Source organism: Pinus tabuliformis, chromosome J (genome assembly GCF_031772625.1).
Source record: "Pinus tabuliformis cultivar Carrire ecotype Pingquan chromosome J, CPIR1, whole genome shotgun sequence".
NCBI classification, from domain to species: Eukaryota; Viridiplantae; Streptophyta; class Pinopsida; order Pinales; family Pinaceae; genus Pinus; species Pinus tabuliformis.
In genome coordinates, this window is record NC_142295.1 from 1239520434 (window position 1) to 1239592522 (window position 72089).

The following is a 72089-nucleotide window of genomic DNA, read 5'->3' on the forward strand; positions in this document are numbered from 1 at the left end:
TTTTTTCACATGGATAATGTGAATTTGGCACAATTGAGGCTTTGTGCGATAAGCATTATGGAAAATATCCAATAGGCTAGTGGAAAATTCATGGCGTACTTGCCCAGGTGTTGCAAGGATTTGTTATACAATTTATCACATAATTAGCTAGTTCCCATCACCTAAGAAAGGAGTTGGAGTACTTATCATTCAATGAAGAGGGACAATTGGGATTTGCACAAAACTTTATTTATATTCATAGTATATTTAATCATCTTTCTTAGGAAGAAACTAGGTAAAAGAATGCTACTTCTCAAAAATAGGACCAATAGAAGTTCCACACATAGTACTGCAATATTATAATCATGCACCAATAGGTACATTGTGATCAATCAAGACATAGTTTTGGCATCACAGTTAATAAGGCACTAAGAACTATGTAACTCAAAGATGGGTATTGGGACAAAATCAACAATTCTCCTCCTAACCATTGACATGTTGAAAACCCTACAACTGTCACCTTGTTAGGTCCCCTATAATACTAGTGTATCCCCTTATTGTTATTTTTATTGTAGCCCCATTATTTTTATTGTTGTGCCCATGTAGCCCCCATATTTTTATAGTTGTGCCCCATAGAATCCCATTATTGTTATTCTTGTTCCCTTACATTATTATTGTTATGTAGGCTCTGATTATATTGTGCCCCTTAGAGTCCTATATATACAGAGGAGGTCTTGTCATTTGAATCATCCAATAATTATTTATTTATGTAATGTAAAGGAGGCTTCCCCCTCAATCTTGGTTAAATTTGTGCCAAAATTTCATATCTTGGTTCACTATATTTTCTGAGATATGGTCCGAAGAAGTTAAATTTTTTCATGCGCCAAAATTCAGTCTCAAACAAGTGACCTAGCGAAAATCATCATAACATTTGTTTCAAGCATCAGAATTGAATTCTGTAAAAAGTGATGAATCAGAATGGACTGTACTTTCATCTGTAGAAAATTTAGGGTTAAATGTTGAAACAGTGACACAGGGAATCCCATACAACTTCTCTCTATTGAACCAGTCCATAATCAGGTCATTGTGGGAGATCTGGAATAACTATTTATTAAATAGTCCAATATTGGTATGACTTGTAGCATTGGAAAGAAGATTCATAGGGTTAATAGAGGACTAACCATTTCAAGGTCGAGCCCCTAAAAGGAAAGAAAACTGTGTTTATTTTTTTATTTTGCTTAACTTTTGTATGAAAAATCAGTTTGAAGTGATTCAAAGGGAGTATTGAAGAATAGAATCATTATTTGGTTCTAAAATTCTTCCCAAATAAAACAATTCTACACCTAGTAAGCCCTTAGAAATCTCTACTATGACACATGTATAAGAAGGATTGCAACATGATATATCAATGTTACAAGACCAAGTGCAAAAAAATTTGCTCCCACAAAGAGAAACCAAAGATGACATGGATAGATTAAAATGGATCATGGATGGTATAAAAAGAAACATGGATGTTTTTAAAGTAGACATGGATGTGATGAATATCAAGTTGGAAGGGTTGACAAATTTTTTGCAAGAAAGCCTTCCTGGTGGTGACAAGGTAATCCATGAAAATCATGATGAGGACAAAAGGAATATTATTTATGATTTTAGAGACTCCAATGTGGGGTTTAAGGACCACCACATTCAAAATATAGATATGAGGAAGTTTGATGGTAAGGATCCGGTAACATGGATACTACATATGGAGCAATATTTTGTTCTATAGGATGTGAAACCTCACAAAAGGTACATATTGCATATTTATATTTAGAACCCAATCAGTTTGTATGGTATAGATGGCTTTTTTATCGTAAACCACTTGTCACCTAGTCAATTTTTATGAAGGAAATGATAGCACATTATGAAGATACAAAGAGCAACACCTTCTTTAGCCAATTGATAAATCTCAACCAAAAGGGTTCAATGGAGAAGCACATTGAAGACTTCCAAAAATTGAATATTCAGGTAATTGATATTCGAGAGGAGCAGAGGATTGATGAATTCATATGGAATTTAACAGATAACATCCAACATGAGGTTCACCTTTCGGAACTTGATTCATTAGAGAAGATATTCAGGGTGGCAAGAAAATTTGAAAGAAAAATTATGGCAAAAAGGAAGTCTACCACTCAAAACTATAAAGATGGAAGTGTTGATGCTCCTAGTCTTCCACAACCTATAAGGTTGATACCACAAAAATTGGAGGAGAAATGAGAAAAAATACTTTGTTATAGTTGTGATAGAAAATACACTAAAGGTCATAAGTGTGCTGAGAATAAATTATTCTACATAGATTGTGAAGAGGAGGAATAAGAGGAACAAGAAACATCAAAAGAGGAGGATATACACAAGGAACCAACCCTAGGGAAAGAAGAAATGAATCTAACCATATCTTGTAATGTATTGGGAAGAACTACCACTTGTCAACATCTCAATATATAAGGATATATCAAGAAGAAAAAGGTGATAGTTCTAATTGATTCAGGTAGTACACATAATTTTATTCATTGTAAGATAACAAAGGAAATGAATTACTTCCTTTATCCAGCACTAGAGTATCAAGTGATGATTGCAAATGGAGGAACTATAGATTACTCTGGAAGGTTTCCTAATGTCAAGCTAGCCATGGGGGAATATGTATTGAATAGTCTAATGCTTTCCATTCCAATGGGTGGTGTTGATATTGTAGGAAGAGTCCAATCGTTACAATATTTGGGGACGATAGCTTTCAATTTTGAAGAAATTTTCTTAAAAGTTTTTTGGGAAGGAAAGGAATTTGAATTAAGAGGTATCCTAGGGAAATCATGAAAGATAATAAGCTCCAATGGCATGAAAAAGCTTCTGAAGAAAGAAAAATGGGGCATAATTGCACAATTATGCTCACTAGAGGTTCAACCATTGAAATCATCTATTTCTCCACATCTCCAAAATGTCTTGGACAATCATTCCAAGGTGTTTGAGACTCCCAAAGGCTTCCCACCTATTTGTGATCATAATCATGCTATTCATTTGATTCTAGGAAGTGTTCCTCCAAACATCATACCTTACAGATATCCTTATGCCCAAAAGAGTGACATTGAACTTATAGTTGCAGAAATGCTAGAGCCTGGTATAATTCGACCTAGTTAAAGTTCTTTCTCTGCTCTAGTAGTATTGGTTCCCAAGAAGGAGGGATCATGGTGTATGTGTTCGAATTATAGGGAGCTCAACAAGCTCACTATTAAAAATAAATTTCCCATTCCTTTCATTGATGAATTGTTGGATGAATTACATGGAGAAATTTACTTCACCAAGACGAATCTTCATTTAGTATATCATCAAATTAAAATAAATACTCAAGAGATTCCGAAAACAACATTCAAAAATCATGAGGGTCATTATGAATATTTTTTCATGCCTTTTGGCCTTACTAATGCACCTTCCAAATTTCAAGGTTTGATGAATTCCATTTTCAAACCCTTCCTTAGAAAATTTGTGTTAGTATTTTTTGATGATATACTAATCTCGAGAAAGTCTCAGAAGGATCATGTTCAACGTGCTGATAAAGTGCTCAAACCATCGGAGGAGAAACCATTATATGCAAAAACCTCCAAATGTTTCTTTGGAGTAGAGGAGGTGGAATATTTGGGTCATATTGTATCTCACGTGGGTGTTAATGTATAGCCTAACAAAATTAAAGCCATTAAGAAATGGAAAATCCCAACAACCATAAAGCATCATCGAGGTTATCTCAGGTTGACAGGGTATTACAGGGTATTATCGCAAGTTTGTTAAGAATTATGTGAGAATAGCGGAACCTCTACATCATTAGTTAAGAAAGATGCATTTTCTTGGACTTCGGAAGCAACGAAGGCCTTTGAACCTCTTAAAGAGGCAATGTGCCAAGCACCAGTCTTAGCTACACTAGACTTCACAAATTTTTTTATTACAGAATGTGATGCCTTAGGAAATGGAATTGGTGTTACTTTAATGTAATAAGGAAGCCTCATTGCTTTTTAAAGTCTTCCAATCAAAGGAAAGTATTTACACAAATCTATTTATTAGAAGGAAATGTGGGGAATAGTACATGCACTAAAAAAATGGCAACCTTACCTAATAGCAAGACACTTCAAGGTAAAATAAGATCATGATAGTATTAAATAATTTTTGGAACAAAGATTATCTTTAGAAGAGCAGTAAAAATGGGTGACAAAGATGTTGGGTTATGAATTTGAAATCATCTACAAAAAAGGTAAGAAAAATGTTGTCACCGATGCACTCTCAAGGAAGGATGAGGATGTGGAGGCCCGGGCAGGTGGGGAGGAACGAGTGGGATGGGGATGTTGGCATTATGATGCATGTGTTGTACTTGATGGCAAACAACTCATAGAAGATCAACTCACTTATATATATCTTGATGAATATACGGAAGAGATATCAGATGAGAATTCTCTGTATGACAAGTCCAAAGGGGGAGATTGTTAGCATTATGAGACAAGTGTTGTCCTTGATGGCAAATCACACAAATGATAAATTATAGTGCATCAAATTTATTTGATAAATTATAGTGCAACAAATTTTCCTTCATGTAGAGAAAAGTTCACGCACTTTTATGCAGAGAAAATTTTATTCCATGTAGAGAAAAGTTCACGCACTTTTATGCAGAGAAAAGTTTATTTCATGTAGACAAAAGTTCACGCACTTTTATGCAGAGAAAAGTTTATTTCATGTAGAGAAAATTTCACGCACTTTTATGCAGAGAAAATTTTATTTCATGTAGAGAAAAATTTCACGCACTTTCAGGCAAGGAAAAGCACGTATATGTTGGAGAACTTACCTTTGGTCCATGGTAGTTAGTCCTCGGTATTTGAACCTATGGTTTTGGACCATGGTACCTCGTCAGAAGTGTTGATCTCACGCACTTTCATGTAAGGAAAAGCGTGTATATGTTGGAGAACTTACCTTTGGTCCATGGCAGTTAGTCCTTGGTATTTGAACCTATGGTTTTGGACCATGGTACCTCGTCAGAAGTGTTGATCTCACGCACTTTCATGGTTGGTTCATGGTATTAGTTCGACAGTTTTTGATCCTATGGTTTTGGCCCGTGGTATTGCATCCAAAAGTGTTGATCTCACGCACTTTCATGGTTGGTTCATGGTATTAGTCCGACAGATTTTGATCCTATGGTTTTGGCCCGTGGTATTGCATCCAAAAGTGTTGATCTCACGCACTTTCATGGTTGGTTCATGGTATTAGTCCAACAGTTTTTTGATCCTATGGTTTTGGACCGTGGTATTGAGAAAGGACTAAGGCTATAAAAGAGGAAGGAGATCATTTGGCAAAGCATCATTTGAATTATCTGAATATCTGATAAAGTGCTAGATCTGGAATACTGTGATTGGGTTATGGTGCAGATCTGGATCTGAGCTAAAGAGGGATCTCACCGGTTGATGGAGAACAAGATCTAAGGATAGATCGGGATCAAATGGTTTGAAATGAACTATCTCTATATATTTGATTATGCTAGATCTGTATATTGAATGATCTGAACTGGGTATAACTTAAGTTTGAAATCGCTGCAAGTCATGTTTGAATATTTATAGATCTGTACGTGGGTTGGCTTTGGTGTAAGCGCGTATATATGCAGGTTTGGTTCATTGTAGTAGCGTATACAATTTGAGCTATGATATTTGAAGTCACAGGTGGTTCTGGTTGTTGATGGGTTCTGATGACAGTTTAAAGGTGTCAGTATTCTGCATATCCTGTTTGGTTGATTGTGTTTAGCTTCAGTATTGATGGATGAGAACTAATATTGGATCAAGATCATAATGACTCATATTTATGTGATCTGATGGACTAGATCTGGGTGCTAACACATATATTATCCTTGTATATGTATTGATCCGGTGTTTGGGTGATTCAGAAGATTGATTGATTATGTGCTTCAATGATATTAATGGGTCCAGTATGAAAATTGGATGAAACGTGGCCTTTCAGATTATGTGTTGTGCTTCACGAATATCCAGTATGAAAATGTATGAAACGTGGTACCTGGAGGATAGAAGATTGTATGCCGGCGCCTACGTACTAGTATCTTAGCTAGTACAAGAGCTAAGGGGGTGGTAGCTCCCTTCCAGTCGTAGTTGAAAGCTGTGGAGCATTGTAGCAGGTAGTAGCCTACGTACTAGTAAATGGATCGGCTAGTACAAGAACTATGGGGGTTGTAGCTCCCTTCCAGGAGAGACTGGAGAACGAGAGAGGGTTGTAGCTCTCTCCAGGTAGAAGCCTGCCTACTGGTATAAGACTGCACCAGTACATAAATATTGTAAAAGAATTTTCTTATTAAGAAGAAGATTGAGATGACTTGCAGCAGGTGGTTTTCTCCCACATTGGGTTTCCACCTTATATCATGGTGTTCATGTGTGTGAATTATGTGTGATGATCTGTTCTATTTTACTGCACCTGTTTACTGTTAATATGGTTGATAATGTTCTAATGCACTCATTAAGGATCAACTAACTGAATCATAAGAAGTTGTGGAACTAGCATATATGAATCTGAATATGGAAATGAAAAAGTTTTATTGATGTGATAATATTGATTCACCCCCCCTCTCAGTATTATTTCCAACAATTGGTATCAGAGCGGGTCCTTTGGTAGAAGCTTGATCGCTTGAAGGAGATCCGTAGAGCTATGGGAAAGAAGCTTAAGAAGAAAGCACCTAAGAAGAAGAAGACATCTCAGAAGAACTATGACAGTGGGAGAATCGCTTGGGGATTAGGTATAAGAAGCTCTTCAGATTCAAAATCAGATTCAGAATCATTTCAGAATGAAGATGAACTATCAGGTACGAATTTGCTATCCTCTGATGTTCCAGCTATCTATCCATTTAGAAAAGATGAAAGTGATAGTGAAGCAACTGAATTTTCTTTTATGGGTGAGCAAGAAAAGTATCAAATAGAGGAAGTATTTAGAAGGCTTACAGACAAAATTAAAGATCATCAAGATCTATTGAACAAAAGGGAATGTGCTTTCAAAGAATAAGTTACTAAACTAAAAGCTCAATCAGAGGAAGGAAACAAGGTAAGAAAGTTAATCAAGGACAAGGAAGATCAATGTCAAAAGTTGCAGGGTGAAGTGACATCATTAAGAGATGAAGTTAATGAAAGAAGCACAACCATCAAGAAACTCAGAGATAGATCCAGTTACTATGAAAGTCTTGAAGCCACGATCCGCTCGCTAAAGGAAGATCTTGAAGAATCAAAGAAGCAGAATAAAGATCTACTCCAAGCTATTGAAAAACAGGTAAACGAAGATATCAGCTTAAAATCTCAACTGGAATGTGCCTTCAGAACTCGTCAAATGCAACAAGATCTGAATGAAGAACAAGAAAAGGAGATTCTCAAACTAAGGCATCAGTTGAAAGAAGGAAGGAAAGTTGAAGAAGACATGAAGAAGCAATGTCTAGGAAAGGAGGAACAACTTCAAGTTGAGGTAAATATCTTGAAAGGTAAATTAGAAGAAAATGATAAACTATTACGATTTCAAGATAGTACTAAAGCCTTGGATGATACTCTTAGTAGTCAAAGGTCTCCTACTATCAAGACTGGTCTTGGATTTCATGAATCTGTTGAAGGTGAATGTAGTTCACAAGGTGAGGCAAGGAACTCTAAAGAGAAATATAAAATGATCAACAAGGAGATGAAAGGTCAACCCCATCAACAATCAAGGAAAGAGACTCCTCAAAGAAAATATCTTACTCCTAACTATGGTCGGCCATTTACGCAGATGAAAAATATTGAATGTTATGAATGTCATAATCTTGGACATGTTGCAGCTAGAGGTAGAAGAAGGATGGTTCAACATTATCACACCGAAAGATCATCACATTCCAGGTACTTCAATGGATATTGTTTTTCTTGCAATTTGTTTGGTCACAAAGCTGCTGATTGCTACAGGAGGAATATGAAACATGTAAGATGTTATGCATGTAACAAGCTTGGACATATAGCTAAGGAATGCAGGAACAAAGTATGGGCACCATAGCAAAAGGAGAAAACATCATCATCACACTTGAAGATGTGGAAGAAGAAAGAAGTACAGTCAGAAAGAGGCGGCACAGCACAACATACAGACATAACAGAATTAGAGGGAGTTGGAAGTGTAAAACTTCAGTGTCCTAAATCTCATACGCAAGTTTCTTAAAGAGAAGTCACGTATATACGCGAGTTGGTTATGGCATAGTCGCATATATGATTGTTTGAGGAAAGGTAGTAGGGACAGGTTCAGGAAAAGGATCAGTCATGGTTCGGTTTATTATTTGCGCTGTTTGATAATGGTTACAATTTGCTGATGATGTGTGGAAATGACTTGATGGTTAGAAGTGTTTTGTTTCTAACTTGATAATGATGATGTATTGATACTTCTTGCTGATATGAATGATCAGATCTGACAGTAAACAAGATGGCACAGGTTTAGGGGGAGCATATGCTTTTAATGCATTGTTGGCATTATGGTTAATAGTCCTTGGTGATGATGCTTATATGGATAAATGATTCATCTTGCTATGATATGGTTATGAGTTGTTCAGATGATTCTTGGGGTTACATAGTTGATATTTAGATCAGATTTGTGGTTGATCCTCTAATGGTGCTTGCATGGATAAGGAGAAGTACATAGCTTGAATTCACATCTTCTTTACTTGATGATGAGTCGCTCATATGTTGTTGTCGTCATATGCATAAAGATCATATATTACAGTTATGATGCAGGATTCCTATTGTTCTTGGCACATATATGGATGAGGATTGTTGGCTGGATACATGGATGATTATTCAAAGTTGCATTGTTGGAGACATGATGATGATGAGTTCTTACCTATATGATGATAGGTTGTTTCGTACATATGTTGATTGATATTCCCAATTGATGATACTTGGTCCATGTAGATCTGGATGGCTATGGTGTTTCTCACATATGATTGAATGATTCTGTATATACAGAATTCTGTTCAAAAGGATTTCAGTTGATACAGACATACCTTGATGATTCATGCACCAATACAAGTTGCTGGTGACAGATGCTATGGATCAGATCATTCAGTGTCGTTGCTGATGTTTATCATGATCTTATTTAGGTGTTTGGTCTCTGTTATAAATGTCATGTATATCATTCGATGTAAAGGTCATATCAAGACTCATGATGTAATAGTGTGTCTCTAACTATTGTAGTCATTTGATGAAATACTTCAGTCATATCAAGGTCATGTAATGGTCTATGTTTGGTTTCCCCACTATGCCTGGGATGAAGATGTAATGTATTTGGTTGTCATATTTTTGATGTATCCTCACTTGGTTGGGTGATGGATGTATGTATTGAGTCTTTTGGTGATAGGAAGGTCTTTCATGATGTATAAGTCTTGGTTCTTCTTGAAGAACATCTTTTGCAGATCTTTCCTATAGTCAGGGGGAGCATGAACAACACAATTCAGAAAGAGCAGAGCTTTCAGCATGTAGCATGAACAGATTGGAACACCTTGGCATATACAAATGGGGAGCTCATTCAGAGATTTCAACGGGTACTCAGGGGGAGTATGAACAACGGAATGCCTTTCTAGGAAAGAGAATATCTTGGTTCGCCCTTTGCCCTTGATGTCAAAGGGGGAGAGTGATTTGGTATTGTTGCCATCAAGTCCAAAGGGGGAGATTGTTGGCATTATGATGCATGTGTTGTACTTGATGGCAAACAACTCATAGAAGATCAACTCACTTATATATATCTAGATGAATATACGGAAGAGATATCAGATGACAATTCTCAGTATGACAAGTCCAAAGGGGGAGATTGTTAGCATTATGAGACAAGTGTTGTCCTTGATGGAAAATCACACAAATGATAAATTATAGTGCAGCAAATTTATTTGATAAATTATAGTGCAACAAAGTTTCCTTCATGTAGAGAAAAGTTCATGCACTTTTATGCAGAGAAAAGTTTATTCCATGTAGAGAAAAGTTCACGCACTTTTATGCAGAGAAAAGTTTATTTCATGTAGACAAAAGTTCACGCACTTTTATGCAGAGAAAATTTTATTTCATGTAGAGAAAAGTTCACGCACTTTTATGCAGAGAAAATTTTATTTCATGTAGAGAAAAAGTTCACGCACTTTCATGCAAGGAAAAGCGCGTATATGTTGGAGAACTTACCTTTGGTCCGTGGTAGTTAGTCCTCGGTATTTGAACCTATGGTTTTGGACCATGGTACCTCGTCAGAAGTGTTGATCTCACGCACTTTCATGCAAGGAAAAGCGTGTATATGTTGGAGAACTTACCTTTGGTCCATGGTAGTTAGTCCTTGGTATTTCAACCTATGGTTTTGGACCATGGTACCTCGTCAGAAGTGTTGATCTCACGCACTTTCATGGTTGGTTCATGGTATTAGTTGGACAGTTTTTGATCCTATGGTTTTGGCCCGCGGTATTGCATCCAAAAGTGTTGATCTCACGCACTTTCATGGTTGGTTCATGGTATTAGTCCGACAGTTTTTGATCCTATGGTTTTGGCCCATGGTATTGCATCCAAAAGTGTTGATCTCATGCACTTTCATGGTTGGTTCATGGTATTAGTCCAACAGTTTTTTGATCGTATGGTTTTGAACCGTGGTATTGAGAAAGGACTAAGGCTATAAAAGAGGAAGGAGATCATTTGGCAAAGCATCATTTGAATTATCTGAATATCTGATAAAGTGCTAGATCTGGAATACTGTGATTGGGTTATGGTGCAGATCTGGATCTGAGCTAAAGGGGGATCTCACCGGTTGATGGAGAACAAGATCTAAGGATAGATCGGGATCAAATGGTTTGAAATGAACTATCTCTATATATTTGATTATGCTAGATCTGTATATTGAATGATCTGAACTGGGTATAACTTAAGTTTGAAATCGCTGCAAGTCATGTTTGAATATTTATAGATTTGTACGTGGGTTGGCTTTGGTGTAAGCGCGTATATATGTAGGTTTGGTTCATTGTAGTAGCGTATACAATTTGAGCTATGATATTTGAAGTCACAGGTGGTTCTGGTTGTTGATGGGTTCTGATGACAGTTTAAAGGTGTCAGTATTCTGCATATCCTGTTTGGTTGATTGTGTTTAGCTTCAGTATTGATGGATGAGAACTAATATTGGATCAGGATCGTAATGACTCATATTTATGTGATCTGATGGACTAGATCTGGGTGCTAACACATATATTATCCTTGTATATGTATTGATACAGTGTTTGGGTGATTCAGAAGATTGATTGATTATGTGCTTCAATGATATTAATGGGTCCAGTAGGAAAACTGGATGAAACGTGGCCTTTCAGATTATGTGTTGTGCTTCAGGAATATCCAGTATGAAAGTGTATGAAACATGGTACCTGGAGGAGAGAAGATTGTAGGCCAGCGCCTATGTACTAGTATCTTAGCTAGTATAAGAGCTAAGGGGGTGGTAGCTCCCTTCCAGTAGCAGTTGAAAACTTTGGAGCATTGTAGCAGGTAGCAACCTGCGTACTAGTAAATGGATCGGCTAGTACAAGAACTATGGGGGTTGTAGCTCCCTTCCAGGGGAGACTGGAGAACGAGAGAGGGTTGTAGCTCTCTCCAGGTAGAAGCCTGCCTACTGGTATAAGACTGCACCAGTACATAAATATTGTAAAAGAATTTTCTTATTAAGAAGAAGATTGAGATGACTTGCAGCAGGTGGTTTTCTCCCACATTGGGTTTCCACCTTATATCATGGTGTTCATGTGTGTGACTTATGTGTGATGATCTGTTCTATTTTACTACACCTGTTTACTGTTAATATGGTTGATAATGTTCTAATGCACTCATTAAGGATCAACTAACTAAATCATAAGAAGTTGTGGAACTAGCATATATGAATCTGAATATGGAAATGAAAAAGTTTTATTGATGTGATAATACTGATTCACCCCCCCCCCCCCCCCCCTCAGTATTATTTCCAACAGGGGAGGGGGGAAGGGAGCGGGTGAGTGAGGGTGGGGTCGGGAGTGGAGGAGGTCGGAGGGGGAGGGGGGTAAGTAAGGGAGGTGTGGGGTGGTAAGGTGAGGTGGCTTGGGGTGGGGTGGGTAGGAGATAGCAGGGTGGGGTGAGGTGGGGAGGGAGAGGGAGCGAGGGGGGATTTTTTAATTTTTTTTTAATATTTTTATTTTTTATTTTTTAATTTTTTTAATGTTTTATTGTATTTTTTTTTTAATTTTTATAATTTAAATTTTTATTAATTTTTATAATTTAAATAGTTTTTTATTTTTTATTTTTATTTTGATTTTTTAATTTTATTTAATTTTTCTTACATTTTTTTTTGTAATTATTTAACTTTCTTTTTTAAATGAGAGTTTGTATTTTTATTTTTACTTTTAACTTAAAAAAAAATGTTTTTTTTTTTTTTCTTTTTTTTTTTTTCTGAAATTATATATATATAATTTTTAATTATTATTTATTTATTTTTTATAATTTTATATTTAATTTTTGTTTTATTTTTTTATTTAAACATCTCATTTTTACAAGTTAATTTTGATTTTTAATGGTTTTTTTTGTTTTATATATATATATATATATATATATATATATATATATATATATATATATATTGATTTATTTTTTGTCATGAATCGTCCCCTTGCCACCCTTTGCCGGTTGGGCCTTTGGGTGGCCGGGGAATTTTTATTTTTTTTTAGTTTTAATTTTTTTTTTTTAATGTTTAATTTTGTTTTTATAACTTTTTTTATTTTTTTTATTTTTTAATTTCTTTTTTTTTTGGTTTTTATTTTATTTTACTCTTTTTTTTTTTCTTTTTTTTAATTTTACATGGTATGGATAATTTTTTTTACATTTTATAGTTAGTTAGTTATTTTTTTTTTTTTTTTTTTCTTTTTTTATGCTAAAGTGAGAGTCGTACCTTCTATTCATTTGAAACAGAGAAACAAATTACATATATTACAACAAACCCAAAGGACCTAAGGGAGATAGAGTTAACTATTCACTCAGTGCTTAGGGCAATGAGCTAAAGGCTTAACAACCGGGCCACGGGCCGACAAACCTAAATATGAGTCCTTCAAACTACAAACAAACGCCTGAACTGTCCGATCAGTCTTCGAAGATCTAACGGATGAGGCGAATATTGGAGCGAAAAAAGGCATATTCTTTAATTCTAAAAATGGACCCGATGAGGAAATAGAAACCAAACTATATGAATTTTGGGTCCGAATGGGGGAATAAACTTCGTGCATGTAATCCACCTGATATCCACCGATTCCAACCTAGAAGCTAAACATGCATGAAATATATCATTGAATCCAGACCCGAAATCAATTACCGCCATAATTTAGGTTTAGTTCAAGTCTGATGTGCAAGGTAACCACCTTGCAAGTTGCCTTGCGAAATCCATAGGATTGCTGCAAATCTTCTTAAATGCAAGTACTTTAAATCAACACTCGACAGAGCTAAATCTTCGGTAGAGAATTCAGTTTTCATTAAGAGTGCGCAGTGAAAATTGACATCCGCCCGATGACAAGTTATAATTGCTAATTCCCTCCCACAGCCCCGATGACCATGCACTACTTCACCATAAAAGATCGCACTTACCTTGAAACCTTTAGTCAACATGTTGTTAGTTTCCCCTGCTTTGATAGAGCTCCCTGTCATTCGCCTGTCTGAGACATTCTTCCCTCAATCTGCCTTGGGGTATCTCTATCCAATCATAAAATTTATTGCTCTTGGTCCAGTGCACACCCTCATTAGTAAGTTTGCTACTTTGTTGGCAGTACGGTGCACATGAGTAAAACTTATGGTTCTCATGTTCTACAAGTGAGAATGAATCTATTGATATACTTGCAGAAGCTGCCAATGGTTCAAGACTTTCTCCGGAGTAGAACCATAGCAAATTCTCTTAACCGAATTAATAATTAATTCAGAATTAGCTTCAATTATGATATTTTGAAGATTTGAGTTCTTCAAGATTTCTAGACTTTTCTCAAGGGCCATAAGCTCTGCCATATTGTTAGTGGTTTTACCCAAATGGCTATGAAAGAGGGTTTTTATGTACCCATTTTCATCTCTTATTACTCCTCCATACCTCTCCATACCTGGGTTTCCTTTAGAGGCCCCATCTATATTGCATTTTAAGAATCCCTGAGGTAGAGGCTGCTAGAAATCCTTATCATAAATTATATGACTTACATTCCTATTTTTGCCATGTGGGGTAAGCCCCTGAAGACCCAAGTATAGAATAATCTGTACATCCTTATCTTTAGGTCGATCTTTAGGGGGGTTTTTAATGAGGGTCCCTATTGTCTCCTTGAGCTGTCTTAATATCTGAGCCATGATGTTCTGGGGAGAACCTATCCTGTTCTTCAATATTATGTTGTTTCGTTCTTTCCAGACATCCCATATTAGAAAGCCTAGAACTAATGCCCAAGCTTTGTTGATTGTTTCATTGTCCGAGAAATTTCTCCTCCACTTCTTCAGAGTGCTGGTAATGCTACCCAAGTCCCTATCTGTTTGTCTGAATATTGAAGCTACTCCATTCCACAAGGTGGAAGTGAAAGGGCAGATGTTGAGTAGGTGATCCATGGTTTCTTCTTGTGATTCACATAGTTGGCATCTGGATGGACCATATGCCCCTGTTTTCCTAAGATTCTCCTAGGTCAATTTTATTTTTATGCTGCACTAACCACGTGAACAGTTTGATTTCATCAACTTTGGTTTTGCCATAGGTCCTTCCATACACCATCAGGGTTTGGGAAGTCAAGTCCTAGGAATATATGCTTGGTCTCTTTGAGGTTAAAGCTACCTTTATTGTTATTGCCCCATCTCAGCTGGTCTGAATCTGCTGAAGTCAAAATCTTTCTTTGTTCCAGGATGTCCAATAAAGCTTCTGCTTGTGCCTTCAACGGGGAGTCCTCACTATAAACTAGGGTCTTCCTTGATCTCCATTTTTCTTCCCTTCTTTCCAGATCCCAGAAGTCTTTTACCCTTTGTAACCCCTTGTTGTCAGTATCGTTCTTAAGACTAGCAAATTCTTATTTTAACAGTTTAGGTTCCTGTTTGCCAGTTATCTTCGTAGAACCAAGCAAGGTTTCCATCTCTCATTTCCCAGAAACTATGTTTCTACACAATGGCTCTATTTTCCCAAGCTTTGTTCCATATGTGGGAGCCTTCAATGAGCCCAAACATTCTAATGTGGTCATTGTCTTGCCAATTGATTGAATATTTCTATTTCCAAATTTGGGCCCAAGGGGAAGCTGAATCCTTTAGCGATCTCCACCATATCTTAGCCCCCAGAACTTTGTTTAGCATTTCAGGATCGTCCAACCCCAAACCACCATGGGTCTTGGGTTTACAGATCTTTTCCTAGGCCACCAAGCCCCATTTGTTTCCTCCCCTTTTCCCCAAAGAAAGTCTCTTTGGATATTTTTGCATTGTTGCATGATTCCTTTAGGAGCTAGAAGGGCTGAGAACATAAAAATGGGAATAGTTTGTAGGACAACTTTTGTGAGCACTAGCCTTCCTGCTAAGTTCAAAGACCTATTAGTCCATTTCCTAATTTTGTCCTGTAGCTTATTAGTCACTGGTTCCCAAACTGTCTTGCTTAGAGGTTTGTCTGTTAGTGGTACTCCCAACTATTTGGATGGTAACAAATATCTTTGAAAGCCTAAAATTCTAGATATATTTCTCTGAATAGAAATGTCAGTGTTGAAAAAGAAAATCTTTGATTTGGTAAGGCTTACCTCGGTGCCTGTAGCCATTGCAAATACTTTCAGGATTTGTTTGTAGGCTAGAGCTTCCTTCACCGTAGGTATACCCTACAGCATGATATCATCCACAAATTGTTGACGGGTTAAGTCCTCTCCATTCATGGTGAGTTTGAGACCCCAGATTTTTCCTTCTGTTTTCGCTGAATTGATAGCTTTGCCAAGCCCTTCCATCATGAGAATAAAGAGGAACGGTGAGATTGGATCCCCTTGTCTGAGACCTCTTGAAGGGTTAAAGGGTTTGGATGGTGAGCCATTTACCAGTATCAAAAACCTCGAGGTAGTTACAAGGACCATAATCCATCATACCCAATTATGGTCAAAGCCATAAGCTATAAGAACTCTTTTGATGTAATTCCAACTTAGCTTATCATAAGCCTTTTCTAGGTCAAGTTGCATGATCATACCTGCCTGCCTCTTGCTTTTAAGTGAGTGAACCACCTCATGAGCTTGAACGATGTTGTCTAGAATTTGTCTCCCTTCCACATACCTAGTTTGTTCCATAGAAACAAGAGTCGGAAGAAGGGGCTTAAGCCTGTTGGCTATTATTTCAGAAATGATTTTGTACACCACATTGCATAATGCTATTGGTCTGAATCTATCTGGTGTCATTGCATTATCTTGTTTGGGGATCAAGGATATGAAAGAGGTATTGAGGGCCTTCAATACAGTTATTTTTTTCCTTGAATCCTCCACCACATCAAGAATATCCTACTTAACAATTCCCCAACATGCTTTGAAGAAGTCAAGATTGAAACCATCTGGACCTAGTGCCTTCCCATTTTACATCTCTTTGATAACTTCACTGACCTCTTCTTCATTCACAGGCCTGTTTAGATTGTAATTATCTTCCCTTGTCACAAGCTTCAAAATGTGATTTGTTATGTCCTTGATGAACTATGATCTATCTAAGAGAAGCTCCTCGGAAATGCCTTGGAAATGTTGAACCAGCACTGCTTCTCTTTCTTTTTGGGTATTGGGTTGCTTACCTTGAGCATCTTTGATGACTGAGATCTTGTTATGAGACCTGTGATCCATGGTGGATTTGTGAAAAAACCTTGTGTTCCTTTCTCCTTCTTTTAACCATTGTACCCTTGATTTCTGTTTCCAGAAAATCTCCTTTTGCACGCATAATTCTTCCCACTCATGTTGAAGGTGTTCTTCTTGTTTCTTTCTCCCCTCATTGAAGCCATCTATAATGAGGATCTAGTTGATCTCATGTAGCTTCCATTCAACAACTTTTTTTGTTTCAAAAATGTTGCCAAATTCATTCTTATTCCAATCTTTAAGCTTGTGTTTGATATGTTTCAATATTTTATGTAGGAGGAACATTTTAGTGCCCTGAACATGCATATCCTCTGTCCACCATTTTTCAATATTGCTGATAAAGTCTGGATGGGTGAGCCAAATGTTTTCAAACCTGAAAGGTCTGTTTCTTGGAGTTCCTATAAAGGACGCTTCAAGTTGAATAGGCCAATGATCTAAGCCCCCAAAAGGAAGTATCCTTACTAACATGTCAAGGCCTGTAAGCATAAGGTCCTATGATATTATATATCTGTTGAGTTTTGAAGCCACCTGGGACTCACCTCCCCTTTTATTATTCCAGGTAAGGATTCCATTACTTGTTTCTATGTCTATTAGCCTCATATTGTTTATAAAATTTTGAAATTCTATGGAATCTCTGCCTAGTGCTCTAGTTCCACCTTTTTTTTCTGAAAGGGATCTGATCATTTTAAAGTCCCCTCCCAAAATCCAAGGAATGCCCGACTGTCGGTTTCTTAGATCCTCAAGTGAGGTAAGAAGCTTAAGTTTGTACTTAGGCTTCTGTGGACCATAAAAATTTGTGATCAAATAAAATTTCTTGTCCCCCAAAGGTTGAATAACCAGTAGTTTCTTGAGGCTTTAGCATCAAGGACTCCTATTTTTAGAGGGTTCCAAAGTGTAAGAATTCCTCTTGCTGTTTTATCTGCTTTAACTTCTAGATATCCATATTTAATTAGCCATTTGTTGTGTATTTCTCTTATTTTTCCAATTGAACATTTTGTTTCCTGGATGAAAATCATGTCTGGTTTTCCCTCTTTCATTCTATTGTTGAGATTTCTTTGTTTTTTTTTATTTCCTAGACCCCTGATATTCCATGTTGTGAACTTCATTGAGAAATATTCGTAAATGAGTAACTAGTTAGGTCTTTCATCTTACTTGAGTCAATCATCAGCTTTCCACACTCTAGTAGCAGCTCATTCTATTTTTTCCTGCCTCTTTTCTTGCCTGGGTTCCTAGGAGCTAATCCTGGTGCTGCCTTCATTGTTTTCACTCCTTCATTGTTCTGACTCTCGTGGCTTCTTTTGACTCCCGAAACTTTCACTTGGGTTCTCCATAGGAATAGCTATTACACCCTATTGAATTCCTCTTGTGGTAGTGAGTCCATTCCTTTGGTGGTTCCTTTCTCCATAAACGTTTCCAGATCTAGATGCTCCCTTTCAAGAATATCTTGCAGTCCATGGTCCTTTGTTCCCACCTCGCTAGGGGTTATCTCTTGATCCCTATCTAGTTCCATAGTGTTCACAAGATCCTCCATTTGTTGGTTTTTTCCTGTGTGTCATCCATGCTATCTTCCTTTTCCTTCTCTACAGGGCTATCCTCAGGAGTTTGGTTTGCTTTATCTTGCTCCTCTTATTCTTCTAATACCTTGTACCTATTTTGATTCAGCTGCTTTTCCTCATTGGGTTTCTTTTGGTACCTTCTCACTCCTCTACCTTTGTTTCCCACTTTGTTAAGGCTTTTAGTTTCTTTCCCTGAGGTAGCTTTAGTTATGTTTTCCATTCTGTTTAATGGGCAATCTTTGAATAGATGCCCATGTTCATGACATTTTTGGCATCTGAAGGGGATATGCTCATAGTCCACTGTTGGCACCCATTCTTCATCAAAAGCTTCCAGAATTACTTCATCCGGTAGATCTCCAGAGAGGTCCATCTCTACACAAATACGGGTGAAGGAGGTATACTTCCCCCGTATAGTGGCCTCTGGTTTTTTAACAAAATGCCCTAGTTTATTTCCTATTTCTCTTAATGATTCTGGTTGCCAATAATCCATTGGTAGAGAGTATAGCCTAACCCACACTGGGACCGATGTGAATGATTCATGCTTTGGGACAAAATTCATTACCCAAGGCCGCATATAGAGGCTTGCAGTTGCATAGAAGTATGGCCCTCCTTCAAATGCCCTGTCTTTATCCTTAATGTTTGTAAAAACTATAGTGAAGAAACCCTTGTATCCAAGGTGAAGATCTATATCACCCTTAGGTTTCTAACGATTTTTCATCCATGCCTATAAAGCCTTCTTTGTAGGCCATAACCCCATGAATTTACAAATTATTGCATAGTTCGCCATGTGTTCTTGATGTGCTTGTATCACTGGATCACTTAACACCACTCGAGGTATGATGGTTGCCTTAGGCTTACAAGGTCCAGTCCTCTTTCTGGTATCAGCATTCTGATTCTCTCCTTCTATTTTCTTTCCTTTACTAGCTCCTTCCTGCGTATTTTCCTGCCCCTGAGTGCCTCTGTTTTCCTATTTCCTTTCTCCTGAAACCCCGTCTTCAGCCTCCAGAGGTTTCTTGAATCTATTAGATACTGCCTGACTGTAGGAGGGAGTGGAACTCCCCCCCTCTCGCCTCTCCATGGTGCCCAACACTGCTCTTCTACTTCAAACCCTAGCTCTTCTCTCCCATTGGCCTTCGAAAAATCTGCCTTTTCTATGTTTTATTACTTGCTATTCTTTTAAAAAAAATTCGAATATTTGAATTTTTGCATTTCTATATATATATATATATATATATATATATATATATATATATATATATATATATATATATATATATATAGTCATGTTTTTTTTATTTTATTACGTGTTATTATTTTTTTATTTTTTTTCAATATTTGAAATTTTGTTTTCTTATATATATATATATATATATATATATATAATTCGAATATTTGAATTTTTGCATATATATATATATATATATATATATATAGTCATGTTTTTTATATTTTATTACATATTATTTTTTTATTTTTTTTCAATATTTGAAATTTTGTTTTCATATATATATATATATATATATATATATATATATATATTTTGTAGGGTCCATGTCAATGCTTGTCTAGTGACCTAATCTCATATGTGCAATTTGATAGTTGATTTTTAATTTTTTTTTTTTGCAATGTATCAAGTTGACTTAAGTTAAGATTTTAAAATTGGTATACATTTAGCACTTTTAAAAAATTCCTCTTGGTATAATAACTTTTTCATTCAGGGCTTTATTTTTTAAAGTTTTTTTAGTCATAAATTTTTTTCATAATGTCATGCTTGAAATATTTTGAAAACTTAAGATTGTTTTGTAGTCATAATCTTTGGTTTTAATTCCATGGTTGAAAAATTGTCAAGATTTTAATGTTTTTCTAAGTCGTAATATTTTATCTTTAATTCTATGGATGAAAACAATTCTAATTATTTTTTCTTAGCACCATGCTTGAAAATTGTTGGAATTTTAATCTTTTCCAAAAAAGTGATATTTAAAATTTAATGTCATGCTTAAAAATCGTTGGAATTTTAAGGATTTCCAAAGATGTGATATTTTATCTTTAATGTCATGCTTGAAAATATTTGGAAATTTAAAGTTTTTCAGTCATGATATTTAATTTTTAATGTCATTATTAAAAAATCTTGAAAATATACCCTGAAAGAAAAGATGTTATTCCACCATCAACACTTTTCGATTTCAAGGTGTTTTTTGCACCAAACAAAATGGTTTTTATTGTTTTTTGCTATTATTTTTAAAAAATATTGAAAATTTACTTTGAAAAAAAATGGTGATGCAAAATCAACACTTTTTATTTTTGGGTTGTTTTTCATGTTTTTTGTTTTGGGTTTTTTTGTCTCCAGTGCCCATTTTGAGGTAATAGTTCCCATTGGATCAGTAACTATGTTTCATATAATTTTAAGTATTCCCAACTCAAACAAAATATTATTTTGGAATTGCACACCTCTCCCTTACGAGGGCACTCAAGATTTTTAAAAACTTACCACAGGGCCAAGAAGGAATTTTTTTGGGATGGCCTTAAATATGATAGTCAGAAGTTTGTGGTAGAATGTTTGGTTTGCCAACAAAATAAAGTCATGAAAATTAAGACCCTCCATCTTCTTCAACCTTTTAGCCATTCCAAGTCAACGTTGGAAGGAGATCTCAATGGATTTTATTACAGGTTTACCCAAGTCTGAAGGAAAGAGTGTCATCATGGTGGTAGTTGATAGACTTACCAAGTATGCACACTTTTGTGCATTATCTCATCCTTTTAAATCCAGTATAGTTGCTACTGTATTTATGGAAACAATTTAAAAGCTTCATGGAAACCCAAAGATTATAGTAAGTGATAGAGATCCCATTTTCATTAGAAATTTTTGGATGAAATTATTTTCTTGTATTGGTACTAAATTAGCTCATAGTTCATCTAATCATCCTCCATCTGATGGGAAAACTAAGATAGTGAAAAAAAATTCAAAGGATATGTTCGTTGCTTTGTATCTGATAAACAAGAAAAATGGGTCAAGTGGTTACCTCTAGTTGAATGTTGGTATAACACTTCCTTCCATATTGCAGCAAAAATGACCCCATTTATGGCACTTTATGGATATCATCCACCATCCATCACATCATATTTAAGAGAAAATTCTATGGTTAAAGCAGTGGAAGATCACATCAAGTATAAACAACAAGTTCTCCAACCCTTAAAGGATAACCTCACTATGGCGTAGAATCGAATGAAACAACAAAAAAAATCAACATTGTCGTGAAAGAATTTTGATGTGGGTGACTGGGTATTTTTATGGCTACAACAATACAAACAAATGTCTCTCAAGAAATCTAGGAAGGATAATAAATCGTCACCCAAGTACTATGATCCTTACAAGGTGTTGAAAAAGATTGGTACTATGGCATACAAATTGGAGTTGTGCGCATCTTCCCAAGTACACTCAATTTTCCATGTTTTGATGTTTAAATAAGGTTATTGGTGAAAAGCTTCTAGTTCAAACGGTGCTAGTAGAACTTGAAGAAGAAGGAAAAATCACATTTGATCTTGAGTTATGGAAACACGAACCCGATAGTGATGAAATCGATTAATTTCAGAGTATCTCATTAAGTGGAAGAAATTATCCGTTGAAGATTCCACATGTGAGGATGAGAATTTTATATAGAAGCATCCAGAACTACTCAAGCATTAAAGACAACACTTTTTTAAGGAGAGGGGCATGTTAGTTCCCTATAATACTAGTGTAGACCTCTTATTGTTATTGTTATTATAGCTCCATTATTGTTATTTTTGTTCCCATGTATCCCCCATATTGTTATTGTTGTGCCCCATAGAAGCCCATTATTGTTATTGTTGTTCCCTTACATTATTATTGTTATGTAGGCTCTGATTATATTGTGACCCCTTAGACTCCTATATATACAAAGGAGGTCTTGTCATTTGAATCATCCAAGAATTGTTCATTTATGTAATGTAAAGGAGGCTTCCCCCTCAAAGAGGATTAATTTTTAAGTCTTTGATCTATCTATTTGTGAGAGGGTTGCATAACACCCCCTAAATTGTGTAATTTCTCCCATTTCCTAGACCTCGAGGAATTTAGTAGGTCTAATCTAACCTCCACCCTCCTGGCATAAGTTATTTAGTTATAGGCTAGTGCACGGGTTCCAGAGGCAAGCTTCCTCCACCCTACAATCCATGTGGGACTCCAGAGATATGTATCTCCCCCTGCTAGTAAGTAATGGATTCCAGGGAGAAATTTCTCCACCCTTTGATGAAAAAGGGACTCCAGAGATCAACATATCCACACCTTAGACAACAGGGATCCCAGAGCTGTTATCTCCACACTAACTATGATTAAGGTTTCCAGAGACCCATCCCCACCCTATGTACCAAGTTGGAATGATATGGGATTTGAAAACCTCTTATTAAAGACCTGTACCCTCTAATGTGACCACTATAGTTAATTTCATCTTATTGAACCTACGAGGTTTATTTGGGAAGGTTTCCAGAGGAGGATACTCCCCATTTCTTGAATTTGGTCACAAGCTTGGTACCCAAAACAATTTTTATCTAACACAAAGTCAAAGAGAAGATCAAATATAATTATATTAAAATCAATATGAAAATAAAAAGTCTCACTAATTAATCTAATTAGCTAATATCAACCTCTCTATAACAAAGATTTTCCTCAAAATCATTACACACAGAAACACAAATTCAAAATCGTAAACTTCAAGCCAATGTATCCCCTTTATTTTGTGGCTCCTACTGAACTAAAACTATATGCAATTGTCTCACACTAACATACAAATGCCTCTTTCCCTGAATGTGTAAATCAAGAAATACCAATTAGGGTTATTTTGTAACCACTGCAATAACCCTCCAAAATTCCTGACTTTTCAAAAATTTGGAGCCCTTGTACTATGTCCATTTCTATTTCTTATTTACGAGACCTCATTGACCGACCAAAACCCTTCTAATCCCATCACAAGCCTAACTCTTGGAGATTCAAAGGCTTATTCTTTTTCCCAAGTCATAGGTCACATCAAGTCAATTCTCAGGAGCATAAAAGTTGTGACCATGTGACCTACTTCAGTTTTTGGCTAAGTTAAGTCACTAAGTCACAAGGAAAATTTTATGACTTTTTACCATCATGCAACCTTATCACTTTGCGACCTCACTAGGTGGCAAGGTTACAAGGTCACAGATGATCCAGGTGGATATTGGTGGCCACCTGCCAAGTCCACCTGGACCCCCTCCATTGTCTTTCTCAGCATTTTCAGTTTCCTTAATTGTAGCACAACTTACTATTTTTAGCAGTTTTTCGGGTCCTGAACTTCCGGAGCCGTTTTAAGGCCCTAAACGACGTTTTTTGGGGAATCCGGGGGCAACATGGGCCCATGGAATGGGCCGATGATGTGCGTTCCAACAATGATAGTGCTCGGATAGATCTTTCTAATGAGCTATTGTACGCGTCAAACGGAGATCATATGCCAAAGTTACGACCCCGGGAAGTTGATGTACCAATTTACCCCAAACGGGGCCCACAGTTTGGCGTTTCATCTCCTAGGGTTAGGTTTTGGAATGTTAAGGGTTTTCCACTGTTTCTCAACAATAAATAGGCCTTCGAGCCTCATTGTAACACAGTTCAGAGGCACGTAGCCATCACATCTCTTCTCAGAGATAAGCTACCATCGCCCTAGTTGGTTTATTTCCATTTCTGGTTGTAAGCATATTTCAGTATTTTCCATTAATGAAATGAAGTATTATTTCCGCTGCATCTTTGTGTATATGGTTATCTCTGTAATTTGTTGCGTTCCTGTTTAAATCCGAATCATTGGTATCAGAGCGGTCTTCTTTTTCTCTGTTTTTCTTTGCATGTCCCCAACAAGGTCGGGATGTAAGGAGTTAGGGCTTGAACTAGTTGAACCTTTGCAAGACCAGCCTCGCAAATCCCGACGGCCTCCCATGGCGGACGAAAAGAAAGATGAGGGGGCAGGAGATCCCATCAAAATCTTGCTCGAAGAAGCCCTCGAGCGACAACGGAATGCGATGATGGACAGCTTTGCCCAGATCCTTCAGCGGCTACCCAGAAGCAACGCATCGGCTTCCAGCAGCTACTCTGGAAACGCCAGACCCTTTAAGGTACAAGTTAATTTTGAAATCCCCATATTCGAGGGTCAGATAGACGCAGATGCCGTAGATAAATGGTTAAATCTGCTAAAGGGTTATTTTTCTGTTCATGAATTTTTGAGTCGGGAAAAGATTGTTTTTGCTCTTCTCAAAGCAGCTGTTAAACACACATGGACAATAAAACAGTGTGAAAGATAAATCAGTGAGTACATTTTTTATTAACATAAGATACACATTTATAGTACAATACGTGACTCGGGATTCAGATCCCAAGGTCTCTTGGACTGCTTTTGTCCATTCGAATTCCACACTAACCCTTTAGGATTAGGTGTCCAACATTCCCCCCCTTAATCCGAAGGGTTATGTATGAGTCCAAGAACAGAGTTGTAATACAAAATGTGCAAAAATACATGGCAGCACTAGGCTGAATGTGCTCTATGAAATGTTGGTATAAAGGGCGGTGGTTTAAGGATGACCACCAACACTGGAACGCTTAGTGCAGTTCCCGGAACTCTTCCAAAACTGGCAAGAAACTGAAGTTTTCTGCTAGAGGAAGTGTTCTCAATCTGTGATGGTTTAAGGATGACCAACAACTCTGGAATGCTTAATGCAATTCCTGGAACTCTTCCAAAACTGGCAAGAAGCTGGAGTCTTCTGCTAGAGGAAGTGTCCTTAATCTGTGATGGTTTAAGGATGACCAACAACTCTACTGGAACTCTTCCAAAACTAGCAAGAAGCTGGAGTCTTCTGCTAGAGGAAGTCCCAGATTGCCAACTGAAGGCATGTTCAGGCATCTTGTCTCTCGCTACAACTCTGAAACTGGTGTGGCAGGTTGTGGCTCAGGCTCGCTTGATGTGACTTCGAAGCTTGTAGATGACCATCATTTCCCCCCCTGTCAAGTACAAGGTGAGAAGATGGAAAAAACTCAACTGCAAGACTGTTCAATACTCTGGAACAAGTTCTAACATGTGTTTGGAATATCTTCTTGGCTGTTGATGCCCATTGCCAAGAAGCGATCCATCCAAGATGAATCTTTGTTCTTGCAGGACGTTTGTTTCTGAAGCATCTGTGTGAAGGATGGCTAGTTTTATGACAGTGCTCACATGGATGAAGATCAAAACAGTGATCTTTCAGATGGCCAACTCGGTCACAGTGTTGGCATTTCACGATCTGTTGTTTTTGTTGTTGTTGCGGTGGAAGAGGAGTAGAATCTGGAACAGCTGAAGCTGAACTGTCACGAGGAGTAGCTGAACTGTCATAAATGAATCCAGCACTCTGAAACTGAATGGGCTTGGCATAGTCTGGAATATGAAAGGACAAGTCCTTGTCATATCCAAGACCAGTTTTGTGCTTGTTGTGGACAAGTTGTTCCCAAGGTCTGATGGTGGGCTTGGGAAGTGCAGACTGAGTTTCTGCATCTGCATATACAACTGCTGCTTTATTTGAATGAACTGTAATATTATTGTCTTGCTGTTTATGGGAGTCTGTTTCAATCTTCTGAACAGAAACAGGTTCAGAATGATGACTCCACTGCTGTAATTCTTCTTGCTGTAACTTTGTTTCAAGCTGCAAAAACTCAATATTTTCCTGTGCATTATATTAGCATGTCTGAATTTCTGAGAGAGATCCTTTGCTGATTTGTAATGTGTCATCAACAGTAGATTGTATAAGAGTTTTCATGAATTCTAATACTTCACTGATTCTGGCCATCTGTCTTAATGCAGAAAAATAATATCTACTCACAGTACACAGCAATATCCTTTATAAATGTCAGCAAATGATCAGTGTGCAGTATAAAAGATTACAATCAGCTCACCAAAATCTTTATGAAGCAGTTGAATCAAGGAAACAATGCACTATAATGAGTTTCAAGTACAATGCCACAATTAGGGCAGCAACAACTGCAAACTTGCTTGGAACCTTCAAGTACTCCTTCAGAAATGATGGTTATCAAAACTTCAATATCAGCAGTTCACTCATGATCAGCATCGAGCTCATGACCAGCATATAGAATGCAACATGTTATGACAATACAAATGACTAAACTTTCCTCCACAAAAGGCTACTTTTAATTGCCAGAACAATTACTGCCTTCATACAACCCACCAAACTCTTATGCAGCGCTTGAAATAAAGAAGATGATCAGAGGAAACAATTTCTTCAATCTGATTACACAGGCAAAAGGGCACCAGAACCTTCCCAAGGACTTCCTTCAGAAATTCCCACAACACTCTCCACTGGCTGTGTAAAAATAAACAATATCCACAACATAAGCAACTCCCAGATCAGTATTTCAATAAAATGAATGCTTTCGCTTTGGATGGATACTTCTGCAATTTCTGCGGTGTTTGTCAATCAATTACACCTTTAATTTCTGTTACTGGATGCAAGGCAATCTTCCAGAATTTATAACACAAGCTTATCACACAAGTATTCACACGGGGGCACGAGTAAATATAATTGAGTACACAACAGTCCCAGTGAAACAAACAAACCACTGTACCGAGTAGACCGAATACAAAGTTGAAAAGAGAAATCGGAATGCTAAACTAGTCCACAGTTCGAGGTAGTTGATGAAGTTTTGTTCAACGAGATGACCTTTCTTGATTTCTATAGGTAAAAAATACAAAAAATTGTATGAACTGTCGCAAGAAGCAATTTATAGGGCCATATGGATGGAACTGTCCTATGCACCATTGACATGTCAAGGAAGAAAGAAGACAGACGACAAAAAGCTCAGGTGATGGATCTTGCTGCTGCTGCTCATGGACCACTTACAAAATACAATGCAGTTTGGTTTGAATGTTTGAAAACGAAGCCCAAACGTGATGCTCCGTCTTCTCTTGCTATTATAACTTTGATATTTTGTACCCTGGTTCACATTTTTTCTTTTGAAGCTAAATCCATATAAATATAAAATACAGGGACGGTATTCTTTGAGCTCCAGCGACTCCCAAATATAACCGTATCGTCGTATTAATAAAAAGTAAGCCTATCTTTGCAATTTTCACAACTCGTGCAGATTCCACATTCTTATAAAGACTCCAACACTAAAGCCTGAGCGGCCATTCTCTCATCCATTTTTCGCCATTAAAGCCGATTTGGCAGTAACAGAGGACCCCGGGTCCTAGGTTCGATTCTCGCCTCCTTTCTTGGATGGTATCAGAGCACATACAGCATCAGCAGCTTATACTTGCAGAAGAAATGGTGAACCGATTAATTTCGCCTCAAAGAGAGGAAGAAACAGTCCAGCGCTCCGGCGGGAACAAATTCTGCCTCTGTTCTCCGACAAATCACGTGGGTTCGCAGACCAAAAGGTGCAGATAGCGCTCCTGTGCTTAGACCGAACATAACAGTATACCAAGACAATGGTGCCGAGGATGCAAAGCCAAGCAATGCCACCGGAAAATTAAAGATGTCTAGTGAAGGATCGACCTCTGCGCCGTCGACTTATTTATATTGAACTCAACCAGTATCAATGACACTAATGTTCACACTGGAAGTTAGTAACTACTCTCTCATTGAAATATAACTTCAGGAAATACACAAAAAACTTTATACACCCATATTCATTTCAGGTACTTAGTAATTTGTGCAACACAGTGGATACATCCTCAAATAAATCTGCAATATCATGTCTGCTCCAGCATTAATTTATAGTGGCTGAACAAGCTACAACAATCTATTATTCGATTTGAAATGCACAGCGAAGTGGAGGGAGGTCAGAGCAGTTTGAATGACACAGACCAAAAGGAGAATCAAACGAAAATGAAGAGTTTTGTTGAGTAACGCGCAAGCGGAATTGGGATACTACGTTACCATACCATACGCTACCATACGTTAGCTCTGAGACCATACATTACCAGGCGTTTCAATTCGGCACTGGCACTACTGCTATCCATTACGTTACCAGGAGTTTCAATTCAGCACTGGCGCTACTGCTATCAGTGCAACTCCTCCAACTAAGACAGCGATTATACTGGTAGTCTTCAGAAAAAGAGTCTTCAGGCAGCGTGCGTTTCACTCAGCAGTGTTTCAGGCAGCGTTACCGTTTCAGCTCTAACATCATTTGGTATGCAGCTTCAGAAGAGCAGGGCGCAGGTACAGCGTAGGGATGGCAGAATTAATGGAAGGCCAGCTCTAGTCAGCACTATTCAAGGCAACTCAGACCAGTTGCTCAGGGAAAACAGGCCACTCATAATGGCTCTGATACCATGTTAAACACACATGGATAGAAAAACAATAGGAAAGATAAATCAGTGAATTCATATTTTTGTTAACATCAGATATACATTTATAGTACAATACGTGACTCTTGGGATTCAGATCCCAAGGTCTCTTGGACTGCTTTTGTCCATTCGAATTCCACACTAACCCTTTAGGATTAGGTGTCCAACAGCAGCCCCCCACGTCAAGGACTGGTGGGAAACCTACTGCGAGCAGAAGGATGAAAGTATTGGCTCGCTATTTTCAGCCGCACCCACCTGGGATTCGTTCCGGGATGCCATCAAGGAGCAGTACTACCCTGTCGGAAGCTATGAGGATGAATACATAAAGTGGACCACGCTGCAGCAGGGAAGGGACCAAGACGTGCCGGAGTTCACCAATCTTTTCCATACCCTTCGCACAAAGTTGGGTATCAAGGATTCGGAGCAACATTTGATACTCAAATACCGCGGCTGCCTGCACAAGTACATCGAGGAAGAAATACAATTCCTAAACATCCCCTCGCTCGGCGCAGCATACCGATATGCCGTCAAGGTTGAGCAGAAGTTTAAACAAAAGAAGCGAGACTTTGGATCTACGAATCCAAAGTAGGGGAAAGGTGCCCCTAAACCATAGAACAGAGGAGAAAGCCAAGGCGGGACAGCCCAAGACAACCAGCCGAAGCTGCAAGCAAAGAACAGCGCCGCGAAGCAGTCACTGGTGGTTGAGCTAAAGGTTTCAGAATCAGATGCATGTTCCGACTCTGAGTCAGAACCCGATAAGGGGTATGAAAAAGGGAAGCAGATCATTGATGCGGATCCCAGTGCCACTGTTGCTATCGCAAAGATCCAGAAAAATGAACCCGAAGATCCAGAGGAGGAGGAGCATCTCTTCCACTCCCAGATGTGGGTAAAGGGCTCCCCGATACAGTTCATTGTTGATAGCGGGAGTCAAAAGAACCTCATTTCGGCAGAGGTCGTGAAGCGGTTAGGCTTACCGACCACAACCATACACCATTGGGTGGCTTCACCAAGGACGAGATCTTTGCGTGAGCAAGCAGTGTCGCCTTCCATACAACATCAAGCCCTTCACGGATGAGGTATTGTGTGACATTGCTCCCCTTGAAGTTTGTGATGTATTACTAGGACAACCATACTTGTGAAAGCGACATGCTGTGTATGAATCAAGGCCCCGTGCTGCTATTATTACATTGGGAAATAAGTTGTTCAGGATACCAGAGGTAGCACCACCTGCCGCCATCTCTTTGATTACTGCAAAACAATGCAGTAAGATCATTTCCAAAACCAGGAAATTTGTTTTCCTGATGATACGCCCTCAAGGAAAGAAGAAGACAGTGGCCGCAGCCTCCAAACGGGGTCCCTCTGCACGACAACTACAGATGGAAAAGGTTGTGGAGGAGTACGAGGACATCTTCACCTCCCCGGCAGGGGTTCCTCTACACTGTCAAGTCAAGCACTCCATCGATCTGACCCCAGGTGCGCCGCTACCCAATGGACCAATTTATCGGCGCTCCGTTATGGAGAACGATGAAATCAAGAGGCAGATTCAGGAGCTCCTGCAGAAAGGTCACATCCGTTCGAGTTCATCGCCCTGTGGAAGCCCGATCGTGTTGGTACAGAAGAAGGATGGGACATGGAAACTCTGTATTGACTATCGGGCGCTGAACAAGATCACTGTCCGTAATAGGTACCCGATCCCGCGGATTGATGACCTCCTAGACCAACTAAAGGGGGCGAAATATTTCAGCAAGATCGATCTGAAGTCAGGATATCACCAGGTACCAATCGAACCCTCCGATGTGTGGAAGACTGCCTTCAAATCCAAGGATGGCCTCCTCGAATGGTTGATCATGCCTTTCGGATTGACGAATGCTCCTGCAACCTTTATGAGGCTAATGTATGACATCTTGCGGCCATTCACCAACTCCTTTGTAGTAGTATACTTGGATGACATTCTGATCTTCAGCCAGAGTTTGGAAGAGCACCTCCACCACATCCGACAGGTTCTCCAAACACTGCAGCAACACAAGCTATGTGCCAATTTGGAGAAATGCACTTTTGGCATGACCCAGGTTCAGTACCTGGGATACATCATTGATGAACAAGGGGTGCATGTCGATCCAGCCAAGATCCAATTCATTCGGGATTGGCCCTCTCCAACCACTCTAACATAGCTCTACAGCTTTCTAGGTCTTGCCAACTTCTACCGCAGGTTTGTGTTGGGGTTTTCTCATATTTCTTGGCCCTTGAGTCAAGTCACCAAGGGCAGGGCGAAAGCAAAATTCTTTTGGTCTGAATCTCAGCAGAAGGCATTCAGGGAGTTGAAGGATCGCCTCTGCACGGCACCAGTGCTCGCGTTACCAGATTTACAACAACCATTTGAGGTCGAGACAAATGCCTCTGACTATGCTATTGGGGCAGTCCTTACTCAACATGGACATCCAGTGGCATATCACAGTGAAACACTTTCAGACACAGTCCGGAAGTACCCCACTTATGATAAAGAGATGTATTCCATTGTACAGGCCTACCGACAATGGAAGCATTACATTTTTGGGAAGGAAACGGTCATCCACACAGACCACCGACCTCTGCAGTTCGTACAGACCCAAGGGAAATTGCAGAATGATCGCCATCAGAAGTGGTCTACATACCTGCAACAGTTTCACTTGAACATCAAGTATAAAAAGGGCAGCACCAATAATGTTGCAGATTGCCTCAGTCGGCCACCGATCATGGCGCTAACCACCGTGCTCAACTCTTGTGGGCACGAGACTTCTGATTGGCCACTTCTCTACAAAAGCGACCCAGAATTCGGCCACACATAACAGACACTCTTGGAGGGTCGGCATGTTGCAGATTTTCACCTCCAGGATGCCCTATTATGCCACCTCGGTCACCTTTGTGTTCCTTCAAGCAAGCGTGCCAAGATGATTTGGGAAGCACACTACAGTCGCGCTGCTGGGCATTTCGGGGTCGAGAAAACAGTGGCAGTACTGCAAAATTATTTCTATTGGCCGAATCTTCGACAGGATGTTGGGAAGTACATCCGATCATGTACTGCCTGTGCCATTGCCAAACTGACCATTAAGAAGCACGACCTCTATACCCCGTTGCCTACCCGTAGTCGACCTTGGGAATCCATCTCCATGGATTACATGTCAGGCCTTCCTTCCACTAAGCATGGAAATGACTGTGTTTTTGTGGTCATCGACAGGTTCTCGAAGATGGCCATTATGGTGGCCTGCAAGAAGAATATCACAACAGAAGCCATTGCTAAACTCTTCTTTGAACGAGTGTGGGTGCTCTTTGGGATCCCACAGTCTATCATCTCAGATCGGGACAGTCGGTTTCTCAGCACATTTTGGTCCAGTCTCTGGTCAATGCTGGACACCAAACTCACGAAGTCCACAGCCTTCCATCCTCAAACTGATGGTGAGACAGAGGTTGTCAACAGGATGATTGTGCACATTCTGCGCATGTATAACTCAAAGCATCCACGCACATGGGACGAGAGCCTCCCTTATGTTCAGCACAACTACAAGCGAGCTCTTCACAGCTACACTGGCCATAGCCCTTTTAAGGTGGGTTTGGGATTCCAGCCATTATGCCCCATTGATGTGGCCATGCCACTTGCAGCTACTCACATGAATTCAGCTCATGTCCAGTCCGAAACAGATAAGGCCACCAACTTCATTGAGCGCATCCAACATATTCGCCAGCAGGTCCATGACATTCTTGAGAAATCAAATGCCAAGTACAAGCAGCGACATGATCAACACCGGGTGCCACACAAGTTTCAGGTGGGCGACAAAGTCTGGTTGCATTTGCAAAAGGAACGCCTTACTGGAGCCTATCGAAAATTGAGACCACTCCGATATGGTCCTTACACCATTACTAAGGCTATGGGAGACAATGCATTTGAGCTCAGCATTCCCCCATTCCTTGGCCTGCACCCAGTGCTCAATGTGGACCGCCTTTGGCCATACTTTCCACCATTGCTAGACACATCCGACATTGCAGAACAACTCCAACCCACAGAATTAAATCCAGATTGCATGGAACAAGCTGCAACTGATCGGATCATGGACACACAGATCAAGAACACTCGCCAACAGAATATCCAACTGTATCGAGTTGTCAAAGTAGGCCAACTCCTTCAGGAGGGTAAGTGGCTCACCAGGGAACAAGTTCAGCAGAAGTTTCCTCATCTCATGGAGGAGCTCAACGCAATGGGGATCATTGCTTCCTAAGGGGGGAGGAATGATCCAGGTGGATATTGGTGGCCACCTGTCAAGTCCACCTGGACCCCCACCATTGTCTTTCTCAGCATTTTCAGTTTCCTTAATTGTAGCACAACTTACTATTTTTAGCAGTTTTTCGGGTCCTGAACTTCCGGAGCCGTTTTAAGGCCCTAAACGACGTTTTTGGGGGAATCCGCGGGCAACATGGGTCCATGGAATGGACCGACGTTGCCCATTCCAACAATGATAGTGTTCGGATAGATCTTTCTAATGAGCTATTGTACGCGTCAAACGGAGATCATATGCCAAAGTTTCGACCCTGGGAAGTTGATGTACCAATTTACCCCAAACGGGGCCCACAGTTTGGTGTTTCATCTCCTAGGGTTAGGTTTTGGAATGTTAAGGGTTTTCCACTATTTCTCAACAATAAATAGGCCTTCGAGCCTCATTATAACACAGTTTAGAGACACGTAGCCATCACATCTCTTCTCAGAGATAAGCTACCATCGCCCTAGCTGGTTTATTTCCATTTCTGGTTGTAAGCATATTTCAGTATTTTCCATTAATGAAATGAAGTATTATTTCCGCTGCATCTTTGTGTATATGGTTATCTCTGTAATTTGTTGCGTTCCTGTTTAAATCCGGATCAACAGATTTCTTGAAACGGACATCTTGCGAACCATGTGACTTCGCAACCTCCCTAGTTGCTAGGTCACATGGGTCATGAGGTCGCAAAAGCAAAAAACACACCCTTATGCAAATTTGTGACCTAGATGTGTGACCTTTTTATAAATAATATGACCCCACTAGTCATTTGAGCAACTTGTTTTGGTCACTCACGAGACGAAGAGGCTTAGTGAATTGGAGGAAGTGTGCTTCCCTGCCAAGTAAGTAACCCTTCTACTTCCTCGTTATCATTAAATTTTTCCATTTGGATCATTATTCTTCCCTGACACTGCATATTCCTAATATAAGGGGGTTTTATCCAAGATTAATGGCTCAATTTACCCATAAATCTTTGGCCATTTTATTTTTCTTCCCAGATGCATTTTTTCCTGGTCACGCAACCCCATATGTTTCTCAAGCATGCTTGCCCCCCTCAGGGATCAAGTCATCTAGTCTATAGGGTTCCCAAGGACTCATTTTGAGCCTCATTCCCTTCACCAAGCCACCCTACCGAATGGGTTGTGCAGCTAAAAGCCACGATAGGAAGAAAGGTGCAACCTTATGACCTCACTGGTGGGCTCCAGTATTGTAGCAATAATGCTACAACTCCTGGAGCTTCCTTCTCTAATTTTATCAACCCGGTAGTTCGTAACAAACTTGGAAGCGACGGTGCTGTATGCACAAGTACTAGCTCTTGTCACTGCTGTCACTTGGTCAGCTGGCACAAGTCTGCTAGGGCTCAAGCCAACTTCTATATGTTCTCAGAAGAAGCTTTTTAAGTGATGAATGAAAGCTATCTCAAAGGAAATTAACCTACTTTGCAAGAATGAACTGAAAGCCAACAAAACATGGAAACCCTAGTAAACCCTAATCTGACCAGCTTAATCCTTACGATGCAATGGTGGGAATGCAACTTCTAAAAATGATGCCATTACTTCTAGTGATATGAGATGCATGAGTTTAAACTACTTTCATCTGAAGACAACATGTTTTTGTATTTTTTCTCAAGTGGTTGGAGTTATTATGACTACGCTTCTTACTGGGTCTTGACTGTGCAGTGGTAGTTCAAGGGGAGGAAGGCTTGGGAAAGGTCAGGAGGACTCTGAGAGGTTCCAGGGGATCCCTAACATCATTCCACAGAAGTTCACAACGTTCAGGTGCCTGGCAACCGTGTTTGCAAGCTTCTACAGGATGTCTGCAGGGGATCCTACAGGAAGCTCGGGATTTCTACAGGAAGTCTGCTAACTTCTACTGGATGTTTTGCAATCGGAGTTTTTGGTGATGGAGGAGTGAATGAGATGTATGAGTGGATAGGTAGGATGAGAGGGAAGATTGTGATGGCTTATAAACAGAGAGATGAGATGGAGAGGGGGTGTGTAAAGTTGGTTGGTCGATAGAAGGGTAGAGGCAATGGAAGGCCGAAAAGATAAAACAACGTGGATAATAGAAGAGGTGGTGGGCGAATGATCTAGCTGGGAGGTAAGGAGATGGCTTAGGCATGGATGAGAAGGATAAGGGAGTGATAGAGTGGTGTTGCGCAGTGTAAATGAAACAAATCACCTATGTCTTGCACAAAACCGAGAGTTCATCAACCTATTCTAACTGCTTTATTAAAAACCAAAGAACAACAATGTAAGTTTTAGAGAGAAATCATGCATGGTGCTGAAACAAAGAGTTATTGCTCAAGATCTAAATGCATGGACACTTCTACCAATGGAAATATTACTTTAAAGCTTGCATGAACCTGTAAAACTGCGTTTTTGGTGGTTGGCACGGTCTACACTCCCAATCTCTAAACAGAGGTGGAAGTGAGTGTACAATCAACCTTTTCTTGGAACTCTGATGAATGCTAATCCTCCTACTCTAATCTAAACTGCTGAAAGCACTTTATCCATAAAACTAACCTACTTAATCACATCAAGAAATTCGAATCAGCAGACTGTGTTTTCCAAATGCATGTCAAGGCAAAGAAATGAAATGCTGAAAGGAAAGACAAGTAACAATACAAAGAAAGGAGGCCTATTTCTCTCAGGTTGGGCCCAAACCTGAGAGCTATACCTCCTCTAAGAACTCAGAATTGAACTCAAATCTGCCTGCCTTTTATTAAAAGATCATAATCATAAGTCTAACAACATGCCAAAAACGGCTTACAAAGAGCAAAACAGAGCTATAGCTCGTGATTCAAAATCTGCAACAAAGGTTCAAAAGTCCCCATCGAAGGCTACAGCCTCAATATTTATACATTATGAGGGCCAAGCTGGCCTCCTAAATTAGTGGGGCTTGGCTGTCCAACTAAAAGTAAACTGTTGTTCTTGTAGAATCCGTTGGCTGCCTTCTAGCTCGGTGGTGATAGCTGTTAGAGCTCGGAGTTGGGGTGGAGATCACGAGGAAGGTCATTCAAGGCTGTGGACAACCTTCCTACAAACCCGCAATGCCACCTTGGCTATCTCCTTGCCTCCATCTGCGTGGCTTTTGCTCCATTTAATGTCAAAAAACCTGAAATAAACATGTATTAGCCACATAGGCATAATGACTGCCCTCCTTCCTAGAAATAACATGAATATACTAAGAAATTATGCATAAGTGATAAAAAATGAAGGGTTGAGCAAGGTAAGTAGGCCAAATGAGCCCAAAATGTTACCAAAATTTGGGGCTTATCATCACCCCCCAGCTAAAATATTTGCTCATCCTTGAGCAACTAGTCCAACTCTTCTTCCTTCATTGCCTTTACTCCCACCCTTACATCCCAAGCCTCTGTAGTAGTGTCCTCCTTGCTGATATGAAACCCAGCCCTTTTGTTTACCTCTTCCCACTGTTCATTATCATCTGTCTCTGTGCTGCCTTCGATCAATCATAGCAGCAGTGGTGGGTTTAGCTTAAGGCCAATCCAGCTGGCCTGGAGGTTTTGCATGGATTTCTTATAGAGGGCCACCCATACCAGAGCTTCCCTCATCCGAGTTGGGGTATGGTACTCTCGGATTTTCAGACTGTGGGCCAATGTATTCCATCTGCGGGTGCATGCTTGGACAGTGTTATCTCCTAACAGTCTCTCCATGTCCTCAAAATGAGCTATGGCTTGGGCCTGTTGATCCATATATCTTAATGAAGCTTGAGGGTCAGTGGACAAATGTTGGTGTGCCGAGATTAGTGCAACTGGATCCCCTGGTTCTGGTCTGATGAGCAATGGCTCATTCAGCTCTCGGTTCATGACCGCTTTGGCTTCTGCTGCTCTTTTGTCCTCATGGTTTATCCATGAGGCAAATGCCATTAATTGCATATCTCCCAAGGCCGTATTGGGATCCCATGAAACTACATTAGGCAGGGCCAGATTATGGAGGTAGAACTCCACTAATTTGGCCTTATCCTCTGACGAACTAGTACTCCATACTTCAGTGAATTGCTGCGGGTCTTGGAGCTGAGAGATACCTCTTTGCGCCAAGGTATTGATTTGAAATTGCAGCCATTGGTCTTTCAAGTACAGGCCATAGGATTTGGCCGGCTGTCTGCACTGGATAGCATCCATGGCCCAGCTGGCCATGCAGGCCAATTGTGCCTCTTTCTGTTGCAGCTGTTCTCTGAGAGCTTGCACCTTAATTTGTGCTTTTTGTTCTGCTTCCTGTAGATGTGTAGTTGGTTCCCCAAGACCGGTGTTCAGTTCCTTTTTGCCTTGCTTTTCTGCTGTGGTGTCCTTGGAGGATGTACGTGTCCCTGCTCTCAGCTCCTGTAGCTACAATCTCAGCTATTGGTTTTCTTCCTGTAGGAACACTCGTTGGCAATTTTCCACGTGTTTAGCCATGGATAATTCACTTCTGGACTCCTTGAGCTGCTCCTGCAAAGGACCTATGTCCGCCACACCCTTTGACTTGGCTATTTTCATCCACGTGTGTGTACGGACTCTTTCTTCCTCCAATGCAAAAAACAGTGGCACAGTAAATTTCTGACGTATAATTTTGCCAGCCTCTAAAAAGTTGTAATATGAACTCAGACTTGGCTGAGGGCTGGGCTGTGGTATATGCTCTTTCTCCACTTCTTTTGGTGGCTCTACTTCGCCCTCCCTTGGTGGTGATAAGGGTGCTTCTCCTTCGATTCTCTCAGTTTCTTTAAGCCTCGCTAAGGTTTCCTGTAGAGCATCTTCAACATCTTGTAGCCGAGCTTTTGTAGTCAATTGGTCTAACCTTTCTTTCCAAGTGGTTTTCTTCGGGCTCCCCCTCTCATAGATGACTGATATCCTCGAGGGGGACCTTTCCTTGCGCGAAGTAGGGGTATCTTCGATATGATTGGGCTGCTGGACGGAGGCTGTGGCTTGCCCGTCTTTATTCTCCAGCCTCAGAGCTTGAAAAAACTCCTCTGCCACCTCGTTGTCATAACCTTGCAATTTTTCACAGAATGATATCCATTGCGCTCGCGTGAAGAGCTCCACCACCTCAGGATTTTCTCTTAACTTCGTTGAATCAGTTGGTTCCCTTCTGATGAACCCACCCGGCATGGTGAAAAACTGCTGCGTTAGCTGGAGGTGGCGAATGCGGAAGAAAATTGGCCTACTGGGACAGAGCGTAGAATTACGCCTCTGTCATGCATACAATTCACGAAGCTTATCTCCCGAGGACCTTAACACAGCTTAATTATACTGACATCCTGTAGGACGACAATTCATGCAACGACAGACAATATTTGCAAAAATTTTCTATGACCAGACTGTAGACGTCGATTCTGCCACCCTCAAAACCAATTTCATGGAGAGTTTAGGCTTACCTTTTTAATTCGCCACCTTTTGACGTGAGGAACCCGATTTCCTGTAGAAACAACTTTCCTGTAGAAGCAGCGCACGAATTCTCAAGGATACTGCAGTGGGTCTGCGCTCTTGGTGTTGCTCAACAGGCGTTCGAATAGCCAAAGACTTGGAGTGTCGAGCTGCAGAGGGATCCGGATGATCACTCGAGTTTCAAACGGTGAATGATAAATGCGTGGGGTGGCAATATAGCTGATTAGATTTGAATTCGGTGGAATCCGTGGTGCGGGGGTGAGCTGTCCTTGCCAGACCGTTGGATGACGTCACTCCATCATTCGTCTGCGAGTTCCCTTACTGCCGCATCATTCCCCGCAGATCCGCCGCCGTCACTTCTGTTAAAACTCGTTTTTCCCGACGGGATGGCTCTCACGTGTGCACTGCCCGTTCCTTTTGCCACGACCACCGCCCAAACATCCGACTAGACCACTAACTCGTCGACGTGGCCAGTCGAATGGCCATACAACCGCTCAACCCATTCACTTCACACTTGCAAACATTTTCAAAGTAAAATTCATGCAATTCGACGGAAGAAAGGGTCGAGGCACTTACCTGTGCGGCCGCAACACGATTTTTCCGGCTCTTGGATGATGATGAGTGGATTTATTTGCTGCTGGTGGATTTGCACAGGCCCGGAGGTTCATATTCACAGGCCACGGACGATGAATTTGATGCGTCTGCTGCATGCGCCTGCGTGATCTTTGCATGTTGCAGGCGGTGGAATGGTGTGTACTCTAGCGGGCTTAACTGTTACGGGACTCCTGCAGGATGTCCTGTAGCAGTTTTTCCTCCTCGGGTGCATGCTGCACGACGAAGGCAGGCCTCACGATCACGCTCACAGAGCTCATGGATGGCTGGGATGGATATGGTATGACATCTCAACGTTTTTTTTCATTTTAAAAATTGCTTTCTCTTGATAACTCAATGATCTGTTTTGATGGTGCAGGTATCTTTATTGCATGTCGACAGGGGTTGTATAAAGAGGTGACAACAGTGTGCAAGGGTCACAATAGTAGCTTGCATGCGTCCAAACCGATCCTTGGTCATTAGATCTCCTCATACAATGAATTATGGGCCGTCCCGAACTTCTACAGGAAGTTTCCTGTAGAAATACAGAACTTCCTGTAGAAAGTCTGCACCTTCCTGTAGAAACTCTGCATCTTCCTGTAGAAGACTTAAGCTGTGATGAAATCGTGCCCATACCTTGGAGAAGATGAGTATTCTTGGAGGAGGTGCTGGTGAGGTCTCCTGGCAGCATGATAAGGATCCTTGTCTTTGATTTGAGAGACGTCCTCTCCTTCATAGAACACCTGCAACCTGCATGCATTTCCATAAAAATAGCCCAAGTAACAATTTGTTTATAAGAGTAAAGCCATCAATACTATACAAATTGATTTGGTTCCAAATATAAAGTTGCAATGCGTACCTTTTGTGCATTTTTCACTTTATGGAGATCGAAAAATTGCTCCATCTGTAGTATCCATGTTCCGGGATCCTTGCCATCAAACTTCCACTTATCGATCTTTGGAACATGGTGGTTCTTTGATCCAACGTTACAATCTATGAAATCATGATTAACATTTATTTTGTTCTCATCATGAGTTTCCTTTACTACCCTTTCACCATTAGTAAGAATTTCTTGTAGAAACTTTGTTAAATCTGTCTTCAAATCTTCCATGCCTTTCTCTAATCATCCATCTTAGCTTCCACATCATCCATCTTAGCTTCCACTCCATCCATCTTAGCTTCCACATCATTCATATTAGCTTCTACACCTTTCTTTAAATCATCCATCTTAGCTTCACGCCTTTCTTTAAATCATCCATCTTAGCTTCCACACCTTTCTTTAAACCATCCATCTTAGCTTCTATGTATTTCTTTAAACCATCCATCTTATTTTCTGTTACTTTTTGTGTGAGTGAAATTTTTTGCACTTGGTCTCGTAATTTTGATATATCATGTTGCATTTCTTCCTTTCCTTCATGAGTCATGCTAGAGCTTTCAGGTTGCTTACTAGGTGTTTCCATTTTCTTTCTTTTGGGCATTAATTACCGATAATAATGCTTCACTTTTCCCTTTGAATTCCTTCAAACATATTTTTCAAACCAAGCGTATGCAAACAATTAAAGAAAACTACACACCTTTTTTCACTTTGTAGGAGCTTGATATTGAATCTGATGTATCTCTGTAATTTTGGATATCCCATGTCTGAATTTTTTTCTTGTAGTAGCCCTTTAAGTAATCTTTCTAACCCCACAAGTCTGATCAAGATTGGATTCTCCAATGAAGCGTTATGCCCAATCTCCCATGATGACCTTAGTATAGACTTGTTCAGTAGAGCGAACTTGTACGATGTGTCGTGGGTCACTGTTTCAACCTTAGGTTCTGAAAATGATACCAAAAACAACTACATTCTATCCTATTTGTATAACTTCTTATGAAAATTCAATCTGATGCTTAGAGCGAAAGTTATGACAATTTTCCCAAGGTGACCTATTTGGAATGTAATTCGGGGGTCTGCAAAAACCCTAACTTCCTCAGATTATATCTCTAAAAATATAGCGAGGCAGGATCTGAAATTCGGAACCAAGCTTCAGACCAATTTACTCTCAATTTTTTTTATTTTTTTTAGATTTTGAAACTTCGTAGTGAAAGCGTTATAGCGAAAAGTCCATGATGACCTACTTTAGATGAAATTCTGGAGCCTGTAAAAACCTGTTGTGGTCACCAACAACCCCCCTCTTTGTTTGATATTAGTAATAACATCAAGCAAAAGGGGACCCTTAACCAAAAAATCCAAAAAATATTTTTGTTTGAAAAAAAATCTTTTGTATCAACCCCCTAAGAGCTATATCGCGTCGCAAAGGAAAAAAGAGCGCTTTCCCAAAGCACACAAACACACCAAGGAAGAGCGACGCAAGAACTCATCGCATCGCGTGCATCAAAGGCGCTCAAAAGAGGAGAACCTAAAGAAAGGCCGACGGCCGATATGCGACGTCGCACGTCGCAATGTCGCATGAGCAGCACGAAGTGACAAAGCAAAAACCTTGCGATCTTGCGATATTGCGATATGCGATCTGCGACCATGCAAAGCTGCGATCTGCGACCTATGGTTTGCGACGAATGAGACTGTCAATTGCTGCGACGCCACCTATTTACATCGCAATTTTCAAGACTGCGATGCAAATCGCAGAAATCATTCATCGCAGGCATTCCTCAGCATGATCTGTGAGCCCAAAATTAGGCGCGCACCTTACGGGAAATTAATGGCCGCATGCTTGAGTATCCAGAAATGATTGCATCGCATTTATCGAAGAGTCAAGTCATGATGAATGTCAGAATTACGCATTCATTAGAATTTAATGCTTTCATGTTAATCTTTTCGTCATTTCCCTTCTTCTTTGCGTAAACTGCAAGACATGCTACTGATATAAATCTATATGCAGGAAACATCTAAGGGAAGAGCGCCAATAAGACAACAGAGAGGAGATGCCTCCGCAATTGGATGCCGCATGCAGCAGAACCGCGGATTCCAGAATATCGCCCAACAGGCACTGATGAAAATAGACTGTCCAAGACTCAGAGTCAAAGGCGCACAAAAGCAGTGTGTTTACAAAAGATCCTGAAGCTCAGACTTGGTAAAGCAGAGAAAGAAGCGCAAGAGAAGGAAGACGCTCCAGAAAAGCCTGGAACAAAGAACAGAAACAATTCTCGAAACAGGGGATTGTCCATACAGCGCGACTTCTAACTCATTGAGTCATTCGCACGGCCGGAAACCGAAATAGCAACAGCACAATCAGTTTGAAAGAAATCTGAGTTGTGCTAAGTATACACGCCGTGAAGACACTCCTCCAGAAGAACACTTTCGAAAATATCTTCTAGCCTGTCAGAAAGAGGTGCCAGCTCTTGTTATTTCTAATTATCAAGCTCGAACAAAAGGAAAGGACAACCAGCCGACTCTTTCAGGGCGAACAACGCATTACTTACAGCACTAAAGAACAGATACAGAAACGGTTAGAAATTAGATTTGATTTTTTGAAATAAATTTTCTTTTAGTAAAAGGGCGGTCATTTGAAGCCGTTCCCTCAATTTGTGTAATTAAAATTAGCCGGTTAGTAGTATTTAACCCTCCTCGTTGCATTGGAGAAGGGTCCGGAAATTTGTCAAAAAACTTGTCCTCAGAACATGCACTTTTGCACCCTCGGAGGGGGTTTTTGATGAATGGACCGATCAAGATTTATTTATGCTTGCATTTTAATACCTGCTATTGATGTTGCACTTCTGTACTCTTAGTAGGCATTAGAAGTAAGTAGAAATAGATCATTATTGCTTCAGGTCTGTGAGTATAAAGTCAGTCATAAATGGTACTTTTATCTCTTGACGAGTTTCTGCTTGCATTCTTAGAGTAATATACAACTGATGTTGTTTATATGTTAACGTATGAATGAGTGGACTACCATTTGGCACTTTTGTACGGTGGAGTCATTGATTTGTGCTTAATACATGAATAACTGATTATGCGATATGCTGTTCACAATCATTCTGCTTAACTTTTTATGCAGGATGGTTAATCTTAATTGATTTATATTCTCATAATAGCTGAATAATCTTCATTACCAGTTATTGTGTGAAACATTTCTAGATCGCATAATGGAAAAAGTTCTATCCCGGGTTAGCGTAGATTAGATGTGTTATTCTTTGTAGATTAAAGTAGTATAAAATTCACTCTCAGAGTTCAGAACTAGATTAGCTTAGAAATAATTCTATATTTTCATTATCATATTCTACACACACACACACATCACTAAACTCTACACACACACACCCCCTTAGAACGGGAAGCTGGTCCCGTTATCCCCAGTCGGACCCGCTACACCAAACGGGCACGGAGCCGCCAACCAGGTTCCCGACCGGGTGGGTATCCCCCTTGTTGTTGACCCGATTTCAGGGCCCTCAACACAACCCTAACTTCCTCAGATTATATCTCCGAAAATATAGTGAAAATTTTCTAAAATTCAGACCCAAGTTTCAACACAATTTAGTATCAAATGGGTTTTGATTTTAGCTTTTGAAACGTCATAGAAAAAAAATTATAGTGAAAATTCTACGATGACCTATTTGGAGCATTGAAACCCTAGAATCCAAAGCTTTAATACCAAATGTTATGAAACCAGCTCACAAAAAATAGAAAAGATAGATCAACACCTTAGAATTCAGCCTCTTCGAGGGGGAAACTTGCTTTACATTACACAAATGAACAATTCTTGGATGATTCAAATGACAAAACCTCCTTTCTATATATAGGAGTCTAAGGGGTCACAATATAACCAAGCCAACCTAACAATAATAATATAAAGGCACAAAAATAACAATAGAGGGATTCTATGGGGCACAGTAATAACAATAGGGGCACAACAATAATAATAAGTGATACAACAACAATAGTAATGGGGGAATCACTATTATTATAGGGACCTAACACATCAACCTAGTTAGCATACCTGCAAAATGTTTTGTTGTTGGCCAAAAACTTCAGAACATCATAACTTTGTCATACGACATTAGATTGAGGCGATTCAAGAATCGTTGGAATCAGAAAAACGAAAACTATTAATTGACACTAGTATCTAAATATTATGGGCACTTTCATTTTTGAGCCATATTTTGATCTTTGGATCATACCTCGGCACTAGGAAATTTTGGACCCCATAATTTTGTTCCCTCCTAGTGAACAAAATGAGGAAAAAACTCATAAAATTTCCTGATCTCAATCCTTCATGTTCTATTTCAATTGGTTCCTTCAAGCTCCAATCAAGATACTCTACCTATCCTCTACGTGAATTCCTTACCTTCTTGTCAAGAATCGAACCATAATTCTTATAACCATGCAAGAACAAAAACTTCGATGGATGGAATATGAACATTCTCTCCAAAAACATATTTCTTGGCTCAAACGAACTTCATCTTGAAGTTCACCGTTTCTGAAGACAAACTTAATTTTCCATCTTGGGAATCAGAAGAAACTCAATTCTTGCCATGCACTGATTCAAACTTTTCTTTATTGTCCTCAAATTGCACTTGTACTCTAAGGTACTCTCACTACAATGATTCAATGGCACACTTGGCTTTGTCCACATAAACATAGTCATTTTCTATACAATCTTTATAAAATATTTAATTCATAACAAAATTCATCTTGAATCACTTGTATCAGTGAGTACATGGCATAATTGTAGACATACTGGACAACATACAAATGTTCATCCCAAATATTCCTCAAAAAATTGGAGTCTTTACCAAGCCAATGTAACATGACATGTCAAATAAAGCATACTTGTCATAAATAAGTGATTGTTCTTGTCTTCACTTTACAAACTACCCAAAACGAGAATGTACATTAGGTATTGGCAATTTTAAAAAGCAAGAAAACTATACAAAACAGTTTACCCAATATTTTCCTCTCGTAGGCTTATGGGTTCTCTTATTATGTCTTCGCTACTTTGAAGGTTTCCTTAGGAACTACACCAGAGTCCTCTTTTCCACCTATTTATTTCCTTTCATTGGATTGCATGACCTCTTTGTCCTTCTTGGGACGAAGTTTTGGATGAAGTTTCTAACACCTTTCACTCGTATACCCATTCATGTTACAATGGGTAAAAAAATACTTTCACTTGCCCATTGACAAGGAAGCCTTCAAAATTAAGGGAGGTTATTCATGCTTTATTCCAAGAATTTGGTCCATTATCTTGACCATCAATTTTTATTTCTCACAATCAACCACACAATGATCAATTGCATCACAAAATGTGCAAGGATACATGCCCACAAATAATCAATGTTACCAACATTTTTAAAATTCCCATGACACTTATACCTATCCCTTGGGTTGTGACTTTGACGATGAGGACTAGATGATGACATGAAAATTCTTTTGAAACATTCAACTCCCTTGGAAGATAAATTTCCATTATCACTAGCATCTTGGTGTGACATATCATCATTTGATGATTTCTTTGCCACAAAATGTTTAGAACACTTGCCAAACGCTCCATGACCATAACCCAATCCGTCATATCTTGGTCATTCTTTCACCTCAATAGGATTAGTGATACCTTTTCCATTGATACCGAGGCCTTCTCCTTCATAACCGATTCAAGTTGATAGCTTCATAACAATTCCTTTAGTATGCTTTTCAAAGGATGCAAATGATGTGTTATCAACATAAACTGAAGGATTAGAACTAGAAATATTGAGTACCTCCTTGGATTGTCCACCAATCTTTTCTGTTTCAGATGTTGATGATGAATTTGAAGATGACTCAATCCACCCACTTTTACCAATAGGAACATAAAGAGAATATTTTAAATGTTGACAAAACTCACAAGCATCATTCTCCACATAAGGTCCATATCCTATGTTTGGAACATGCCCACAAACTAGCTTCATCTTGAAGGAATTATTTGATTCTTCTGGGTTGGAACTTTCACCAACGTGTTCCTCCAGCACATGCTACAAATAAAGGTGCATATGTCCCTTCTCCTCCTCAGAAAATTCAAGGAATATCCTTAGCTCAACATTCTCCATTCGAAGAGACAAGTTAATATTCTCTAGCTCTTGGAGTTGTTCAAACTTCATCTTCCTGCCCATACTTGCAACTTGGTCAGAACCAACTCTGATACCAAATGATCTAAATTTGGAGGAGAATTTATCCTTCCTAAAAATTGACCATTCTCTAACTCTTTGTAAGTAAACAAAATGGATCTTGTAAACAAGTTTTATGATCTCTTCAAGGATGATGAGTTAGTTTTCATATGAACATTAAACAAACAACATTTCAACATGTAACTCAAAAAAGGCAAACATGAAGAGAGGAAAAATAGAATTTGATGATAGAGTTCACCCCTCTCGGGCTACATCTCTAGGTCTGTTAACATAGTTAGACCACTCCATAGATTTCAGTGGTAAAATAGTACATGACATTTGTTGACAAATGAGTGGCTTGTTTTCCCTTCAAGGAAAAATTCTCTTGCAAAGAATTCTCACTCAAAAAAGTATGACCACCTAGATTTATTCATTAAAAAGTCAACATGAAAAGGGCTCTCACATCAAGACCTTATACTCTGTTAGCCTCCTATACCAATAGGTTTTCATCTCTCATGATTGATAGTGGAAGTTCCAAAAATGTCCACCTTCCATGCTACTAAGGTTCCATTTTTGTAAAAGAAGCAGACAGTTAAAAAATGTAAAGAGGGTATGCCTTAAAAGAAAAATCAAAGGGCAAGAAAATGAATTGGTCAAAGAAAAAATAAAAGAAATGAACCCCAAACAAAGACCATGAAAGTGGCTAGTCCAAATTGCCACTACTATTTTGATGGGTGGTCCAATAGCTCAAGCTGGGCCTCACCATGTTTTAAATTGCATGTTGTAGACTAGAGAGGAAGTACCTATTCAAACAGCTCAAGCTTGACAGATGACTAGGTGGATAGAGAAAGAAAGGAGCCCAACTGCTAAATCTGGGCCCTTGGAAGTCATAAGGGTAGACTTAGATAGGAGGGCAGCAAAAAGAAAAGAGAATTATCAGGGTTTGCAAGGCCAAGTGCACCCATCCAAAGGAAGAAAAAATGTTAGGCATAATAGGCAGGGTAGGCAGTGGAAGGTTGCAGAAAGCATGATCTAAGTATATCAATTGGCAAAAATCACAATGATGTCACCAGCAGGAGAAAGGCAAGACCAATGGCTCATTTGGCAAACTACTAAACTATCACTAACTTCCCTCATCCCCTTCAAAAGTTTTTACTAACCTCCCCATGAGCACTGCAGGATCTGCCTGATCAGTCCTCCTTAGACTCTTCATTTGTACAAATTTCATGTCAGAAGTGACTTCTCTCTTTGAAAAGAAGCCACATTTCTTGTGTAAAAATTCTTTTCATTTTGATCTACTCCCTAACTAAGTTTGATTCCTAAAAAGCTTAGTAACTATCACTTCCCATTCCCATTCCCCTCCAAATACTAACTACTAACTCTATCTACACTAAATCCCCTATGTTCCCCTTTCCCTATTACTATAACACCATGGTGTATAAAACCCCAAGCAATGTATAAATATCCCCCCTTTAGCATTATAGCTAAATAGTATGTCTATGGGAGACATTAGTCCACCAGGGACTATAGTCAACCCTTGTTTTGGGAACTACTCTAACCCCTGGTTAGACTAATAGCCCACCCTTAACCCTCATATATACCCCATTTTCCGAAAAATACCCATGCAAACCTTTTCCCCCCACTCAAACCTAAGTCTAACCATTTGTTGACCCCCCGACATATTAACCTATATGCATTTAAAACCTATTAAACCCCCATAACCAAAGTTTTTCAACCCGCGGCATATTAAATATTATTTAATCAACTGGCGGTCCCCACCCAAACTTGCGCATTGGGTCGGGGCGCCCGCCAGCCGTCCATCTCCCGCCCCCCTTCATCCAACGGTGGGCGGGCGTTTTGAGATCTGAAGGTGCCGCGCTTTAACGTCCGGGGAGCGGGCGGTTTTCCCCCCGTAAACTGGACGCATGGCAGCCGGCGGAGGTATTCGGGGCCCCCTTCCCCGTTACCGCCTTCTCCCAAAAGCGGTGCGGGGAGACCGCTTACCACCCTCCCTCTTACCACCTTCGCCGTCACGTCACTCCACGTCATCCTGACGTCATGTCCCCAGCCCCCGCCCTCGCGCCTTGTGGCCCTCCATGTCACCTTGCCACCCCACACCGCCCGCCACCGTGTCCCGCCACGCTGGCCTCCAGCTCAGCGCCCACGTCACCCTCCGTACCGGGGCCCGCCATGACGTCATGCTGACGTCATCGGCGGAAAAGCGCCAATAACCCCCATTTTCTAAATTTATCGTTAAAAACGCGCTATTTGGCCGTTTTATGTCATTTTCGTTGGAAACAAAGAAGAGCCGTTTTTTTCCGTTCATTGCGAAATTTGCCTCCAAGCCACCAAATTCGAAGCTGCAGATGCCACAACTCACCAATTTAGCTGCATTGTTCATTAACTGTCAACCCGGAGGCTCTCGGCATCATTTATCCAGGTATTTGCCAGAATTCACCCGTTTCACCCGTGTTTTTGCCATTTCTCTGCAAATTTTCCATAAAACACCTGTTAAATCCCAAATTGAAGATTGTTTCTTAGTCAATTCTGGACTAGAACACCTGCATTGTCCCCTGCTCCAAAATTTGATGATAAAACCATAATTCGCAGTCTTAAATTTGCAAATTCATCCTCAAGCTGCCCGGCATTGTTCCCGTTTGCCGGGTGCAGGCTTAAAAAGCTGCATTTTACCATTTTAAGTCCTGCCCACCCTCTGCATTTCATCTTCATTATTCACAATTCCTGTGAATTTTCCAAAGCAGAGCAGAGGCAAGCATGCCTAGCATGCCTATTTCTCTTTGAAAAATATTTCTAGCATTATCTGCATTCAGTCTATCACCTGAGATTTGAGGGACCTGTCAAGCTATCTGCACTTACCTTATTCTATTCAGAAATTACAAATGGCTGCCCCTGCACCAACAGCTCTCAGTGTTGCCCCCATGAATCCACCAAATAAAGAGCTGGAGTCCCTGCCTCTTGCTGAGAGGGATTACCTCATCCAAGACTTTGTGGGTGATAGGAACCATTTGCAGACCTTCACGGAATTGAGAGATGACTATTTGAATGGCAAGGATACATATGGGATATGGGAATCAAATCTGCCATATTACTTTCTCCCATCTGTTAACATTTTTCCAGAGATTATTCGCCTATGTGCTGAGAATTATGATGCAAATCACAGAGCTGTCAAGTATCCATTTGGGAGCATCCTCTTTCACATTAATGCTGAGTCCATCAACCAGATGCTCAACATCAAACAAACTCAGCTGTTGTTTCCTTTCTCCATGAACTATCTGCTGGATACAGGTGCCAAGATGTCCAATGCTGACATTCAGAAGATCACCCAGACATTTATGAGGCCTGACTGCCAGCCCACAGGGCCACCTCCCTACTTATATGTCCACTTTACTGATATAGGCAAACTTCTGTTGGACATGATTTCATATGTGTTGGGCTATAAAACCAGTGAATTTGTTCATGAGACAGTGCTGGTATTACTAGCTGCTTATAGCCCAGGCCAACTTCCTGCGTAAAAATATAATTTTGCTAAATTCATAGCCAACAAGATACATGAGCAACTTTTCAAAGTAGACAGGGAGGGCATTTTCAAATACTCATCCTACATCTACCATTTGTTCAATGCTCCATCAAAAAGCTGGACTCCAAGGGGGAAAGAAGGTCTGTCATCTTCTGGACATCAGTTTATCACCAAGTCCAAGATTCACCATACTCATACTGTGAATTTATCGATGAGTTTGTCTACCCAGCCTCATGCTTGTTGATAAGGTCCCCTCCTCCTAGAGTGTCATTTGAAATACAGAAAAGCTTGCAGCTCTCTAAAAACTATAAAATAGGTGATTGGTACCTATACCAAGATCATACAGTCATCAGAATCTATGGCTGTGAGCTCTGTCCATACAGACTCCCAAAATATGTGCCCATGAGACTGTTTTCCTTGGAGTACTATAGGCAACTCATTCACTCTGACCTCACTCACTTTCACAGTGCCAAAAAGAAAGCCCATCTCAAGTTCAAGCACCACCTGGGCCCCTTTATCATGAATAAAAAGGAGGGATGGCAAGATGCTGAGAAAATCGTCAAAGACAAGTACAAGCTCTCAAAAACTTCCGGTGGGTCCCTTATGACCCTGAAGGCTTCATCTGTGCCAGGAGGGTTAAGTACAGGCTGCTAGGCTATGAGCACTATAAATTTCCACATATTGAACAGTATGCCACTCAACAAGGGTGGCTGCAAGATACTTTAATTGAAAAACTAACTGAAGAAGAGATAATGCAAAAGAATGTCAAGGATTTGGAAAAAACTCTTGACTTGGATTCTGTGCAACAGGTAATATTCAAGCAACCACATCCAGTGGGAGAAGGAACTTCAGCCACAACAACTGCACCAGCCACCCATGCGCCCTCTACAGCAGCATCAGGCACAGATAAAGGTAAAGGAATAATGGGTGCTGAACAAGAGACAGTAAAAGAACAGCCTGCCTCCTCAATTGGGCAACAACAAGAGCAGACCCCTCCACCGCAAACTAAACAACCAACAACCCCTATTTTGTAGACTCTAGCACATGAGGAGAGGGGTAAGAAAAGAGACAGAGAAGAGTCCACTTCTTCTAGTGGATCCTCCCAGCAACCTGAGGCCAAGAGGCAAAAGGTTGACTCCCCAGTAATAGAAGAAATAAGTGAAGAAGTCCTTGACAGTCCAAGGAAAGAAGGGGGAGATAGCTAGCAAATCGGTACAAGCTCCTTTCAGCAGGAGCAGGGATTACAGCTTGGCTTGGAGGTATCCTCTTCCTCTCAGCAGAGCAAGAAGCCTTCAAACACAAAGGCTTCCTTCAAACAAATAAAGGCACAGAATGACTTGCTAAGAATAGAAGTATACAAACAGTTTCTCAAAGCTACACCAGCCAAGCAAGAAAGGTTGATGTCTGTATATGACATACAAGAGGAGAAAATGATCCTCAGCCACTTCAAACCTAAGGTGCCGCAGCCTAAATCAGCTGCAGATTATGTAAGAACAAGGGTGGAGGTCATGGCAAAGGACATTCACCCCATGGACCAAATAGAACTCCACAAACAAACTGGAGAAATGGTCTATGCCACATTGGTGGACAGGGCAACAATGGCCCATGAATTAAAAGAATCATTGAAGAATACCAACATTCAGTTGGATTTTGAGAGAATGTCCTCCATGGCCAAAGATAACAGGATCAAATCATTAGAGGACATCATTATAGACCTGGGACATGATCCCAAGGACCCAAAGGGCGTGAGGGCCCTCATGAAGAAAAAAGAAGATGATCTTAATGCATTGAAGAAAAGGTTAAAGTTGCTGCCCACCGAGCACCCCCAAACAGCAGAATTGCAGAAGGAAAAGGAGGCCGATGAGCAACTTGATCTAATAATGCAGCTAAATCAAAAGTTCCTTGATTTGGAAAAGGAGCTAGAAGGGGCACTACAAGACAAGCATGGAGAATCCACATCCCAAGCTCCTCCAACTACTTCAACCACTGCAACAACTACAGAGGCAGCAGTAGCCCCTGTACCAACTACAGCAACAACAGAAGCAGCAACAACTACAACAGCTCCAGAGTCCAGCTTAAACATGGAAGATTTGACAAAGGCTATCAAAGAGCTGGAGCTCCAAGCTACTGAGACAAAAGAGGCGAAGGAAAAAATGGCAGAACTAGAGGCCAAATATGAGAAATCAAAAATGACTGTGGCAGAGCAAGGTAGAGAAATAAAGGCCCTCAAAGAGAAAATAAAGGCCTTGGAGAAAGAGCTCAAGCTAGAAAGTGATATGGCAGAAATAAAAAGAATTTTGTGGGCCCGAATTGACCAATCCATTACTAGACAATGGAAGTCAATCAAGATTGTGCATGAACAAATGGAACTAATTTCCAAAGCACAGATCGAGATCCAGAAGGCCATAACAGTATTGGGGAATAGGTCTGAGCAGGCCAATAGAATGATACACTTTTGAAGACTCAGACCCAGGATGATCTAGCAGCCATCAACATTGTTAATAGAACAAAGGCTGTCGTCAAAGCTAAAAAGGTGCTAACTCTCAGGAATTATGTACAGACTGTAGAGAGAAAATGCCATGAAATACAGGCTGAGGTGGATGAATACAAGCTCAAAATGGGAGCACTGCAAGGAAAGGGATTGCCCAGCCTACTAACCAGCACGGGAAGACTACTCCCCCGTGAATAATATGCTGCCAGGATGGCAACTTTTATTGAAAATCATATCACTACATCTGCCAGTACTTATGAGGAAGCAGGGCCTCCAATAGGGCAGGGCCTTCTTGACAAACTTGAAAATCTGTTTTTTATTGAAGATGAAATCCACCACCTTTTTGAGGTTCCTCCTAATTTTTATAGATATACAGAGGCAGATGAAACATTGGTGAAAATTCGAAGACACCAGCTGCCCAAAGAGGATTGGTGGCAGGCAATGCTACAGATTTTTCCATAGTAGTCTTAGTTGCTCAGTCCTTTTCAGCTTCAAACTCCGTAAAAGGCAAAAAGCAGAATAAAGATAGCACTTAAGGTAGCCGAAGGATGACTCAGCATAATGACAGCGGCAGCAAGCCAAAAGATAAGAAATACGCAAATTTTTGGCAGCGCATCTTCAGCCGACTCCAACGGTCACAAAGTCAACATTCTCTGACCATTTTGGACAGCTAAGACACTGAGGAGTTACTACAGCATTTACTTTCTCAGCTACAACGCTCCAGGAGTTGGCACGATATTAATGAAACATTTACTCATCAGCTAGATATTTTCTTATATAAATTATGTATATATACCTCCCCTGGTAGCATATGAGGGGTTGGTGATTTTATTCTGAGGCAAATGTATTGTATATTTTCAGATTATCTAATGCAAAAGGCTAGAAAAGCTCAGTGATTTCCTGAATGTTTGATGTCTTGGTGATGCTATGCGTGTTGTTGCAGAATTCCTGTGCTGTCTGATGGAACATTAAGTTTCTCTCACTCTATGTTTTGTCTTCTTATGTTTATTAAATCATACACATGTCTCACTAATCTAGCAGTAGAGAAAAGGAATAGTACAGGAAATGTTCGGTTACACCTTCTGCTCAATCTTTATTGCTGAAAATGTTTTCTTCAGAAATGATCGTGAACATGAATTCTTAATTGCTCATGTTTTCATTAATTCTATAAATATGAATGTTATGTAGAAATTCTTCACTGCTTCTAAATAATATTCTCACTGTTTCTCCATACCAGTTTGTTGAAATATTCTTAATTGCCTTTCATGCCCTGGTTACATCACGCTTAATCACAGATTCAAAGAATTGTTTCTCAGACACTTATCTGGCTCTGCAGCATCACTATTGTATCAACACAGACATATCAACAAATTAAGCACCACTGACTCCATGCCCAATGGCCTAGAACACCCTGGTAAGCACCTATATATCTTGGTTGAAGTCATCATCCAGAAAATTCCAAAAACAAAACCTTGAGCATCATAACTAGCGTAAAATATTATACAAACAAAGTTAAATCATAAAGAGAGAGCCCTCTCTGGTCATAGGTAGGCTAGAACCTGTGACCCAAAGATTGGTTAGTGGTTACCTCGGCTGTATTCCCTTGGGAGTCAAAGGGAACAACCTGAGTGATAACATAATTGGCGACTCCACTGGGGACACAACGTATTTTTCAGCCGCTGTCTATTTTTAGACAATGGTTCCAAAAGCTTGAGCAGTCCCTTAAAATAGTTCTAAAAAATATCCTCAAAAATACCAAAAACAAGTTCAGAAGCTGGCTCCTAAGAAGAGAACTAGGCACACCAGGTCAAATCTTGACCCAAATCCCCCACCTGTTTTTGAAAATCCAAATTTGATCCATAAAACGCTTAGAAACCAGAAGGAACCCGAACAGTCCCCTGAAACTAGCCCTGAGGCAGTTCAGCAAAGTTTTATTCCAACCCCTTCTAAGCCAACTGTTCACCTCCATACAACTCGTTCTTCCCCCTCATCATCATCCACTTCACAAAACATATTTTCCACAACCAACACACAAACTGTTGTTGCTGTCCCTGTTGTCCCAGTTGTTCCCTTTCTACCAGTTGTCCCACTTATTCCCCCAAATATGGCTAATCGTTATGCACCCCTCCAGTTGACTGGCAACCTTGGGGCCATGCCTCAGGATTACCAAGTCAAAATTACTTATTTTGATGGAACCAGTACGTACACTGCCTTACAGCATACTAAGAAAATGCAAGACTACTTTGAGAACTATGAGATAGATGATGATGATGTAAGGATGAAAATCTTTGTCCAAAGTTTAACAGGTGAAGTAAGAACCTGGTTCAGGGCACTGGCTGCACATTCTATAGCTGATTCAGGTGCCCTTTATCAGTCCTTCCTCAATAGATGGGAAAATAAAAAGGACCCTCTGCACATTTTATCTGAATATGATACCATAAAAAGAGGCCCACAAGAAGCTGTCTTGGACTATTGCACTAGATTCAACACTATTTATAATGCCATTCCTCAAAATCTTAGACCTCCACCTGATTTAGCATTGATTAAGTTCCCTGATGGATTTGATGCTGATATGGCATATCAGCTAAGAGAAAGAGCCCCTGCAACTCTAGCAGACATGCAAAACATAGCTGTTAGTGTAGAAGCAAATCTAATTGCCAAAAGAAACCAGGCAAGAACTGAAAGGAGAACTACTTTCAAAGAAGAACCCTCATCATTTGAGCAAAAGCTAGATGCAATCATTAAAGGGATGGATAGACTTGGAGACAGGGTGGAAACCATAGAAAGAAAATCATCATGGGAAGGTCAAACAAGCAATATTAGAAACCCAAACTTCAGAAAGAATCAAAATCCTAATGTTGGAAGGACTGATCCTGACCAGCATGTCAGACCCCCTTTTCAAGAGAATTATGCTGAGGCTTCAACATCTAGTGAACCTAGTGAGGACCCTCACATCAATCTAATGGGTTTGGATGGTGAAAATCAAGTCTTTTTCACACAAGAAGACCAAGAGGTTTACAATGATATTCAATTCCACACTAAGTCAGGAGAATCATTCGATTTTAAAGAAGGATATGATGCAGTTGTGTATGAGGTGCACAAATAGTACAAACTAAGGAGTAGAACAATAGATGTGCCTACACCCCTCAAACCAAAGGACAATAAGCAGCCAAAAAAGATCAATGAAAATACCTCCCTTCCCCAATCAGCTGGCAGCTCAAACTCACCTGCCACAGAAGTGACTGTGGAGGACATTTCAGAGCAACAGTCCTCTCAAAATCAGCCAGGTATACCCAATCCATTAAAGACAAAGGCCGATGCTCCCCTAGGAAACAAACATGGCACCAGTTTTACTCAAAATGGACCTAACTTTGAGCAAAAGACACTTGATAACTCAGCTGAAAAGGAAAAATCTGTTGCGCTGAATGCCAAAATTCAAATGGAAAAACCGTTCAACTTGGAAATAGAAATAAACAAGCTAAAGATATCAGTTCCTCTTTCAGAATTAGCCAAACATGACATATACAAACAACAGATCAATAAATCACTCCAGGTATCAGACAATAAAGATGCTGTGAATGTCCTAGATGACCAACCAGAGTTGCTGTTCGGACCTGAGGTTAATGGAAAAACACAGAATGGAGGGGTACCACCCTTTTATGTCAGTCTAAACATTCATGATAAGGTCCTACATAACGCAATGTTCAATTCTGGGGCCTCACACAACTTAATGCCCAAATCTATAATGGAAAAACTTGACTTGGATATCACAAGACCTTACAAGGATCTATTCTCATTTGATTCAAGCCAAGTTAGGTTTTCAGGCCTAATTAAAGACTTATGTGTCTCCCTGGTTCAATACCCAACCAAAACTATCTTGATGGATGTAGTGGTAGCTGACATACCCCCTCAGTATGGCATGCTCTTGTCCGGATCCTGGGGGGCTAAACTTCAAGGATCTCTGCAATTAGATATGTCCTATGCAACTATCTCAGTCTTTGGGCAGCCAAAGAGATTATACCAGGAAACTCTGATGAAATATGTGGTAAGCAGTCAAGAGAAGCCCCAAAACTTTCCAATCTATTCAATACACTCAGACATGGATTCATTTATTCTCTACAATGCTGACATCTGTCACAAAGCTTATTCTGAACTATTGATGACAGTAGAGACCGAGGAGTCAGATGAACAATCTACTTTCAAAGACCAAGGGACTGTGGGTATAGCTGATAAGAAGACAAAGGAACAGGATGCACCAAGTAACTTGCAAGAGACAAATCTGCCCATGATCCAACTTACTAAAAATTTCAATCCAGATCTTGATCATGAAACCTTATGGTATCTAGAATTTGATGGCTCTGTAAAGAAGCTAGGAGCTGGGGCAGGAGTATGGATCCACAATTTGCACAATGACCAAGCTGAGGGCCATGCATACAGACTAAACTTTCAATGCACGAATAACATGGCTGAATATGAAGCCCTCCTGTTAGGACCGAAACTCATAAAAAATCTAGGCACAACCAAAATCTTAATCTTGGGAGATTCAGATCTAATAATACAACAGATGAAGGGAAATTTCACCACAAATGATCTGAGGTTAAAAGCATACAAGGGGGCAGCTATTCAAATACTTTAGAGCTTCTCACAATCACAATTGACTAAAATTTCCAGAGAACTCAATCTACATGCCCACAGCTTGGCAACTTTTGCCAGCACTTGTAAGTTGCCTTTCAAAACCAATCATACATTTACTGCTGAAATCAAACACAGACCTTCAGTTCCAGATAACATCAAGAATTGGCAAGTCTTTGAGAATAATACATAGATAAATAACTTTCTCACTTTAAAGGAAGAATTTTCTGGCATGAATATTGACACTAGCACTAGATATGATCAACCACAGTTATGCACAATTACACAGAAAATATCAGCTGAAACTACTGATCTAGTTCTACATCCTACCACCTTTGATAAACAAACTATACAGGAGTTGAAACAATCAGATGAAGAGGAAATGGTTGAAGCAGAAGATGAGGTAATTGACCTAAAGGAAAATTTTATGCCCATAGGTCTAACCACTTTGGAGGATCTGTTTGATTCAAATGACATCTCAAGAAAACCGAAAATGCAACCATTAAATGTTGAAATAGAAGATTGTAATATTGGGACCCATGAAAATCCCAAAATGGTCAAATTATCCAAAGCATTACCACCTGAGCAGAAACTGAAATACATTGAGTTATTTAAAGAGTTTCAAGATGTCTTTGCCTGGAGTTATGAGGACCTTAAATCCTATGATACATCAGTTATCCAACACACTATCCCTCTAAAAGAAAATCAAAAGCCTTTCAAACAGAAGCTTAGGAGAGTCAATCCAGTCCTACTCCCCCTCATTGAAAAAGAGGTTAAACGTATGTATGAAGCTGGGATCATTGCCCCAATCAGATTCTCAGAGTGGATTTCAAACCTAGTGCCTACTAGGAAAAAGACAGGGGAAATCCGACTGTGTGTTGACCTAAGAAATTTGAACAAAGTATCTCTCAAAGACCATTACCCCTTACCAAAAATGGATCATATTTTGCAAAGGGTAGTGGGAGCTGCTAGGATCTCTTTACTAGATGGTTTCTCAGGATTTAATCAGATTCTAGTACACCCGGATGATCAAGAAAAAACTGCCTTTACAACACCTTGGGGAACATTTAAATATGTCAAAATGCCTTTTGGACTTAAAAATGCAGGGGCCACATTCCAAAGAGCAATGGATATTGCCTTTGCTAAGGAAATTCATGACTTCCTAGTAGTCTATCTTGATGATCTAACTGCCTTTTCAAAATCAGATCAAGAACACTTAGAACACTTGAGGCAGGTTTTCACAATTTGTAGAAAGTATGGCATATCATTGAACCCAAAGAAGTCACTATTTGGGCTGGAAGAAGGTAAACTCCTAGGGCATATAATCTCAAAAGATGGTATTAGGATTGAACCGGACAAAATTCAAGCTATCCTACAAGTACCTCATCCAAGAAACATCAAAGAACTACAAAGCTTTCTAGGAAAGATCAACTTCTTGAGGAGATTCATTCCCAATCTGGCTAAACTCATTAGACTGCTAAACAATATGCTGAAAAAGGATTCCAAGGTCAAATGGACTATGGAAGCTAAACAAGCCTTTGAGGATATCAAAAGAGCATTGACAAACACACCAGTCCTCACAAGCCCTAGATTTGATCAAGATTTCCTTATTTTTTCTTTTGCTTCTGAGCATACTATTGTTGCTGTTCTGCTACAAAAAGATGACCAAGGCTGTGAAAAACCCATTGCATTTTTTAGTAGAGCCCTTAGGGATGCTCCTTTGAAATATCAGATCATGGAAAAACAAGCCTATGCCTTGGTAAAAGCCATCAAGGAATTCAGAATCTATATTCTTTACTCTCATATAATTGCCTATGTTCCTAATGCAGTGGTCAAAGATATTCTAACCCAAGAAGGAATTGAAGGCAAGAGGGGAAAATGGATTTCCAATATCTTAGAATATGACATTGAGATTAAACCTACCAAACTGATAAAAGGACAAGGTCTAGTCAAACTAATGACTGAAACCAATTTTCAAGCCCTTAACATTAATGAACTGGACGACGAACAAGAGATGGCGACTCCACAGATCAACCAAGCCTTTATGCAATCTCCCTGGTATACTGATATATGTTTCGTATTATTAAACCTGCAAGCTCCTCCAGGGTTGTCCAGAACCAAGAAAAGATTCTTAAAGATGAAAGCATCAAAGTTTTGTATTATTGACAATGTTTTGTTTTGGAGAAATCATGAAGGAATCTTACTCAATTGCTTAACAATAGAAGAAACTGATAATGTCCTCAAAGAATTTCATGCAGGTGACTGTGGAGGACACTTATACTGGAAATCTACAGCTGATAAAATCCTAAGGGCTGGATTTTATTGGCCCTCCTTGTTTGCTGATGTGAAGAAATTTGTAATGTCCTGTCACAAATGCCAAATTTTTGAGGGCAAGAGGAAGCTGCTGCCTTTACCACTCAAACCAGTTTCAACTGAGAGACCATTCCAGCAATGGGGTTTAGACTTCATTGGTGAAATTCATCCTCCATCCTCTGGCCAGCATAGGTGGATTCTCACTGCCACAGATTATTTCACCAAATGGATAGAAGCCATCCCTTGCAGGCAGGCCAATGACTCCATTATTATACAATTTCTAGAAACCAACATCTTGTCCAGGTTTGGATGTCCAGACAAAATCATTACAGACAATGTTGCAGCTTTCAAGTCCAAGAAAATGATCAATTTTTGTCACAAGTATCACATGACCCTAGGTCATTCCACTGCCTATTATCCTCAAGGTAATGGCCTAGCTGAATCTGTCTCATCAACATCATTAAAAAAGTTTTGGAAGAAAACAAAAAGAATTGGCATAAAAAGTTGGTAAATGCACTGTGGGCTGATAGACTGACCACGAAGAGATCAATTGGCATGAGTCCATATGAACTGGTCTACGGGCTAGAAGCAACATTTCCTACATCTCTTGGAATTCCTGTGATCAAGCTGCTGCAAGAAATACAAGCTGAGCCAAATGACATCCAAAGAAGAATTAATCAAACAATTCATTTACAGCAAACAAGAGAAGAAGTCTATCAAAGAACCCAAGTTCAACAAGAAAAGCTCAAAAGAATATTTGATAAAAGAACCAAAGCTGAAGATTTCTTTATAGGAAATAAGGTGTTAAGATGGGATTCCAGAAGGGAAGACAAAGGCAAACATGGTAAGTTTGATTTTTTATGGAAGGGACCCTATGTCATCTATGCTATACAGGGAAACAACACCTATTTTCTAAGAAGTTTGGATGGCTCAAACACCGAGGAAGGCCGAGTTAATGGGAGAATGCTCAAGCATTATTTTGACTCCCTTTGATCAAACACTAAACATGCATATATTGTACATAAATATTTATATTTCCAGCATTTTCAGTTATAGCAGATAAATAAAGCACCAACTGCTGCATATTTTGAGAAGACCAGGATGCTACACTATGTTCTTTTTGGAAAATGTTGATCCTGGCATTTGGAAAGCAAAGAAGCACATGGTAACTATCAAGTCATGAGGAGAAATTCTGAGAAACAGGTGAAAAACAGATCTGCAAATTCACAGCAAATCAGCTTACTGAGTGCTGCCTGCAACTATTTAGGATCCTAACCATTGGTCTCCAACAATAGAGAAATTCAACCTGCAGCAAGAGAGCAGAACTCAGGCAATCTGACCTGCTGTTCTTGGCTTTTCACCTGGAAAAGCCATCCCCAAGTGGAGCCACTGTTAGCCTCCTATACCAATAGGTTTTCATCTCTCATGATTGACAGTGGAAGTGCCAAAAATGTCCACCTTCCATGCTACTAAGGTTCCATTTTTGTAAAAGAAGCAGACAGTTAAAAAATGTAAAGAGGGTATGCCTTAAAAGAAAAATCAAAGGGAAAGAAAATGAATTGGTCAAAGAAAAAAATAAAAGAAATGAACCCCAAACAAAGACCATGAAAGTGGCTAGTCCAAATTGCCACTACTATTTTGATGGGTGGTCCAACAGCTCAATCTGGGCCTCACCATGTTTTAAATTGCATGTTGTAGACTAAAGAGGAAGTACCTGTTCAAACAGCTCAAGCTTGACAGATGACTAGGTGGATAGAGAAACAAAGGAGCCCAACTGCTAAATCTGGGCCCTTGGAAGTCATAAGGGTAGACTTAGATAGGAGGGCAGCAAAAAGAAAAGAGAATTATCACGGTTTGCAAGGCCAAGTGCACCCATCCAAAGGAAGAAAAAATGTTAGGCATAATAGGTAGGGTAGGCAGTGGAAGGTTGCAGAAAGCATGATCTAAGTATATCAATTGGCAAAAATCACAATGATGTCACCAGCAGGAGAAAGGCAAGACCAACGGCTCATTTGGCAAACTACTAAACTATCACTAACTTCCCTCATCCCCTTCAAAATTTTTTACTAACCTCCCCATGAGCACTGCAGGATCTGCCTGATCAGTCCTCCTTAGACTCTTCATTTGTACAAATTTCATGTCAGAAGTGACTTCTCTCTTTGTAAAGAAGCCACATTTCTTGTGTAAAAATTCTGTTCATTTTTATCTACTCCCTAACTAAGTTTGATTCCTAAAAAGCTTAGTAACTATCACTTCCCATTCCCATTCCCCTCCAAATACTAACTACTAACTCTATCTACACTAAATCCCCTATGTTCCCCTTTCCCTATTACTATAACACCATGGTGTATAAAACCCCAAGCAATGTATAAATATCCCCCCTTTAGCATTATAGCCAAATAGTATGTCTATGGGAGACATTAGTCCACCAGGGACTATAGTCAACCCTTGTTTTGGGAACTATTCTAACCCCTGGTGAGACTAATAGCCCACCCTTAACCCTCATATATACCCCATTTTCCGAAAAATACCCATGCAAACCTTTTCCCCCCACTCAAACCTAAGTCTAACCATTTGTTGACCCCACGACATATTAACCTATATGCATTTAAAACCTATTAAACCCCCATAACCAAATTTTTTCAACCCGCGACATATTAAATATTATTTAATCAACTGGCGGTCCCCACCCAAACTTGCGCATTGGGTCGGGGCACCCGCCAGCCGTCCATCTCCCGCCCCCCTTCATCCAACGGTGGGCGGGCGTTTTGAGATCTGAAGGTGCTGCGCTTTAACGTCAGGGGAGCGAGCAGTTTTCCCTCCCGTACACTGGGCGTGTGGCAGCCGACGGAGGTGTTCAGGGCCCCCCTCCCCGTTACCGCCTTCTCCCAAAAGCGGTGCGGGGAGACCGCTTACCACCCTCCCGCTTACCACCTTCCCCGTCATGTCACTCCACGTCATCCTGACGTCATGTCCCCGGCCCCCGCCCTCGTGCCTTGTGGCCCTCCATGTCACCTTGCCACCCCACACCGCCCGCCACCGTGTCCTGCCACGCTGGCCTCCACCTTAGCGCCCACGTCACCCTTCGTACCGGGGCCCGCCATGACGTCATGCTGACACCATCGGTGGAAAAGCGCCAATAACCCCCATTTTCTAAATTTATCGTTAAAAACGCACTATTTGGCCGTTTTATGTCATTTTCGTTGGAAACAAAGAAGAGCCGTTTTTTTCTGTTCATTGCGAAATTTGCCTCCAAGCTGCCAAATTCGAAGCTGCAGACGCCACAACTCACCAATTTAACTGCATTGTTTATTAACTGTCAACCCGAAGGCTCTCGGCATCATTTATTCAGGTATTTGCCAGAATTCACCCGTTTCACCCGTGTTTTTGCCATTTCTCTGCAAATTTTCCATAAAACACCTGTTAAATCCCAAATTGAAGATTGTTTCTTAGTCAATTCTGGACTAGAACACCTACATTGTCCCCTGCTCCAAAATTTGATGATAAAACCATAATTCGCGGTCTTAAATTTACAAATTCATCCTCAAGCTGCCCGGCATTGTTCCCGTTTGCCGGGTGCAGGCTTAAAAAGATGCATTTTACCATTTTAAGTCCTGCCCACCCTCTGCATTTCATCTTCATTATTCACAATTCCTGTGAATTTTCCAAAGCAGAGCAGAGGCAAGCCTGCCTAGCCTGCCTATTTCTCTTTGAAGAATATTTCTAGCATTATCTGCATTCAGTCTATCACCTGAGCTTTGAGGGACCTGTCAAGCTATCTGCACTTACCTTGTTCTATTCAGAAATTACAAATGGCTGCCCCTGCACCCACAGCTCTCAGTGTTGCCCCCATGAATCCACCAAATAAAGAGCTGGAGTCCCTGCCTCTTGCTGACAGGGATTACCTCATCCAAGACTTTGTGGGTGATAGGAACCATTTGCAGACCTTCACGGAATTGAGAGATGACTATTTGAATGGCAAGGATACATATGGGATATGGGAATCAAATCTGCCATATTACTTTCTCCCATCTGTTAACATTTTTCCAGAGATTATTCGCCTATGTGCTGAGAATTATGATGCAAATCACAGAGCTGTCAAGTCTCCATATGGGAGCATCCTCTTTCACATTAATGCTGAGTCCATCAACTAGATACTCAACTTCAAACAAACTCAACTGTTGTTTCCTTTCTCCATGAACTATCTGCTGGATACAGGTGCCAAGATGTCCACTGCTGACATTCAGAAGATCACTGAGACATTTATGAGGCCTGACCGCCAGCCCACAGGGCCACCTCCCTACTTATATTTCCACTTTACTGATATAGGAAAACTTCTGTTGGACATGATTTCATATGTGTTGGGCTATAAAACCAGTGAATTTGTTCATGAGACAGTGCTGGTATTACTAGCTGCTTATAGCCCAGGCCAACCTCCTGCCTACAAATATAATTTTGCTAAATTCATAGCCAACAAGATACATGAGCAACTTTTCAAAGTAGACAGGGAGGGCATTTTCAAATACTCATCATACATCTACCATTTGTTCATGTATTACCAGTCCGAGGCTTTTCAATGCTCCATCAAAAAGCTGGACTCCAAGGGGGAAAGAAGGTTTGTCATCTTCTGGACATCATTTTATCACCAAGTCCAAGATTCACCATACTCATACTGTGAATTTATCGATGAGTTTGTCTACCCAGTCTCATGCTTGTTGATGAGGTCCCCTCCTCCTAGAGTTTCATTTGAAATACAGAAAACCTTGCAGCTCTCTAAAAACTATAAAATAGGTGATTGGTACCTATACCAGGATCATACAGTCATCAGAATTTATGGCTGTGAGCTCTATCCATACAGACTCCCAAAATATGTGCCCATGAGACTTTTTGCTTTGGAGTACTATAGGCAACTCATTCACTCTGACCTCACTCACTTTCACAGTGCCAAAAAGAAAGCCCATCTCAAGTTCAAGCACCACCTGGGCCCCTTTATCATGAATAAAAAGGAGGGATGGCAAGATGCTGAGCAAATCGTCAAAGACAAGTACAAGCTCTCAAAAAGCTTCCGGTGGGTCCCTTATGACCCTAAAGGATTCATCTGTGCCAGGAGGGTTAAGTACAGGCTGCTAGGCTATGAGCACTATAAATTTCCACATATTGAACAGTATGCCAATCAGCAAGAATGGCTGCAAGATACTTTAATTGAAAAACTAACTGAAGAAGAGATAATGCAAAAGAATGTCAAGGATTTGGAAAAAACTCTTGACTTGGATTCTGTGCAACAGGTAATCTTCAAGCAACCACATCCAGTGGGAGAAGGAACTTCAGCCACAACAACTGCACCAGCCACCCAGGCGCCCTCTACAGCATCATCAGGCACAGATAAAGGTAAAGGAATAATGGGTGTTGTACAAGAGACAGTAAAAGAATAGCCTGCCTCCTCAATTGGGCAGTAACAAGAGCATACCCCTCCACCGCAAACTGAACAACCAACAACCCCTATTTTGCAGACTCCAGCGCATGAGGAGAGGGGTAAGAAAAGAGACAGAGAAGAGTCCACTCCTGCTAGTGGATTCTCCCAGCAACCTGAGGCCAAGAGGCAAAAGGTTGACTCCCCAGTAAAAGAAGAAATAAGTGAAGAAGTCCTTGACAGTCCAAGGAAAGAAGGGGGAGACAGCCATCAAAGGGGTACAAGCTCCTTTCAGCAGGAGCAGGGATTACAGCTTGGCTTGGAGGTATCCTCCTCCTCTCAGCAGAGCAAGAAGCCTTCAAGCACCAAGGCTTCCTTCAAACAAATAAAGGCACAGAATGACTTGCTAAGAATAGAAGTATACAAACAGTTTCTCAAAGCTACACCAGCCAAGCAAGAAAGGTTGATGTCTGTATATGACATACAAGAGGAGAAAATGATCCTCAACCACTTCAAACCTAAGGTGTCGCAGCCTAAATCAGCTGCAGATTATGTAAGAACAAGGGTGGAGGTCATGGCAAAGGACATTCACCCCATGGACCAAATAGAACTCCACAAACAAACTGGAGAAATGGTCTATGCCACATTGGTGGACAGGGCAACAATGGCCCATGAATTAAAAGAATCATTGAAGAATACCAACATTCAGTTGGATTTTGAGAGAATGTCCTCCATGGCCAAAGATAACAGGATCAAATCATTAGAGGACATCATTATAGACCTGGGACATGATCCCAAGGACCCAAAGGGCGTGAGGGCCCTCATGAAGAAAAAAGAAGATGATCTTAATGCATTGAAGAAAAGGTTAAAGCTGCTGCCCACCGAGCACCCCCAAACAACAGAATTGCAGAAGGAAAAGGAGGCCGATGAGCAACTTGATCTAATAATGCAGCTAAATCAAAAGGTCCTTGATTTGGAAAAGGAGCTAGAAGGGGCACTACAAGACAAGCAGGGAGAATCCACATCCCAAGCTCCTCCAACTACTTCAACCACTGCAACAACTACAGAGGCAGCAGTAGCCCCTGTACCAACTACAGCAACAACAGAAGCAGCAGCAACTACAACAGCTCCAGAGTCCAGCTTAAACATGGAAGATTTGACAAAGGCTATCAAAGAGCTGGAGCTCCAAGCTACTGAGATAAAAGAGGCCAAGGAAAAATTGGCAGAACTAGAGGCCAAATATGACAAATCAAAAATGACTGTGGCAGAGCAAGGTAGAGAAATAAAGGCCCTCAAAGAGAAAATAAAGGCCTTGGAGAAAGAGCTCAAGCTAGAAAGTGCTATGGCAGAAATAAAAAGAATTTTGTGGGCCCGAATTGACCAATCCATTACTAGACAATGGAAGTCAATCAAGATTGTGCATGAACAAATGGAACTAATTGCCAAAGCACAGATCGAGATCCAGAAGGCCAGAACAGTATTGGGGAATAGGCCTGAGCAGGCCAATAGAATGATACACTTTTTGAACACTCAGACCCAGGAGGATCTAGCAGCCATCAACATTGTTAACAGAACAGAGGTTGTCCTCACAGCTAAAAAGGTGCTAACTCTCAGGAATTATGTACAGACTGTAGAGAGAAAATGCCATGAAATACAGGCTGAGGTGGATGAATACAAGCTCAAAATGGGAGCACTGCAAGGAAAGGGATTGCCCAGCCTACTAACCAGCACGGGAAGACTGCTCCCCCGTGAACAATATGCTGTCAGGATGGCAACTTTTATTGAAAATCATATCACTGCATCTGCCAGTACTTCTGAGGAAGCAGGGCCTCCAACAGGGCAGGGCCTTCTTGACAAACTTGAAAATCTGTTTTTTATTGAAAATGAAATCCACCACCTTTTTGAGGTTCCTCCTATTTTTTATAGATATAAAGAGGCAGATGAAACATTGGTGAAAATTCGAAGACACTAGCTGCCCAAAGAGGATTGGTGGCAGGAAATGCTACAAATTTTTCCACAGTAGTCTCAGTTGCTCGGTCCTTGTCAGCTTCAACTCAGTAAAAGGAAAAAAGCAGAATAAAGACAACACTTAAGGCAGCCGAAGGATGACTCAGCATAAAGACAGCGGCAACAAGCCAAAAGATAAGAAATACGCAAATTTTGGACAGCGCATCTTTAGCTGACTCCAACGGTCACAAAGTCAACATTCTCTGACCATTTTGGACAGCTAAGGCACTGAGGAGTTACTACAGCATTTACTTTCTCAGCTATAATGCTCTAGGAGTTGGCACGATATTAATGAAACATTTACTCATCAGCTAGATATTTTCTAATGTAAATTATGTATATATACCTCCCCTGGCAGCGTATGAGGGGTTGGTGATTTTATTCTGAGGCAAATGTATTATATATTTTCAGATTATCTAATGCAAAAGGCTGGAAAAGCTCAGTGATTTCTTGAATGTTTGATGTCTTGGTGATGATATGCGTGCTGTTGCAGAATTCCTGTGCTGTCTGATGGAACAATAAGTTTTTCTCAATCCATGTTTTGTCTTCTTATGTTTATTAAATCATACACATGTCTCACTAATCTAGCAGTAGAGAAAAGGAATAGTACAGCAAATGTTCGGTTACACCTTGTGCTCAATCTTGATTGCTGAAAATGTTTTCTTCAGAATTGATCGTGAACATGAATTCTTAATTGCTCATGTTTTCATTAATTCTATAAATATGAATGTTATGTAGAAATTCTTCACTGCTTCTAAATAATATTCTCACTATTTCTCCATACCAGTTTGTTGAAAGATTCTTAATTGCCTTTCATGCCCTGGTTACATCACACTTAATCACAGATTCAAAGAATTGTTTCTTAGACACTTATCTGGATCTGCAGCATCACTACTGTATCAACATAGACATATCAACAAATTAAGCACCACTGACTCCATGCCCAATGGCCTAGAACACCCTGGTAAGCACATATATATCTTGGCTGAAGTCATCATCCAGCAAATTCCAAAAACAAAACCTTAACCATCATAACTAGCCTAAAATATTATACAAACAAAGTTAAATCATAAAGAGAGATCCCTCTCTGGTCATAGGTAGGCTAGAACCTATGACCCAAAGATTGGTTAGTGGTTACCTTGGCCGTATTCCCTTGGGAGTCAAAGGGAACAACCTGAGTGATAACATACTCCACCTAAAAATTGAACATAAAATGTACAACAACTCTACAGTGAAGTAATGAAAAGAGCTTCCTCAAAAAGACATAATGAGAAAATACAAAGAGAAGTTGCACCATATAAGTCACAGTTGTTGCAGATAAAATATGAAGGATGGAAACCCCCACAAGGTTCTCTCCATGTTCAAAAGGCCTTCACAATTGCTTCAAACCGCTAATTGTGTATGCCACTAAAAGACCCAATCCTGTAAAATTCCTTCCAAAAGTGCTCAAGTCAGTAAATTGAGGCTGCCAATATATTCAAAATGTCCAAAAACCCCTATCTGGGCTCTTCTTGGGATCAAAAAGACCAAAAACTGATCAATTTATGGCTCTCCCAAGTTTCTTCTACTATTCATCCCTCAATTTGGTTGAACCTACTAATTGTGTGACATTTTTGCCCTTTAAATAGTTCAAGAGGCAACAATTTCACTCGCAAAGGATGCATTTTATTGCTTCATTAATTTTCCCAATAACCCTTGTGCGCAAAAACAAGGTCACTTGGGCATACACAGTTGGGGGTTGGGGCCAACGGTCCACCCTCGCTGGCTTTGGCACCTTTCACATCGAGCAGGTGGTAATGTGTAGGGCGTTCTGGCCGGGGGTCAGGGCTAACCGATTTCCCACATCAGGATATTTCCTTAACTATGGTCATTGGTTACGTGCCTTCATGTGACTGGGGGGAATCCTTAAATTTTTCCCCTGTTAAACCCGACTCCATACCAAGTCATATTGTACACCATAGTACCGGGGGCTGGGGATGTATCCCTGCCCTCACTCTGGTAGCTCACACCTAAACCACGTAGGGATGTATGAATGGGAAATGACTACGTTTTGGGGCTACTCCTTGCCCCATTCTACCTTCTGCCATGGTCATATGTCATACCCTGTGACCAAGGATTGGTCCACATCAGTACTCCAACTTTACTTTGTTGCCAGGGTCTCATGGAGGTTGACACGACCGGGGGCTAGGGCTAACACCCAATCCCTCTTCCCAATCATACACAACATAAACTTTAAATATATGTGGCAGACTATATGGTTAAGAAACAACCCATAGGCGAGACAATAGAGTTCTGGACTATGTTTTGGTAGTTCACCCGATTGATCCCTACCGAGGCCTTTGAGTACATAAACAAATTTTTAACCAATATTGAGGCACCACGTGGTGGCCTCTGGTTGGGCCATGTGGTAGCGTTCTTATTGGGCCACTCAAATTTACTTGACACTTGGAAATTTTTGGCTGGTCCACCATATGCCCAGTTGGCATGTTGACGTCATCATGACATCAGCAATATGAATTGCCTGGTCAACCTACCTACAACCTTTTTTGTTGTTGGCCAAAAATTTTAGAACATCATAACTTTATCATACAACATCGGATTGAGGTGATTCAAGTGTTGTTGGAATCATAATGATGAACATTACGACTTGACACTAGTCTTGAAAGATTTTTTGAACTTTCATTTTTGAGCCAAATTTTGATCTCTGAATCAATGTCACAGCCCTAATTGCCTTCAGTATCAAGTGACATCTTACATATAGATTTAAAGGACATTTGTAAAATTTACACCACCGACACCCTGCAATCATTCCTATATGTGCACCAAAGTAGAGAGCATTACGAAAAAGTACCTTACGTAGTAGTGTGTAAAAAAAGCTCGATAAAATATATAGACAACATAAATTAATGTCACTTATCAATTATAGACCCCATTCGATGTAGGTTATCATCATCTCAATAACTTAGGATACCCCTTCAAATACAATAGATTGACCAGTCACTGCCGACCAATGTCCTTCCGAAAATCTCATCAAGCACACAATCGGAAAATATCTTCAATGATGACGCAAACCATTAACGGATTGCCCCTCATAAAATCAATGGCCAAATTGGAAAATAAATATTCCCCCATACCAATCAATTACCCAAAGAGACTCCTTCATGATTGAATTAAAAATTCAAATATGTTACTAACTCCACTGACCAAAATGAATGCACTTATGTAGAAGTAAATATCGTTAGAAATCCCCCAATCAACCAATACCAAACGAGAGAGGAGCAGGAAAATCCATAGGAGAAAAGTTTAAGAAAAAATACCATGTAAAAAAACCATCTAGTGTGTCTTAGATAGACCACAAAGAAGACCGATAGGTAGCGACTAAGATCCTCATAAATCCCTCGATCGACTAATCCCAAACCAGAGAAGGAGCAAGAAGATCCACAAGAGCAAAGGTTCATAAGAAAGACCACATAAACAACTAGCTAATGCATCTCAGATAGAGGAAAGAGTAGACCAATATCTAGAGTGGAAAACAATTTGTTATTAGTATACCTTAAAAAAAATAAAAACCAATAGAGATCCATGATATCATTGAGAATTAGGATAAAAAATGAATCTAGCTCAGATAATTATGCTAAGAGGTATTTCACCAAACAACACCAGAAAATTCACTAGCGAGGGCTACATTTAATCCATCTACCTCCACAAGTTACTACCCTTGTGAATTTTGTGACTAATGCTTCCACAATCCAATATTTTATCCTCAGTGTCTTCTTCTCGCAAAAGTTTTCATAGATATTTTGAAGTAGTCATATTGTCTCCCAACAGATATTCTGTAATTTTCCACCACCATCCTTGTAGAAATTATGGTTTAGATTTGCAACTACTCATGAAGTTTTAACCAAAATCACAAGACACAAACCTACTCTACTGCTCTGCAAAAGCTAATTCACAATTTAGAACAAAAATTTCAAACATGCAATAAGAGATAACACACATGTACACAATATTTTTCCTAGGGAAAGAAATCTGCTAAAAACCCCAATGCCTTCTTGCATTAATCTTATGAATAAAGAGGTATTACAATCTCTTTGCTCAAATGAGCACAACATGCAAGCGCGTAACCAATCTCTCTACTCATTGAGAAGCTATGAACTAGACTTAGTCAATTTATTACTTTTCTTGAGCCCATTTTTCCTTGCGCAAGTCCTTGAGAATTTATGCCCCTATTATTTAGGAATTTCTACAAAATGGATTGGACAATTCCCAAGGTTGATCAACTGACTGCATGCAACAATTTTACAACCAAGACTAGTCTATAACTGATGTTACACTACCTTGAAATATCCACCATAGCTGGGGAACTCGAATTATTTGCATGCATTAGCTATTTCAAGTTGATTTAGTAGTTAACTTGATGATCATTGAGTTTTCCTAAAGTCCCACTGCACAACTGACCTTCCTCTAGTTCCTCCAACAATTGGAACTAGTTTAATTGAAAACAACTTGGGATAACTAACTTTGATTTCTACAAATTAGAAATCACACATGCTTAACTAAACTCTAATTTCTCCAAGTCAAATTTACTAAGTAAACTGGGTGACACAAGCCATGTCACACAAGTCAATTGCATCCAAGTTGTCTATTGATGTTGAAATTCAATTTTTCTCAATTTAATCAAGGCAAAATCAAATTGAGAATTTCTTGTTGCATTTTTCAACACTCCCTCTTAGCAAGAAAAGGATTATCAACCACCCATATCCTGCACTTGTGGAACTCAAACCTTCCTCTTGACAAATCTTTTGTTAAAATGTCAACATCTTGTTCCTCTGTCAGAATGTAGTGTAGAAACATTATCTGCCTCTGCACACAGTCTCGTAAATGGTGATACTAGTTATCTATATGCTTGGATAGATCGTGAAATACTGGATTCTCAAAGAGCTTGATGAAACTCTGATTATCACAGTAGATCACATTTGGATCCATCATCTGACCAAACAATCCAACAAGTAACTTTCTCATCCATATCGCCTCACATGTTGCTTGACTTGCAACCATGTATTCCACTTATGCCGAGCTAAGCGCCACATATATTTTCTTCTTATTTTACCAAGAAATAGTTGTGAACCCAATACTAAAAATTCCTCCTAATTTACTCTTTCGGTCTAATGGAATTCATGCCCAATTTGGATATGTGAAGCCACACAACTTCACTCGCTCTATCCATCTGTACCATAGTCCAAACTGGGTAGTACCTCTAATGTACCATAAAACATTCTTAGTTTCCTTCCAAAATAATTTGGTTGGCCTAACCATAACTTGGTTTATTTGGTTGACTACATAGCACATATCTAGTCATGTGTTCACAATATACATTAGTGAACCCACTAGCTACCAATAAATTGTAGCATCCACTTATTCACTTGAAGTGGCATATTCCTTCCTCGAGTTGGTCGTTAAAAGTGTCTCCATGAGTTTACAACTCTCCATTCAGAATCTCTACAATATCTAATTTGCATATTTTCCTTAAGAGACAAACAATTCCCCATCGCCTTACCATACTTCCAACCTGAGGAAGTAGTGCATGAGACCCAT